The sequence below is a fragment of the Ananas comosus genome, linkage group 20 (assembly GCF_001540865.1).
Source record: "Ananas comosus cultivar F153 linkage group 20, ASM154086v1, whole genome shotgun sequence".
In the NCBI taxonomy this organism is placed as follows: Eukaryota; Viridiplantae; Streptophyta; class Magnoliopsida; order Poales; family Bromeliaceae; genus Ananas; species Ananas comosus.
This window is the reverse complement of record NC_033640.1, coordinates 1,419,677-1,481,385: the sequence shown is the minus strand read 5'-3', so window position 1 is coordinate 1,481,385 and position 61,709 is coordinate 1,419,677. Positions and strand designations below refer to the sequence as shown.

At 34.1% G+C, this 61,709-nt stretch overlaps 6 protein-coding genes and 1 pseudogene across 11 annotated transcripts in view; 5 read left to right on the top strand and 2 right to left on the bottom strand.

The window, feature by feature from the left end:
- Nucleotides 2,819-22,459, bottom strand: LOC109725677 (uncharacterized CRM domain-containing protein At3g25440, chloroplastic-like). Of its 3 annotated transcripts, none has more exons than XM_020254958.1 (6): nt 22,323-22,459; nt 11,083-11,259; nt 10,429-10,738; nt 9,532-9,933; nt 8,505-8,968; nt 2,819-3,505 (listed from the first exon to the last, which is right to left on the bottom strand). In XM_020254958.1, the coding sequence occupies exons 2-5, from the start codon at nt 11,190-11,192 to the stop codon at nt 8,567-8,569; spliced, it is 1,224 nt and encodes a 407-aa protein (XP_020110547.1). In that variant the 5' UTR covers nt 11,193-11,259; nt 22,323-22,459; the 3' UTR covers nt 2,819-3,505; nt 8,505-8,566. The 3 variants fall into 3 exon arrangements, with proteins under 3 accessions (XP_020110547.1, XP_020110545.1, XP_020110546.1); XM_020254956.1 differs by having other exon boundaries at nt 2,819-3,491; XM_020254957.1 differs by lacking the exon at nt 22,323-22,459 and adding an exon at nt 12,398-12,528 and having other exon boundaries at nt 2,835-3,491.
- Nucleotides 4,029-7,620, top strand: LOC109725680 (annotated as a pseudogene).
- LOC109725682 (molybdopterin synthase sulfur carrier subunit-like) lies at nt 12,636-24,511 on the top strand. 3 transcript variants are annotated; one of them, XR_002220314.1, is made up of 2 exons: nt 12,636-13,000; nt 14,318-14,895. XR_002220314.1 is itself a non-coding variant. In XM_020254964.1 (2 exons), exons 1-2 carry the CDS (start codon nt 12,979-12,981, stop codon nt 24,491-24,493), a joined length of 351 nt encoding a protein of 116 aa, XP_020110553.1. In that variant the 5' UTR covers nt 12,636-12,978; the 3' UTR covers nt 24,494-24,511. The 3 variants fall into 3 exon arrangements, 1 of the variants encoding a protein (XP_020110553.1); XR_002220315.1 differs by lacking the exon at nt 14,318-14,895 and adding an exon at nt 13,892-14,010; XM_020254964.1 differs by lacking the exon at nt 14,318-14,895 and adding an exon at nt 24,165-24,511.
- Nucleotides 17,673-22,449, bottom strand: LOC109725681 (molybdopterin synthase sulfur carrier subunit-like). Its single transcript, XM_020254963.1, has 2 exons — nt 22,323-22,449; nt 17,673-18,137 (listed from the first exon to the last, which is right to left on the bottom strand). Exons 1-2 carry the CDS (start codon nt 22,396-22,398, stop codon nt 17,809-17,811), a joined length of 405 nt encoding a protein of 134 aa, XP_020110552.1. The 5' UTR covers nt 22,399-22,449; the 3' UTR covers nt 17,673-17,808.
- LOC109725679 (protein phosphatase methylesterase 1) lies at nt 30,852-41,263 on the top strand. 2 transcript variants are annotated; one of them, XM_020254962.1, is made up of 13 exons: nt 30,852-31,108; nt 31,794-31,875; nt 32,228-32,298; nt 33,164-33,278; nt 34,899-34,978; nt 35,962-36,046; nt 36,187-36,267; nt 36,849-36,943; nt 37,039-37,089; nt 37,785-37,865; nt 39,042-39,114; nt 39,817-39,894; nt 40,189-41,263. In XM_020254962.1, the coding sequence occupies exons 1-13, from the start codon at nt 30,954-30,956 to the stop codon at nt 40,219-40,221; spliced, it is 1,080 nt and encodes a 359-aa protein (XP_020110551.1). In that variant the 5' UTR covers nt 30,852-30,953; the 3' UTR covers nt 40,222-41,263. The 2 variants fall into 2 exon arrangements, with proteins under 2 accessions (XP_020110551.1, XP_020110550.1); XM_020254961.1 differs by having other exon boundaries at nt 31,791-31,875.
- On the top strand, nt 42,812-45,437 carry LOC109725678 (GDSL esterase/lipase At1g33811-like). The gene is made up of 5 exons (XM_020254960.1): nt 42,812-43,159; nt 43,286-43,410; nt 43,880-44,128; nt 44,478-44,748; nt 44,831-45,437. The coding sequence occupies exons 1-5, from the start codon at nt 42,889-42,891 to the stop codon at nt 45,052-45,054; spliced, it is 1,140 nt and encodes a 379-aa protein (XP_020110549.1). The 5' UTR covers nt 42,812-42,888; the 3' UTR covers nt 45,055-45,437.
- Nucleotides 58,402-61,709, top strand: part of LOC109725377 (methionine S-methyltransferase) — a 13,080-nt gene continuing 9,772 nt past the window's right edge. The window contains exons 1-2 of the mRNA XM_020254536.1: nt 58,402-58,680; nt 61,374-61,567. Of these exons, the coding sequence (XP_020110125.1) occupies nt 58,440-58,680; nt 61,374-61,567 (435 nt within the window). The 5' untranslated portion in view covers nt 58,402-58,439. The remainder of the gene's footprint in view (nt 58,681-61,373; nt 61,568-61,709) is intronic.

The window sequence follows — 61,709 nt, the reverse complement described above, 5'->3', positions numbered from 1 at the left end:
CTCTCTCTCTCTCTCTCTCTCTATATATATATATATATATATATATATATATATATATATATATATATATATATATATATATATATATATATTCGAGCTGTATTGAGTCCAACACGAGCGAGCTAATACAAGCTTGCGTTCGGCTCTTATTAAGATTTTAAGCTAAAAAATTCAGCTCGGATTCAGCTCATTTATTAAACGAACAATCAATCTTGAGCTCATTTCGAACTGAACACGAACTGGATTACCAACACTACTTGTGTATATGAGTAAAGAGTCGGGCTAGAATGCTTTCAAATTAAAGCACTGGTAAATGTTTTTGAAACAACTAGTAGGTTTTGATACTAGACTGGCTTTAATCTATTAAAATACTCTATATATGGCTTTCAAAGTATTGCTAATGCAATACCTTTGTACAGCTGAAATGACCAAAATACCCTTTCTCTCTCTCCCCTGTTGTAACACCTCTTGCTAAGGTAGAAAAATTATTATAATTCAATCAATATCTTGTCACTAACAATGTACCTGGCGCTTCGCGGCAGATATAATTTTTAAGTTCATAATTATTATATTATACATTATGTAAAGTCACTTAATAGAGTCAAATATAAGTGTTAATTTTTATATATATCTCTTATTTGGAGAAAAAGAAGAGAACATTAAATAAAATTAAAATCAAAGAGAGAGCACTTTCAAAGTTTCAAATAGAGTGTATTTTACTCATAATTTAGAAAATTAAAAATTAAAATATTTTTAAAAATATATAATTACTAAATTTAAATTTAATTTGGTTAAAAAAGTCATTTATTTTGTTTGGAAAAGGAGAGAAAAGAGAGTATTAAATTAAAAATTAAACTAAGAGAGAGAGAGAGAGAGAGAGAGAGAGAGANGTTCTTGTTGCTGTAAATAGGAAAGAGAGGAGAGAAGAAGTGAAGAGTGGTCCAAGTAATGTTAGAGAGAGAGAGAGAGAGAGAGAGAGAGAGAGAGAGAAGAGGTATGCACATTTCTTGGTGAGAGAGTGAGAGGAGAGAGAAGGTATGAATATTAAATTAAATAAAAATTAAAGTAAAAGAGAGAGAGAGCACACGCTCCATGAGAGAGAGAAAAATATAAGAGGATATATATCGGATTGAGAGAATACCTCCACGGTAAACTCAATCGATATAAAATAGATTCATAGTCTACGCTGCACCAAGTGCACCAAATATTTCTATTGTCTAATTCATAGTGTATTTGGATGCGATTTACAACATTATACATGATACTCTTAAAAATTAATTATAAACAATTCAAAAATTAGGATTTAATTTATTGAGTATGTTTTATGACATTCGAAATGTTTATATATTAAAAATTATAAACTTTAAATATATCTACCGAAGTAAAATTATATATTTTTTACTTGATCCATAGTACACTAGGTGCACGAAATACGTAAAATGGACATGTGTCCACAAACAAAGAACCCTCCACGGATTTTAGTATATAGTAATAGATAATAGATACTACCTCCTATTTAAATAGTTGTTATTACCAAAATGCCTTCACCTATTTAAATAGTTGTTATTACCAAAATGCCTTCAATAAGTTTGAATTACCTATATCTTTACACTGTATCTTATATTTGTGAAATGAAATTAAAAAAATTGATCTCTGTAATTTTTAAGGGGGCTGTTTAGTTACATGTAATTGCATCTGTATTATAATTATAATTGCATGTAGATGCAAATTCCATGTTCATTTTGATGCATTTGGATTCAACAGCTCCAGTTGCAATTGCATGAGAAGACTCAAGTCACTCAGCTGCAGCAGTAGTTGAAACTATGTCTAAATTGACTGCAGTTCCAACTATAATACTCGGAGAGAGTAATTTCAAATAAAGATAAGCTTACCTTTCTTATATCCTTTTAAATAGATTTTTTTTACTTTCCAACACGAGTAATCTCACCACCTCATATGAAAAATAATAAAAATTCGTAAATATACTTTTCAACCGTATTTTACCAAATAAAATATTTATAACTACAGTACTTTCCACTACATCAAATCAAATAAAATGCATACTGTATTTACAATCACATCCAAACAGCTCCTAATAAAAGTACTTAGTTATACCCCCACCTGCTCAGGCAAAAAGATTGACCAAAAGGAACTCATATTTATCCTCCATTTCCTGCTCTCTGCCCTTCTCATGCCATAGCTCCCAATGCCACTGCCAGAGTGCCTACTTAGGCAAGTAAATTACCAAAATACTTGGCAGCATTAGAAGCATCTCACACTACCATCTCTGTATCAATACAACAATACCAAGATGCTCTCAGCAACTTCTAAATTGCCCATCTTCTTGTGCCACCTCTTGCTTGGACAAGGTAATTATCACAAATAACACTTTCTCTTCTCTCTCTCTCTCTCTCTCTAGAGAGAAAAGAGAGGTCATATATATAAACAACCACAAGGAACCCTAATTACTACAGCAGCTAGTTGACACCTAATGCTGAAATCCCTAAACTCGCATCTTAATTCGGAGTTGGAAAGGGAATTGCTTGTAAGCCTAATACTTAAAAAATGAAAAGAATGAAAAAAAAATGAAAAAAAAGGGGCATATACATCCATATTCACACAACCACACTTGAATTTGTTGTAGGTACATAAAAAACATTTATATTAAAGCTTACTCTTAACCACCCCTACAAAAGAAACACATGCATGAAAAATGCTGTTCTCAAAGCAAATTCATCATAATGTTACATGACTTTTTTTTTATATAGAGGAAAATATGAAATGATTTGTCATCAGCTTTCCTAACTACCTCCTGATAAGCAGCAAAGCAAATCTCTCTCCAACATATCACCTTTTTACCAACATAATAAAAGCACTTTTCTGATTTACAACCACTTTCCCATCATATCTGTTTATGGAGGCACCAGTTACAGATTGCAGAAAAGAGCAGATAAACTGGAGAAAAGCCAACAATCTGTTACTGAAACTGACAAAGTTTGTAAGGAAAAGCAGGAAGAAACTGAGCTAAAAAACAAGAGTTTCATGAGCTTGACCATTTTTTTGCATAAACAATCCACCCTTTATTGCATTTCACAAAGTTGGTCCCCTTTTTTTCCGATATTCGCACATTTGGACCAAAATATCCTTGCAGGAACCCTAGTGTACACATTTATCACATCCGAGTATATATACAGCCATCTCCACAGCTTCTAATTGCAATTTGCTTTCACTCCCATCAACTTTGTTTGAACAAAAATGAGAAAGTTCAGCTCAAAAACAGCTTCCGAAGGGCTCCTTGCTGGAGCGATTTTCGTGTCTTCTTGCTTCTGCTTCTTCTCAGCTGGGGTGCATGGGGCACCTCAGGTCCCAGCAATGTTCGTCTTCGGAGACTCGCTCGTCGATGATGGGAACAACAACTACCTCAGTTCACTTGCAAAGTCCAATTACTACCCTTATGGGATTGACTTCTCTCAGGGCCCCACTGGGAGGTTCTGCAATGGAAAAACTGTTATAGATGTATTATGTAAGTTTGAATTCTAAATTCTAACCTTACCACAACATATGCTTTAAAACTGATAAATGACTCTGTAAATTGGATTTTTAGTTTCACTGATAGACATTTTAAGTAATTGATAAAAGAATTAGTCTCACAACGTTTGTTTTATTTGTTTACAATGTGATTCTAAAGAAAAGAAGAGTAGATTGGCATTCACACAATTGTAGACAAATCTAAAGTATGCAACCACAAACTCGAACTTTAGAGGGCTAGATGAAGCGGAAATAAATGACTACTAGAGGCTANTTTCACTGATAGACATTTTAAGTAATTGATAAAAGAATTAGTCTCACAACGTTTGTTTTATTTGTTTACAATGTGATTCTAAAGAAAAGAAGAGTAGATTGGCATTCGCACAATTGTAGACAAATCTAAAGTATGCAACCACAAACTCGAACTTTAGAGGGCTAGATGAAGCGGAAATAAATGACTACTAGAGGCTACATCTAGTCAGAAATCCTAACTATCTTACCAACCACTTCATGGGATAGAAAGTAATTAAATTGGTTTTTCTCTTTTTCACTCTTTCAGGTGATTTACTGGGTCTTCCATATCTTCCACCGTATACAAGCCCTGGTCTTAATGGAACAAGATTGCTTGGTGGAGTGAATTATGCTTCAGCAGCAGGAGGCATCATGGATGAGACCGGCAGATATCTTGTATACATTATCCCTCTTCTTTCTTTCGCCCTTAAAAAGTTTTTCTAATACACACGAAAATATTATGAGCACGTGTGCATGCCTTCACATGCTCACGTGCTCGCATGTGTATATACAGAAACAAGGCACTAGATATTGGAGAAAAGTAGGTCATATGCCCACGGAGATGTCCTATTCAGCACAAATCTACTTGGATTATAGTAAGACTATCTATCTTAGATTTATAAATTCCAGCTGCAGATATTGTGATAACTATCTTTTGCCCTTTCTTCTTCTTTTTTTTTTCCTTTTCATTCCTCATTTTTCTAATTCTTGTCTCACCTGAGCTCTTTATGAGTTAACCTACTGTAAATAATTCAAGGGTTACGAGGAAAACTGTTTTTCCATGCAATCTCTGAAATTAAGTCCTCCATTAAATATTCTCATGATCATTGGGATTATCCTCGTAAGTACTACAAATATCACTTAAATAAAAGACTCATTACAAATTTAACTCTACTCTCTGCTTAGAACTTGACCCCAGACCAAATGCACCTTAGGGTTCCTTATAATGTCGAAATATGATACCAGGGAGACAGATTTGGCTTGAATCAGCAAGTGTTGAACTTCCAAAGCAACTTGAATGAAATCAGAGCCCTATTGGGTGGTGGTAACAGCTACAACCAATACCTTGCAAGGTCTATCGTGGTCATGGCCTTGGGTAGCAATGACTACATCAACAACTATCTATTGCCTTCTTTATACACTTCCAGTTACAACTACACTCCTGAGCAGTACGCAAACCTCCTCCTCAATCACTACACAAGGCAGATATTGGTAAGCGAAAATAATAATACAAATCTCGTGATTTTACTTTAAATCTTGTGATTTTACTTTTGCGATTATCTTTTCCTTTAAAATGACAAAAATATATTAAAAAATATTTTTTTATTTATAGAAAAAGTAATGACAATTTGGTTATTTTGGGTCTTTTTTATAAAATAACCCTCCAAAATTTTAAAATTGGAGAAATAATCCTTTCAAAATTTTATTTGAAAAAATAACCCTTCTTTCACCACGTAGGCGCCACGTTGGATTTTGCTATAAAGACAGTGAATCATTCGCCGTCTTTAGTGCAAAATATCCTAAATTTATCAAAATTTATCTAAGTCCTGAAGATAAACACAGATAAGACGGTGAATGAAACGGTGACTCATTCACCGTCTTTACATATATATTATAAAGGCGGTGAATCATTCACCGCCTTTACATATATATAATGAAGGCGGTGAATGATTCACCGCATTCATAGCAAAAATCTGACGTGACGCCTTCGTGACGAAAGGAGGGTTATTTTTCGAAATAAAATTTTAATAAAATTATGAGGGTCATTGTTTATGAAAAAGCCCTTATTTTGTCCGTCTCTCCATCTATTAATGCCGAATACCTTTTGAAAAATATTTTGAAATTAAGGCAGGTAAATGTAGATTTTTCAAAGTCAATGAAGAAAGAGTGAAAAAACGAAAAATTACATGAGGATTTTCTGTACGTTTTGGCCATTTCAAGAACAATTTGAATCATAACTACAATACAGAAAGCTCTATGTAAGCGAAAATAATTACTACAAAATCGTCGGATGTTACTTAAATCTTGTGATTTTACTTTTGCGATTTCTTTTCTTTGATTTCCACTTAAGATAGTGATGATAGTACGTATTATCTCCTTTTTCTCCGAAAAAAGGAAAAAAAAAGAAATGAATATTATGCAAATAGCCAGATGTTTTTTTTTTCTTTCTGTAAAAGGTACTAATCAGTTCATCGTGCAGAATTTTTTAATAATTTCTTTTACTTGCCAGTAGAGTAGGTAAGCTTCTTTATACATTCTAGAATGAATTCAAGACAATATGTGGTGCTTCAAGGCAAGTAATTGTTGTCAAACGTCAACCCTAGCAAATTATGATTAAATGCTTGATAGACGAGCGTTCATATAATCAATTATTTATACACAGAAATTTCTCATTGGGCTTACTTTTCTGCGGACATGTCTTTCAGTATCATCTCTTTATAGCTGTGCTTATGATCAGTTTAACTTCCTAGGATAAACTGTTTCGTATCAGTATCTGTTTTTCTATAACACTTTTATTGGCTCGTTCACTTCATGTGGTCTCCTTCATGCTCTCTTTGTAATCGAGACTTTTATGCTCCTCAATTTCTTCTTTTTTTTTTTCAATTTGAGATAAGCTTCCTTATATTTACTTATTTCATCAGGTCCGCTGCAGCTAAAATTTTTTTTTTTTTTCAATTGAGATAAGCTCTCATTGTTCATTCTCCACAGGGTTATACAGCATGGGCTGCAAAAATTCCTGCCGCAGAGGGGGGCCGCTAGGGTGCATCCCAAGCCAGAGGGCGTCGTATAGCCCCAGCGCGATCGGTGCGTCGATCAGGTGAATCAGATGGTCGTTTCTTCAATAGGGCTTGAGATCACTGGTCCAGCAGTTGAACACCAACCATCCAGGAGCAATCTTTGTTTAAGGCAACACATATGCGTGGGAGACATTCTCAACAATCCGCCAATTACGGTTTGCCCACACACCCAAAATTTAAGTTTAACAGCAGTACAAAGAGCAGCCAATTAATCGACTTTTACAATACTGCAATTTCTCACTTATTCTTAACATATTGATCTACGCATAAGTTTTTATTCTCATCAAAATTAACTTATTTTATTCATTCTTCTAACATATCGATCTAATTAGCATAACTTTTATTCTCATCAAATCAATCAATTAAATTCATAAAATTATAACATTGAATTCACTCCCATTTTTATTTAAAAATACCAAAAGGGAAGAAAAATAAAAGCAACCAGTACCATGTCACAACAGATGGGAAGTATATTATCCGAAAACCTATAAAAGAACTGCATTATTTCTCTAAAATAGTGGGATTTTTAGTTTCCAGATGCTTTAATCCATTTGATTCTGATTCGTTTCTTGATTATTCACTTCAGATAGGAAAACTATTAACCCTCCTTTTCTAAGAAAGTATTCAAATTCAATGATATTATATCAAGCTTTGTTTCATGTTTTCTTTTTTAATTTTGTTTTTTCTCTTTTTCTTTTTCTAGGTTTCACAGTTGTTGATCGCGGTTGTTGTGGACTAGGAAGGAACCAAGGACAGGTAACATGCCTTCCCTTTGCCGTGGCTTGTACTAATCGGAATCAGCATGTATTTTGGGACGCGTTCCACCCAACACAGGCCGTGAACCTGATCCTCGCACAAAGGGCATATACTGGGCCTCAAAATGATGTCTACCCCATCAATGTGCAGCAACTGGCTCAACTATAGATTACAAGCAACTTGTACAAGAGTACATCAATCCCACAAATATGATGATGGATCAATCAACATCTGCATGTTATCTCTTTCTCCCTTTTTTACCCTCTTTTTCAGGTAACAATATCTGAGTGTCCTCTACATATGTAAGTGCAGTAGACTTTGCAGAAGCATGGTTGGAACCTTATAGAAGTGCAACTTCTCTTGTTCAAAAAGATTATCCGAAACAAAATCTAGCATGCGTTTAATTCGTATGGGGTTGATCTCGGACAGAGCCAAAAAAAAACAAAAGATTATCGGTTTTGTGAGGTTCCAAAACCAGGGCACACCTAGCATGTTAAAAGAAGATAATATTTAAGATTTAAGCTTATAAACAGTAGTGGGCAGTTTGCCAGTAACAAAAGAGTTTACTAGCCTTTTTATGTTAGGTTACTTCAAGCAGCATGCTAGTGAAGAGGACCTCATAATAAAAACAAGGTCGTTCCCCAAAATATAGTAGAAGAGAATACCTAAGAATCAAGCCATACCCAGTAATGGATGTTTGCCAACAACAATGAGTTTCATCTAAGAACAAGTGTGCTTAGATGTTTGTTTATCGAAAACCAGAGTTCATTTATAGCCCCATGTTATATACAGCTAACCTATACTTATGAGGATTACCAAACAGGCAGCAACTGTATCAAACAGGGAATCAAAAGCAGATTTAAAAGGAATGATCTAGTACGTATTAACAACCTTTTTTTTCCCCTGATAACATCTACATATTAGTGAACTTGAACTTTGTAGCCTATATTGTTATGTTAGGCCCATCTACACAGAAAATAATTCTTTCTAACTTACACAGGAATAATTCTAAGTAAAACATTAGAAAAGAAACAAAATCATCGAAGGAACAATTAAACAATCAGTTTACAGGTATTCACATAAAGCAGAATTTTGCTATTGTATTACCAAATAAATCAAAACTAGGCGCACCTTTGCATGAAGAAAATATAGCTTGGAAGTCCACTCTTTTGACTTGATGAATCAGAATATCATCAAGCTGGATATTTTGGCACTTCAAATTCCTCTTCTCCATCCTCTAAATCCACCTGACAATTAGATTCTTCTTCCACATCAGAATCAGTTTCATCTTCAGTGAATTCCCCTTCGTTGGAATCAAATTCATAATCTGAGTCAACTTCCATGCCAGAAAAATCTTCTGATATATCACAATGATCAGAAGAACAAACTCTTTCTTCCTTGGAAAAATTCAATTCCTCTGTTCCCATGCTAAAAGGGGTTTTCTGATCATCACCATAAACTAAATCAGCATTCCTTGTCTGTGGGTCGCCGTAAAGTGCCACATGTCGGTAGTAAAGCTCGAGCTCCTTCTCAGATATCGCGATGAACCGCCTAACTGTCTCAAGCGACTGCTCATATTTTGATTTCTCAAGTGCCTAAGAACAAAATTGTTAAAATTTAGCTGCTTGAAAGATGTTTCAGTAGAGCTGCTTGGAGCCCTAGCAGCTTTCTTCTTAAGAACTTGTTCTGCTTATGCAGAAGTGCTGTGTAAGCAGACTTGTTTGGCTCCCAACAGCTCCAGTATGAAAATAGAAAAAGAGGCCCCAAACTAGAGCTTCCATTTTTGGTGCACAGAGCTCATTTTGCTTTTGTGCCAACTCACAAGCCTAAATATTTGTGTTTCTGAAACACTCGGCATATGCTTCTCGAGCAGATGAGGTGCTCAAGAAACCAAGCCAAACAAGCACTCCTAACAGCAGAATGCTGCAGCACAAGCTTCAAGTGGAGCTTTTCCTTTTGCATCCTAGAAGCTCATTTCAATATATAACTCAAGCCAAAATCTCTAAATTCCTTGTTTTTCAAATGCTTGGCTTCTGCTTCCCAAGTAGTTAAATTGTGTAGTTGAAAAGTTGTGCAATCAAAGAAGCAAATTATTAAAAAAAAAACTAAAAAACTAAAAGAAAAAAACTAAAAAAAAAAAAACTCAAATTGCAAGTACCTTTTTCTTCGATAGTGTATCAATCGGTGACATAACCTCAGGCTGAACATAGTTCTTTCCACGATAGAAAACAATCGTGTCATTCCCAATAACCTGAATAGCTACCCCACCACTAAGCCTTTCTAATTCTCTAGCATATTCATGAACTTGGCCTGGTTTACAAGGCTTGCAGATAACCTTAACAGTTTCATGCTTTTTCCAATGCAAGTGCATGTTGAGTATTACTCCTCCAAATATGCCTCGCCGTCCAATGGGAACATAGTTAGATTTTCTCTGAGCCATCTTCTTTACGTAAAATCGTTCCTCACCCGTCAGTTCTTCAGGTTTAACCATCGGGCCTTGAACTTCCGGGACTTCATATTTCTTTAGCTTTTCGACAAGCATAGCTTCCTTTAGTTTGGCCTGCATTGAAAATGATCGACTAAATTAAAATTCCTATCTATAATAAGTTACAGGACATGATGATACAAAATTTTCCTAGTATCTATAATAAGTTACAGGACATGATGACACAAAATTTCCCTAGTGTAAACTGAAAAAAAAAAAAAAAGGGGCTTGTCAATAGCTAAACATATATATTTATAACTAATATCATTCATATATCACAGTAAAATAGAAAGACTTCCTAACTATCTTACACCGCCTACAGTCCTACACTAACTGACTTTGTCTGAGATTAGACTGGATAAGCAAATGGAAAATCCATTCCTACTCTTTTTGAATGAACGATCACATAGGGTCTGCCAAACCAAGCATCCTACTGGGATGGTTTCTTCAAATAAATGGATGGTTATTTCAAATGAATGTATAAGTTAACACTTAACAACTTACAAAATAAATTAATAAATAAAATCTAAAACCAAAGAGAGTAGCAACACAAAAGGGTAAATTAGATACCTTCTCAATCTTATACTTGATCCGAGCCTCGGCAGTGGGAAATTTTTGCTTTTTCTTCAACCCTTTCGGCCGTATTCGTCGTGGATCCTTTTTGTTTGCGTCCTTCCTTTTACTCTTCTCCCGTTTCCTTTTGAGCTTAAGTCGCTTCTTCGTGAGCCATTTCCTCTTTTTCAAAGGCTCTATCTCATGGGTCTCGAATTTTGGCATCCCGTCATTAAGGACGAGATTCACTGATCCATAGCTAACATTCCTTATATTCCATAAATTTCCAAATGGGTGAAATGAGTGTGAACTTTTGTTAAGAGAATACCTGCTTTAAAACGCGACGAGAGATGATGAGGAACGAACTGAGGGTGAATTGCATTAGAGTTCCCCAAACTCTTTAGAAGGTTTCAGTTTGGTCCCCAACCTTTTCATTGTCACAAGAAAATGTCTAATGTTTACAATCATAACATTTCCATTAAATTTATGGGTTAAATAGGATCGAAGTATCCACACAAATCAAAAAGTTACATGGTAGGTATATGACGATTACATAGTTAGTTCTGTATAATTTGGTAAAGGAATCTAATCGAAACTAGGAGAAAAGATTGAGGACAACCTCCACCGAACAAATTAGGGAAGTTACGAGAATCAAAAAGAAAAAGTGATGACCATAACGATGGAGGGAGAGGGGCAGCAAATGCTCTAGAAAAAAGCAAATTATGAAGAGATAAAGAAGGCGGCCTTTGCAGCCTTCGAAGAAAGAGGAAACAGCGTGCCATTGCTTATTACTAAATGCATGAGGAGGTGGAGTCAATCAACATCTAGTTCAGTTGTTCACCATTTTTCCTGAAAAATCATTTGAATACAAATTAGTTTAACACACGTGTTACAAAAGATAGCGATGAAATCCAAGAAGAAGATTGATAAAAAAATGCATAGATTTTGAAAAGGAAAAGCAACAATAATCGAACTTGGGTACTAAGTGATTATTTGGTCCCGCTTCTACTTCTACTCTCAACAATAGTCACTTTTAATAGAGCATTTGGCAAACAGGAAAAATCTGGTGCTTATACTGCAGCGGGAATGATAAATGAGATTCTGAAGCCCAAAGCTAGAAGCTCGAATTTGGTGCTCCTACTTCTACTGCAGAGACAATCTATTGAAGGAATTTTTAGTACAATGCTTCTTCTAAAAGCACTATCCAAACAACACTTCATCGGACAGCAATACACCCTACAGTAGAGCCAAACAAGCCCTGGGTGCTTGTTTGTCCAAGCTTCGAGTATAGGAGAAGAATGGCTTTGCGAACCAAAAGCAAAAACATGCCTCTGGCTGCAATAAGAAGCTAAAATGAATTTTTGAACATCAAAAGCAGAAGCTTTAATTTAAACTTCTACTTCTAAATTCCGCAAGAGACTGTTGTCCCTTTTTTTTTTGCTTTTTTTCCCCTTATTATGATGAGAGGGACAGTTTATTAATCCAAAAGCCGCAAATGCATTTAGATGGTCCGATTTAATAGTGTAAAAGTTTTTCGTTGAGTTATTGTAAACGGAAAAATAAATCCTACTTTCCACAAGCTACACTAACAAAACGATTCAGATAGTCAAAATTTTAAACCCAAAAAAAAGAAGCACTTTTTTCTCTTCGGCATTTCAACAAACACCTTTCCTGCGCACTACCCTATATTACAGCAAACAACATCCATTTCACGTCACAAGTAAAACGCAATAATCCCTAACCCTAAGCTTCTTCCCGAACAGAATTTCGGTTTGCTAAACAGTTTCCTTCTGAAGCAAAAGCAGAAGCTTTTCACCAAAGCTGCTTCTTTTACGGCTCCGAAGCTAATTTCCGCTTCCTGATGCAGCAAAAATCAACAGCAAAAGCAGAACCCATTTCGAAAACCACCCAAATGAAGCACTTCCTTATACAACTAAATCGTGAAAAAATTCCCAAAAAAATTAAAATATAAGCGTTGAATCCGAACCCTAACCCAAAGGAGAGATCGTCGGAGATGAAGGGGGAAGGAATGGAGACATTAAAGTTACACTCGGGACGAGGGTTTGGGGAGAGCGGCGCCGAGAGGAACGAAGGGCTAAAATTTTCTCTTTTTTTTTTGTTTTCATAAGCGCATATACAAATTCTTATTTGATATTTATAGAATTTTAATTTGGAGAAAAATTGTATGGAAAGCCCCTCAACTATACGCATTGCATGAAATGACACTACTTTTTAAGTTGAGGAATCTTTTCAGAACGGAGCATTAATTAAGGGGGTTTATCCATAAATTTTACCTAAGAAGTTCGTGCCGAAATAAAAGAGGTAAGGATTCTTTTCCAAATGTCATATAATTTAGGGGTTATCCGTAAATTTACCACATAAATCTGGCATATTTGCAATTTTCTCCCTAACAAAGACAGATATTACATATCCCTATATAGCACTCTAAGTTGGAGTTGTGTGTATCGCCCTTTGTGTTGACCGTTGAATATTGTTTCTTCCTCCTTCTCATAACCTATTTTTAGGGCTTTTTGGGGCGTGTCGAGGGCCACGGCGAAGGTCGTGTCCATGGCGACGGAGCAACCCAAAGGTTCGATCATTCCCCCTCCCTAACCCCACCTACCCAAATCTAGGGTTTTCGCTCGATCCTCTTTCCTATGGCGTTTTTTTTTATTTCGGATCAAATTCCAACAATTAGGGTTTGTAACTAGCCTCCGCTTCAATTTCGTGTTGGAACTTTAGCGACTTGGTTTGGAATCGAAATTTAATTTGGATTTGCTTCGCAATTCGAATGAATTTGACTGAAAAATGTGTTAGTTGGAACTTGGAATGATGTGTGGTTGAATCAAATACGAATGGAATTCAAATTGGTTTTGAATTCAGAAGTATTCATTTTAATTTAATAATTAGTTATGGATTGTTGCGTTTGAACTAATTTGGAGTTGAATTGAATTCCATTGCGAAATCATTCCAATTTACCTACCTTTTGCTCTCAATTTCGCCCAAATTCCAACAATTAGGGTTCGTAAGTAGCCTCCGATTTGAATGTCGTGTTGGAACTTTAGTTACTTGGCTTAGAATCAAAATTTTAATTTGGATTTGATTCGCAATTTGAATGAATTTGAGTGAGTTCGATTTGGGGTTGAAATCGTTGGTCGGGAATTGGAATGATATGTGATTGAATCTAATATGAACATAATCCAACTGATTTTGAATTTTATTGGTATTCAATTTAATTAAATTAGATATGAATTTTTGCGTTTAAATTAATTTGGTGTTGCATGGAATGTGAGAAAACTAGTATGTTCATTTTAAGAAGTGTTTTTTTTAAAAAAAAAAAAAAGGCTATGCATATGTTGTAACTAACACCAAATTCGGCCTCAAACAAACCCACCAAATGCTTTTGAATCATTTGAAATAGTATTAACTAGAGCATGTAAAAACAACATGAATTGAAATCCTTTTCTTCCAAATTATGCAGCGATACATTGGGGCGGAATCGAGAGCAAAAAACTAACATCAAAAAAGGCGAGAGCTCCAACCCCATTCGGTATTTTTGTGCTGCTATTTTTTGCTCCCAATCCCAACCTGATCTGCATAATTTATGCTGTTTGGGAACCATATAAAAACATTGTAATGGAAAAAAAAAGAGGGTTTTTCAACACAATGAACAATTGTTTTTACAAAGAACTGTATGGATATCTAAAATAAAGCGTTGAGATACATTATGTTTTCTCTAAAACTTTCTATCTTTGGGTAAAATAAAAATTCACCTCTAAAGCACGGATACTTCAAATTTCATGCCGTTCCTATATTGGATACCGATACGCGCCCGATATGTATCCGATATGGGAATGAAGTACTCGGCATTTTTAAAAACTAAGAAAAAATATTGGATATGACTCAGATACGGGAGGGATACGGGAGGATATGGGGGATATGGTCGGATTCTTTTTTGGTCTAAAATGATCGGAACTCAAAACTTTTCAAATCGCCCACATCCTGAACCATTGCAAATAAAGAAAGAGTGAGAAAAATGTCATTCTCTCTTCAATTCGTCATTTCTTTGATCTCTTTGCTCGTGGATGGTTGAAGGTGCTCTCTCTCGCTCTATCTCCATGCATGATTAAGCTATGGTTAAATCCTTTATGACTTAGCTTTTACTTTCTCTTATCTAATTTATCAACCTAGCACTAATTAACAAAGGCCGTAGAGTGATTTTTTTCTTCTTCTATCAAAGTGTTAGCATTTTTTTTATTACTATTTTATATAATAAAATATAATAAAACAGATATATATGATGAATTCATCTAATTTTCTAGTCTGTGCCACTAAATATCTATTGTTATTATTTGATCAAGTTGGATGATAGTTGATTAATACTTTTTGAATTTATTATTTCATACGATTGATTATCTTTTTTGATGAACAAATCTAAAACAATTATGCAAGCAAATATATATCAGCATATAACAAATATCCTGATTATCCTTAATATATCATTACATACAATCAATATATATTAAAATATATTTAAACTAATATTTTATTCAACTATACCCCCTATATCATATCCAAGAGTTTTTAGAATTGTTGTATCATCTTATCCGTATCGTGTCGTAGGATCGTATCTGTATTGTGTTGTATGATCGTATTCATATCCCAGTATATGTATCTTTGCAACATAGAAATTCACTCTTAGCTATGTTGAGAAAAAAATGAGAAAAGAACAAAAAGTTGAGGGCTCTTGAAAGTTGAAACAACATAGAAATAAAGTACTTTTAAATAGGGTAATGTTGTATTGGGACACGCACATCAACTGTAGATTAAAAAGAAAAAAACCACTGTAATTATTTCAGGAGTTTCCAAACAGGCCTTTATAATTCTAGGATTTGAGGTAGCCAAAAAGGACACGAAGCTATCTTTTTTTCTACAGCACATGGCAATTAGAAAAAAAAAAAAAAAAGAGAAAATTTGACGTACAAGTATTTTCCTACATTTGTAAAACATAAATCATGGAGAATCATATCTCAAATTGTATGATTTGCTTACCCTTATCGAAATCCACCCAAGTCGAAGGAAATCATTGTAATTCATTTAGGGTACTTTCGTTTAACTAAAATTATAAAAAAAAATATTTCGTGAAAAATATTTTCGATCCAAAAAAAAATTTATAGCATTTGATTTGTAAAAACATAAATTTTCATCAACATTTATTTGATTAGAAGAAAAAAATTAATATTTGTTTAGTTCAATAAAAAAAATGAATAAGATAAGTTTTACACAACTTAAATTTTTATTTTTCTATAAAAAATAATAAATAAAAACCCAAAAAAATATTTTTATGAAAAAATATTTTTACATCAAATCAAAAAAAAAAAATTTCATATTGCGAATAATTTTCGGTTTGTTTTATGCCTAACCAAGCGCCCACTTAAGCAAACATGCATGTTGGCCCTTCTAAGCAAGGTCCCCCATCTTTTTTTTCTTTTTTTTTTCGAGACGTCTCAATTTTCAAAGGCCAATTTGCATAAAAAATTTATTAGTTTGCTTTTGCAAATATAGGCTGTCGTTTTAGATTTTACAGATTCGCACCAAATTTTTTAAAAATTGATCAAAATATATTGAAACAACTTAGTAGCACGGAGGCGTCCATACTACCGATAGTATAGCAGTCTAGCTCGCATGTTTTACACAAAATTTTGTTAAATTCAAATCTCAGGACAAAAAAAAAACCCTATTTTTGTGCTCTAATTATAATAATAATTATTAGGCATCAAAGTTGGAAAATGAGTGATCTAGCTTCAATATTTATTATTTTTTTATTTTTATGTGATAGAATGAAAAAGAAATTTTTTTTTTTTTTCTGATCAGCATGGCAGAATCATCATGAACCAAATTAACAAGAATACAACAAATAAGAACAGATAATTCATAAGCAATTTTAGCAAGCTAAATTATAAAAAACCCTCTTATAAATACCAGCTTTTTTACTTTCACTTTCTGACTTTTAAAATTCTATATTTTACCCCCTGAAAATTTCAAGTTTTTGCATTTAACTCCCCTCTGTCAGGGTTTCATCACTATTCCATCCATTTCTTATAATTTATACCAAAAATATCCTTTAAAATGACAAAAATATATTAAAAAATAATTTTTTATTTATAGAAAAAGTAATGACAATTTGGTTATTTTGGGGCTTTTTTATAAAATAACCCTCCAAAATTTTAAAATTGGAGAAATAATCCTTTCAAAATTTTATTTGGAAAAATAACCCTTCTTTCGCCACGTGGGCGCCACGTTGGATTTTGCTATAAAAACGGTGAATCATTCACCGCCTTTAGATATATATAATGAAGGCGGTGAATATATATAATGAAGGTGGTGAATTCACCGCCTTCATTATATATATCTAAAGGCGGTGAATGATTCACCGTCTTTAGTGCAAAATATCCTAAATTTATCAAAATTTATCTAAGTCATGAAGATAAACACAGATAAGACGGTGAATGAAACGGTGAATCATTCACCGTCTTTACATATATATTATAAAGGCGGTGAATCACCGCCTTTATTATATATATTTAAAGGCAGTGAATGATTCACCGCCTTTATAGTAAAAATCCTACGTGGCGAAAAGATGGTTAGTTTTTCAAATAAAATTTTGATAGGATTATTTTGCCAATTTAAAATTTTTAGAGGGTCATTTTATAAAAAAGGCCTTATTTTGTCCTCTCTATTAATGCCGAACCCTTTTGAAAATATTTTTGAAATTTTAAGGAGGTAAATGTAGATTTTTCAAAGTCAAGGAAGAAAAGTGAAAAAACGAAAAATTACATGAGGATTTTCTGTAGTTTCGCCATTTCAAGAACAATTTGTAATCAAACTACATACAGAAAGCCTATATGGATAGGCTCAAAACTTCTGCAGAAGTGCTTTCTGAGAACGAACTGTTCAAGATAAAACTAACATCTTTTTTTGCATCAAACTCACCGCAACAGCTGCTTGCAAAAGCTTCTCAAATTGAAGCGCCTACTTTTAAAGTCTAAAAGCTTGTTTTAGCTTTCAAACACAATAAAGTTCTAGAAAGATTTCTTGAATATTGCTTCTCAGGTCAGAGAAACTATTCTGAAGCTAAACCAAACAGGCACAAAGTTGAAAATAACTAACATTAAAAGTTGCAGTTTGTTGTTAGTTCAAGCTTTCAGGACAGATGAAATAAGATATCCAACAACATAAAAAGCAAAAACCTCTCTTACAAAGATGCAATGTATATTTTTCTCCTCATTTTTAAACAAAATGTTTTACAATCCATGAAACCTATTTTCGCCAAAGCCATTAACAAAAATCAATACAAAAACATAACAGAAGCGTTATTTTCTATACCTATTTTATTTATTATCCTCCACTGATTGGCGGAATAATTGCTAACTCATCCCTATTTTTCAGAACTGTTGATTCTGGGGCATACTCCTCATTTAGAGCCAAAACCATTGAATTTGAGATCTCTTCCAAGTTCGGAAATTTGGTTAAGAGCTTACTCATACAGTCGCCAGCAGTGCTCCCTTCGGGCAATTCAATAGAGGTTTCTGATAACCCGGTTAAGTCGCGAGCTCTCGCGAAGAAAAGGACTTTTATTTCGATCGACGAATTTATAGGAATCTTAGATTTGTCATTTTCCTTCAGGATTTCGATCAATTCGGTCATCCCATGCACAGACGAAGTATCTGAAAATCAGCAACGAAAGATAACAGGTAGTGTTGTCGGCTTTATCATATTTCCCTCGCTTATATATTACTAAATAATACATAAATCATTACATAGAAAACCTATTGCAACGATAAAATTAAGACAAGGTTATTCGACCTTTCAACCCTTTTGACGCGAATTTGATTTGGTCCTCAACCATAAATCTCCACGTAATTTTCATAGTTATCGCAGTTTTCTACTATTCCAATTCCAAAAAGCATATGAATCCAACTTTGAAGACTCGATAGATTAAGGACTAAGCTGAAAAAGTGGTAAAATGTTATTGAGCTGTTCTAAACTCCATCTATAAATAAGTTAGACACCATCAATCGGAATAAACATCATGAAACAACCCGAACAAATCTAACTGAAGAAGCAGGAAAATTGCCAGTTGAGAGATAAGATTTGCCAACAAAGGCTGAGATCAAGTTTATGAGAATTATGTTTGACAAATCCAAATATGCTGTTCAGCTATGGATGATCATTGAATTAGAGGGTCTTTAATTCACTTTTTCATAATCCCGTTGTTTCGAAGCTCATTGTCAATGAATTACAATGATTTCCCTCGACTTGGGTGGATTTTGATAAGGGTAAGCAAATCATACAATTTGAGATCTGATTCTCCATGATTTATGTTTTACAAATGTAGGAAAATACTTGTACGTCAAATTTTCTTCTTTTTTTTTTCTAATTGCCATGTGCTGTAGAAAAAAGATAGCTTCAAAAAGTATGTTGTGGATTGTTGCGTTTGAACTAATTTGGAGTTGAATTGAATTCCATTGCGAAATCATTCCAATTTACCTACCTTTTGCTCTCAATTTCTCCCAAATTCCAACAATTAGGGTTCGTAAGTAGCCTCCAATTTGAATGTCGTGTTGGAACTTTAGTTACTTGGCTTAGAATCAAAATTTTAATTTGGATTTGATTCGCAATTTGAATGAATTTGAGTGAGTTTGATTTGGGGTTGAAATCGTTGGTCAGGAATTGGAATGATATGTGATTGAATCTAATATGACCATAATCCAACTGATTTTGAATTTTATTGGTATTCAATTTAATTAAATTAGATATGAATTTTTGTGTTTAAACTAATTTGGAGTTGCATTGAATAGTGAGAAAACTAGTATGTTCATTTTAAGAAGGGTTTTTTTAAAAAAAAAAAAAAAAGAAAGACTATGCATATGTTGTAACTAACACCAAATTCGGCCTCAAACAAACCCACCAAATGCTTTTGAATCATTTGAAATAGTATTAACTAGAGCATGTAAAAATAACATGAATTGAAATCCTTTTCTTCCAAATTATGCAGCGATACATTGGGGCGGAATCGAGAGCAAAAAACTAACATCAAAAAAGGCGAGAGCTCCAACCCCATTCGGTATTTTTGTGCTGCTATTTTTTGCTCCCAATCCCAACCTGATCTGCATAATTTATGCTGTTTGGGAACCATATAAAAACATTGTAATGGAAAAAAAAAGAGGGTTTTTCAACACAATGAACAATTGTTTTTACAAAGAACTGTATGGATATCTAAAATAAAGCGTTGAGATACATTATGTTTTCTCTAAAACTTTCTATCTTTGGGTAAAATAAAAATTCACCTCTAAAGCACGGATACTTCAAATTTCATGCCGTTCCTATATTGGATACCGATACGCGCCCGATATGTATCCGATATGGGAATGAAGTACTCGGCATTTTTAAAAACTAAGAAAAAATATTGGATATGACTCAGATACGGGAGGGATACGGGAGGATATGGGGGATATGGTCGGATTCTTTTTTGGTCTAAAATGATCGGAACTCAAAACTTTTCAAATCGCCCACATCCTGAACCATTGCAAATAAAGAAAGAGTGAGAAAAATGTCATTCTCTCTTCAATTCGTCATTTCTTTGATCTCTTTGCTCGTGGATGGTTGAAGGTGCTCTCTCTCGCTCTATCTCCATGCATGATTAAGCTATGGTTAAATCCTTTATGACTTAGCTTTTACTTTCTCTTATCTAATTTATCAACCTAGCACTAATTAACAAAGGCCGTAGAGTGATTTTTTCCTTCTTCTATCAAAGTGTTAGCATTTTTTTTATTACTGTTTTATATAATAAAATATAATAAAACAGATATATATGATGAATTCATCTAATTTTCTAGTCTGTGCCACTAAATATCTATTGTTATTATTTGATCAAGTTGGATGATAGTTGATTAATACTGTTTGAATTTATTATTTCATACGATTGATTATCTTTTTTGATGAACAAATCTAAAACAATTATGCAAGCAAATATATATCAGCATATAACAAATATCCTGATTATCCTCAATATATCATTACATATAATCAATATATATTAAAATATATTTAAACTAATATTTTATTCAACTATACCCCCTATATCATATCCTAGAGTTTTTAGAATTGTTGTATCATCTTATCCGTATCGTGTCGTAGGATCGTATCTGCATTGTGTTGTATGATCGTAGTCATATCCCCATATATGTATCTTTGCAACATAGAAATTCACTCTTAGCTATGTCGAGAAAAAAAAGGGAAAAGAACAAAAAATTGAGGGCTCTTGAAAGCTGAAACAACATAGAAATGGAGTACTTTTAAATAGGGTAATGTTGTAATGGGACACGCACATCAATTGTAGATTAAAAAGAAAAAAACCACTGTAATTATTTCAAGAGTTTCCAAACAAGCCTTTATAATTCTAGGATTTGAGGTAGCCAAAAAGGACGCGAAGCTATCTTTTTCCTACAGCACATGGCAATTAGAAAAAAAAAAAAAGGAAGAAAATTTGACGTACAAGTATTTTCCTACATTTGTAAAACATAAATCATGGAGAATCAAATCTCAAATTGTATGATTTGCTTACCCTTATCAAAATCCACCCAAGTCGAGGGAAATCATTGTAATTCATTGACAATGAGCTTCGAAACAAAGGGATTATGAAAAAGTGAATTAAAAACCCTCTAATTCAATGATCATCCATAGCCAAACAACATATTTGGATTTGTCAAACATAATTCTCATAAACTTGATCTCGACCTTTGTTGGCAAATCTTATCTCTCAACTGGCAATTCATTGACAATGTACTTTCCATTACATCAAGAACTTTAAGATTAGTAGGTTCCCATCTTAACTACAATGCCATTAAAAGGCTCTACTCTAACTAATTAAAGAATACCTGCACGTGTTTTACCAATGGCAACAATTAGCTAATTCATACACACAAAACGTACCGTACCAGAACATCTATTAGTTTCCAACTAAAAAGCAAGTTGTAATGTCCACGAAGAATTCAACAAAAAAGACACCACTTTTTAGAGAAATTAGTTTTAAAGTAAGTTCAAAAATTTCTTATTATGAGCTCAAATTAGTTCGCGCTAGAATAAACACGACATGAGCTTGTCACATCAAGTGGATAAGCAAGAAGAACCTACGCAACAACTACAACCTGGATATGACCAGGAATTACTAGAGTGACACAAACACAAAGTATTCTTTCTATCGTACCGTAAACAAACACCACATGTTCAAGCCTTAAATCCGATCGCAAGCCACATTAATGTCACGAGTACTCGCAGAATTATCATGGCCACAGACACAACACTTCAGATTAATTTGACCCAAAAGATTTAATAAACAAATTTAAAAATCAAGTGAATATGTACATAAACCCTCTTCAGGCCTCAACCCTCAATTTTAATTTTTTTTTACTTTTTGTTTCCATTTGCATCCTCTCAACCTTCATTCGTTTTGATTTCAATTGACGAATTTGGTTAAATAAATAAATCAACGATTTCGCCACATTTCACGTTTCCAGCTACGTTTTTTTATCCGAAGTGCGCATTCCATTAATAACTAGTGATCAAAAACTAATGGAGCTATCAATTCTAATAAAATTTTTGATCCACAAAAAAGAGAAGTTCAGAGGCCTATTTCAAAATGGACTATAGTTGAGGGGGTCTCCATCCATGCACTTTTACCTAACAACTACCAATAAATAGAATAGATCATGGCTAATACAAGTAACAAAACATATCGCATCAAATCGAATCGCAAAAGAGGATCTCACGGATCTGGAAAAGGGGGAAATGATCTGGGAATGGAAAGGGAAAGGGAAAAGAGGAAGGGGGGAGAGGGATCGGGATCTGACCATCGCCGTCCTTGTCGAACAAGCTGGAGGCCTCCTTGAACTCGGAGATCTGGTCGTCGGTGAGCTGATCCGCCATGGATCCTCGGAGATCGAGCACACAAAGAGAGAGAGAGGGGGTAAAGAGAGAGAGAGAGAGAGAGAGAGAGAGGGGAAGGGGACGAAGAAGAGATCTGAGAGAGAGAGAGAGAGAGGGAGAGGCTCCGAGCGTTTTGCGGCTTCGGGTTCGGGAATTTTGGGGTTGGAATTATTTTTTTGGGAATTTTAGGCTGGGGGTTATAATTTTTATTTTTTTGTTTTTATTTTTTTTAAGATCAATTTGCATAAAAAATTCACTAATTTTATACTTTTGCAAAAATGGATCACCTTTTACAATTTTGAATATTTGAACCGAATTTTTAACAAAGACCAAAATCTTTTTTTTTTCTCTCGTTCTTTTTTTCTTTCTCTTCCCAAAGAGCGGCGGAGGCGGAGGCGGAGGCGGAGACGGTCAGCTTCGGTTTTGTCCGGTGCATTCTTACCCTCGTCCGCGTATGACTTCCTCGCCTCCGACCCCGCCGGCCATGCTGCGATTTTTTTTTCCCCTCTCCGACCCTCCTCCACTGCCTCCGACGGCGACGCCTCTCTGCCAACATCGGCCCCACAGAGATGCTGATTATCCTCAATATATCATTACATATAATCAATATATATTAAAATATATTTAAACTAATATTTTATTCAACTATAGCCCCTATATCATATCCTAGAGTTTTTGGAATTGTTGTATCATTATATCTGTATCATGTCATATGATCGTATCCGTATCGTGTTGTATGATCATATTCATATCCCTGTATCTGCATCTTTGCAACATAGAAATTCACTCTTTGCTATGTTGAGAAAAAAAAGGAAAAGAACATGAAGTTGAGGGCTCTTGAAAATTGAAACAACATAGAAATGGAGTACTTTTAAATAGGGTAATGTTGTATTGGGACACGCACATCAACTATAGATTAAAAAAAAAAAAACCATTATAATTATTTCAAGAGTTTCCAAACAGGCCTTTATAATTTTAGGATTTGACGTAGCCAAAAGGACGCGAAGCTATCTTTTTTCTACAATACATGGCAATTAGAAAAAAAAAAAAAAAAAAGAGAGAGAGAGAGAGAGAAAATTTGACGTACAAGTATTTTTCTACATTTGTTAAACATAAATCATGGAGAATCAGATCTCAAATTGTATGATTTGCTTACGCTTATCAAAATCCACCCAAGTCCAGGAAAATCATTGTAATTTATTGACAATGAGTTCGAAACAAAGGGATTATGAAAAAGTGAATTAAAGACCCTCTAATTCAACGATCATTCATAGCCAAACAGCATATTTGGATTTGTTGAACATAATACTCATAAACTTGATCTCAACCTTTGTTGGCAAATCTATCTGTCAACTGGCAATTTTCCTGCTTCTTTATCCAGATTTGTTCAGGATGTTTCATGATGTTTATTCTAATTGATGGTGTCTAACTTATTTATAGATGGAGTTTAGAAGAGCTCAGTAACATTTTACCACTCTTTCAGCTTAGTCCTTAATCTATCGAATCTTCAAAGTTGGATTCATATGCTTTTCGAAATTGGAATAGTAGAAAACTGTGATAACTATGAAAATTACGTGGAGATTTATGGTTGAGGACCAAATCAAAATCGCATCAAAAAGGTTGTAAGGTCGAATAATCTCGTCTTAATTTTATCCTTGCAATAGGTTTTCTATGTAATGATTTATGTATTATTTAGTAATATATAAGCGAGGGAAATATTATAAAGCTGACAACACTACCTCTTATCTTTCGTTGCTGATTTTCAGATACTTCGTCTGTGCATGGGACGAGCGAATTGATCGAAATCCTGAAAGAAAATGACAAATCTAAGGTTCATATAAATTCGTCGATCGAAATAAAAGCCCTCTTCTTCGCGAGAGCTCGCGACTTAACCGGGTTATCAAAAACCTCTATTGAAATGCCTGAAGGGAGCACTGCTGGGGACTGTATGAGTAAGCTCTTAACCAAATTTCCAAACTTAGAAGAGATCTCAAATTCAATGATTTTGGCGCTAAGCGAGAAGTATGCCCTAGAATCAACAGTTCTGAAAAATACGGATGAGTTAGCAATCATTCCCCCAATCAGTGGAGGATAATAAATAAAATAGGTATAGCTGTTATGTTTTTGTATTGATTTTTGTTAATGGCTTTGGCAAAAATAGTTTTCATGGATTGTAAAACATTTTGTTCAAAAATGAGGAGAAAAATATACATTGCATCTTTGTAGAAGAGGTTTTTGCTCTTTATGTTGTTGGATATTTTATTTCATCTGTCCTAAAAGCTTGAACTAACAATAACTGCAACTTTTACTGTCAGTTATTTTGAACTTTGTGCCTGTTTGGTTTGGCTTCAGAATAGTTTCTCTAACCTGAGAAGCAATATCCAAGAAATTTTTCTAAAGCTTTACTGTGTTTAAAAGCTAAAACAAGTTTCTAGGCTTTAAAAGTGGGCACTTCAATTTGAAGCTTTTGCAGGAAGCTGTTGCGGTGAGTTGATGCAAAAAAAGGATGTTAGTTTTATCTTGAACAGCTCTATCTTAGAAAGCACTTCTACAGAAGTTTTGAGCCTATCAATATAGGCCTTCTGTATGTAGTTTGATTATAAATTGTTCCTAAAATGGTGAAATTACAGAAAACCCTCCTGTAATTATCCTTCTTTTACTTTCCCTCCCTAACTTCTCAAAACTCACAAACATAACCTTAGAGAGAATTGGGCAAGATTAGTTGATTGTATGATCTTTCAATTTCACAATTTTACTCAAACAATCTCCCACTAGATTGTACGATCCATATACATGCTTGCAAGATATATCTTTTCAATTTACACCTTCAATTAGTGTGAGTATCTTCGAAATTGTATCTTCAACATTGTAGTGAAGGTGTTCGCAGATTCAATCAAAGCGCTTAATATTAGAATTGACAGCACCCTACCTATGATATTATCCAGATATCTAAAGAGGTTTATAACTGTTGAGCATTATTATGACCATGTGCTTATCTTGAGCTCATGAATATTTACCAGAGTAAACTCCAAACTCTTGTTAGAAACAGGACTATGAGTAACCAACTGAAATAACGGTAATGGCGCCAGGTGATGTTTCAGTACCACTAGTTGAACTCTCTAACCGAAATAATGGTAATGCTGCCTCGGTTTGTATCATGATCATGGTCATGAACATGATTGTCGTCGCCGTCCTGAGCTCCGATACTCTCGTCTTTATCCTCCAACTCCGCCGACTTCTCCAACTCTGCCAACTCCGCATCGAAGACTGCTGTGGATTGCTCGAGCTCGTCGGCCTTTTGCAAGCACTCTTTAGCAACCGCACACGGTTGATCCATTAGGTGCGAGAATTTAAGATCGCTCATCTCCGCTTTGATCGGTCGATTCGCCTCGTTGACGGCGTTGAGATAAATCTTGTTCAGACAATAAAGGACCTCCATCTCGAGAGGACTAAAGAACTTCGGAACATTACCATCATCCACCTTCTCTTCATCATCATCATCATCATCATCCTCCCCTTTATCATCGTCATCAATGCCCTATTCCTCATCATCTCCCTCCTCATTCCCCGCACCATCACCATCGTCCTCCCCCTCCTCATCTCCTTCATCATCGACCTCATCTCCCTCAATCCCATTCGCCGCCGCCGCACCATTGATCGGTGGGTAACGATCGGCGTTAGGAATGGGACTGGGGCTTGGAGGAGGGTTAAGGTTAGGGCTAGGGTTAGGGTTCGATGGGAATGGGGGAGAGGGACCTCGCTCTCCCTGGTCGCTCATCGTGGCGAGCGCAGGAGAGAGAGAGAGAGAGAGAGAGAGAGAGAGAGAGAGAGAGAAAGAGAGAGAGAGAGGAACAGAGAGAGTGAAGAGCGCGAACGCAGCTCCAACTTTCTTATTTATAGCCCTTTGAATTCATTATAGGCTAAATTACAGAAAACCCCCCTATAATAACCCACTTTTTCACTTTTCCCCCATGACATTTAAAAACCTATACTTTGCTCCCTTATAAAATGAAAAATATGCACTTCACCCCCTACCGTTAGGGTTCCATTATAAAATATTTTTTTATGCCGAAAATACCCCTCCGCCCGCTTCCTTGTTGCTTCACCTCCCTCCGGCTCGCCGCCTCGCCGCCTTGCCGTCCTCCACATCCCCTTCGCCCTCCTCCGTCGCCTCGCCCTCGCCTACATCCCTTTCGCCCTCCTCCGCCACCTCGCCTTCGCCCTCGTTGCCCTTGCCTACCTCTCCATCAACACCCACCTCGATTTCATCCCTATTATCGTCGAAATCGAGGGGCGGGGAGGGTGCAGGAGGAGAAGGGGAGCAGGTGGAGAAGGAAATGGAGAGAAATCGCGGCCGATTGAGGTTGGAATCGCGGCCGATCGAAGGGGCGGCTGAGGAAGATGAGGAAGAAGACGAAAATGGCGAGGGACAAAATGGTCATTTTACACACCGTAACCCCCCCTGTGGACATTTTTCATTTTACAAGGGGGTAAAGTGTAGGTTTTTAAATGTCAGGGAGGAAAGTGAAAAAGCAGGTAATTACAGGGAGTTTTCTGTAATTTAGCCTTCATTATAATAATAATTATAATAATAGGGTTAATTGCATACAAGTCCCTGTACATGTAGTGAATTCTAAATATATCCATATAAAATTCAACTTTCCTATGCTGTCTCCGTAAAAGACTTAATATTTTTAAATATATCCCTACTATTAGAATCTGTTAGAAAATTTTAATTAATCATATATTCGAAGCTCTTTCTCGGCCGTTCGATGGGAACAAAACAAACGGCTGATGATTGCGGCCCACAACAACCTTTATCGGAAAGCGTTCCCTACTACAGCTTCCGTTATTCCGTACGAACACGAGCTAGCTCACGAACAACAAGCTGGATAACCACCCGTAGTCTACGATACTTTGACTTCGAAATTTAAACGAAACGTCTATCTTTATAAATTTACGTAGTATATTTGATATAATTTGATAGCTCTAAATTTACTACTTAAAGGAAGCAGTTACTTTTAAGTCATAATTTTGTTGACTGATTTAAATTAAATAAATTAAAATATTGGTTACCAAAAAATTTTGAAAAAGTTAAATAGCCACATTAAAATGGTCCATATTGTAGTTTAAGCAAGTTCTAAAAGTTTTTACCTATTTTATTTTATTTTATTTCCCCTTGATCTATTACTATTGCAAGTGCATTTGATCAGCAGAAGTGTTTGCTATTGCCAAATGCAGGATGATTGCATTTTATGGATGCAACATTGTTGTTTGTTCTGACTAGGAATGCAAACAGATCCAAGTTGGTGGAGCTCCCTCTCCGATCCGCCCCCAATGGGTCATTAAATGGAATAAATAAATGAATTTGGGGCATAAAACGGTAATTTTTATGATTCGAGACCGTGGACCCCGTCCTCCTCGCCTCCAATCCTGCCGAGGTCATGCCGCGACCCTCTTTTTTTTTCTTTTTTTTTTTGTTTTTCTCTTCGACCTTTGTCCACTGCCGGAAAGGGAAAAAAGAAAAGGTCGGAGAGAGCTGGGCGGAGGATCTACCGACGGAGGTGGAGGGTGCAGAAGAGAAGGGCGCAGAAGAAATTTATGAAAACAAAGATGAAGGAAAAGAAATAGGAGAAAGGGAAGAAACCGTGTATTTTTTGTTCAAAAAGTACAACTTTCATTCAAATAGTGTAGCTTCGTTCAAAAAAAGAGGTCGGAGAGAGCTGGGCGGAGGATCTACCGACAGAGATGGAGGGTGCAGAAGAGATGGGCGCAGAAGAAATACATGAAAACAAAGAGGAATGAGAAGAAATAGGAAGAGGGGGAGAAACCGTGTAATTTTTGTCCAAAAAGTACAACTTTCGTTTAAATAGTGTAGCTTTCGTTCAACCAACTTTCATACAAAAAAATATAATTTTTATCTCAAAGACTATTAAGTTTTCATGTATACAGTGCAATATTTTTTTTGAAATAGTGCAACATTTTTTTGAAACAGAAGAAATACATGAAAACAAAGAGGAATGAGAAGAAATAGGAAGAGGGGGAGAAACCGTGTAATTTTTGTCCAAAAAGTACAACTTTCGTTTAAATAGTGTAGCTTTCGTTCAACCAACTTTCATACAAAAAAATATAATTTTTATCTCAAAGACTATTAAGTTTTCTCTAAAACAGTGCAATATTTTTTTTGAAATAGTGCAACATTTTTTTGAAACAGTACAACTTCATCATATTTTTCTTTTCTCTCTGGTTCTTCAATTTTCTTATAGAAAAAAATATTTTTTTTATATTTATTTATTTATTTATTTATTTTCTATATTTTTTTTCTCGGCCCCCCTCCCACCTGCACTTGCTTCAAGTCTTTCTTTTCCGGTGCCGGCGTCGATGCCTACACTAGCGAAGGCGGAGGAATAGAATGCGACGTTGTCCTCGTTACCGTCACAGAGGGTCGTAAAAGCGGTGAAGGGGCGTCGAAGAGATAAAAAATAAAGAACGAGAAAATAAAAGGAGAGGAAGAGAACGTGACGCTACGCTCTTTACTGTTGTAAAGAGTTTGGAAGTGATTGAGGAGCGTCGTAGGCACGGTCTCAACGGGATCAGAGGCGAGGAAGGCAGAGGAAGGGTGGGCAGGTGAGAGAGAGGGCAAAGGGGCGTGGAAAAGTGAGGCAAGCTGCCTTCGCCTCCGCCGACCTTTTTCGAGAGAAAGAAAAAAAGAACGAGAGAGAAAAAAGGTGAGGGAAAAGAGAATAAAGATATTTTGGTTAATTTTTTAAAATTTAGATCGAATCTGCAAAATCTAAAAAGACAGTTTACTTTTGCAAAAGCTCAAAACTAATAAATTTTTTATGCAAATTGGCATTTGAAAATTAAGACGTCTCGATAAAAAAAAAAAATAAAAAATAAAATAAAAGATGGGGGGACCTCGCTTAGAAAGGGCCGATAGTTGAGAGCGCCACTATGCATGTTTGCTTGAGTGGGCGCTTCGTTTGGCATAAAACAAATCAAAAATTATTTTCAGTATGATTTTTTTTTGATTTGACGTAAAAATAATTTATGAAAAAATATTTTTCTGGATTTGAAAAAAATAAATTTTTTATTTTTTATTATTTTTCGTCAAAAAATAATAATTCAAGTTGTGTAAAACTTATCTTATTCATTTTTTTCGATCGAACTAAATAAATATCAATTTTTTTCATCCAAACAAACAAATATTGATGAGAATTTATTTTTTTTACAAATCAAATATTATAATTTTTTTTGATTGAAAATACTTTTCACGAAAAATTATTTTTTATAATTTTACGTTGAATGAAAGAACCCTAAGTGGGACAAAAATTTTATAAGTATCATCCCCAAACTAATTAGTTACGACGTGAATGGGCGACGATATGCATTTGACTTATGAAAAGAAAAAAGTGCCCGGTGTTTTTAGAGAGAGAAAGAGAGAGCAACAGAGAGGACGTCGCCCATTAGATCGACCATGTGCATCCATCAACATCGTCTCCAAACTAATTCATAAAATTTTAGATTAATTATATATAGGTCATTGCAAATATAGTAAATTATAAATATATTTCTATAAAGTTTAAATTTTATATGTTGTCCCTATAAAAATTCTAATATATTTAAATATATCTCTATCGTTAGAATATGTTAGAAAATTTTAATTAACTATAGATTAAATATTTAACCTTGATTAGTTTATGAGATAACTTAATATTTTTACACATCTTATATTATACTATTGTGACTTCTCGAGGGTCATTTTGTGATGGCAAAATTAACATTTCACTTATTGCTGTTAAAATATAAACTGTTCTCTAATCATAACAAATCAGAAAGTCATATTTGAAAATATTAGAACTTTTGAAAGAACAATGTATGAAAAGTTGAATTTTATAATGATTAATTTATAATTTACTATATTTGTAGAAACTTGTATGCATTTAATCCTAAATTTTGGAAAAACTTGAAATACCCCCTGGTGGTTTCACTTTTTCTCACTTTAGTACCCTGTGATTTAAAGTATATCAAGTTAGTACCCGTGGTTTTGCACTTTTTCACTTTAGTACCCTATGTTTTAAGTTGTATCAAGTTAGTACCCTGTGGTTTCGCACTTTCTCACGTCAATGCCCTGTGGATTAAAAACCACATAAAACCACATAGTACTAACTTGATACAAAAATAAAATCACAGAGCACTAACTTCATACACTTTAAACCACAGAGTACTAAAGTGAGAAAGTGAGAAACACAGGTACCAACTTGATACACTTTAAATCACTGGGTACTAAAATGAAAACGTATGAAACCACAAGGGATATTTTGAAGTTTTCCCTAAAATGTTTGTCCCCCCGAGTGGGCCCTCTCATGACGCGTGCGCTTTCGTACGGAAGGGCGAGCTACCGCACGTGCCACACGACACCTCCTTCGATCGCCCTTCTTCTTCTTCTCTCTCGCCCCCGATCGTCTTCTCCATTCGCTCCACATCAATTTGCCCTAGGAGAGAGAGAGAGAGAGAGAGAGAGAGAGAGAGAGAGAGAGAGAGAGAGCTCGCCCATGGAGTCCTCGAACCTCTCCACCCTCCGAGAAGAAGCCGCCGCCGCCGAAGACGAAGAGCTCTCCCCTCTTCCTCCTCCCCCTCCTCCCCCTTCCGACTCCGCCTCCGCCTCCGCATTCTCACCCGATTCGATCCCTCCGCGCCCTGCGTCTCGGTAAGATCTCATCAAAACGCCGCTAAGAATGGAAAAACAACGAAAAATATGCCGTAAAATGGTGGATGCAGGAATCGAACTTAGAATCTCTCGCAATGGAGGTTGTTGAGGACATGGTTCTGCTGCCATGTTACCCCAAAAGATTGATCGGAGAGAAAACACCCACCCTCGTATAGTCTCAGCATGCTCAAGTTTGAGACTAGTTTTGTGGGGTTCTTGCTATGATCTCTGTTTTAGTAAGATTGCGTATTCGGGAAGGGTTTTGATCTACATTTTTAAATGTATTTAAGGATATTTGGATGACATTGCCTTATGCTGCGCCACTGATGGACATTTTAATGGGACGATATGTTTAGAACCTTGATTGGCAATGTTTAGAGTGATTCCGATCTATTGTGCCTACTAATATTAGAAACTCGTTGTTGAAATCATGATGTTTGAAATATCTAAGTCGGGATGGAGGTTTATAGCCCACCGTATATTGAAATTACACATGTTTCTAGGAGTGGAAAGGTTGGTATGCCCTAGTCGGCAAATCTCGAGTTCATAGAAGCTAAAAAGTGTAATGACTAATGAAATGATGCTAATTGGTTGTGACCTTATGGTTTAGAGTATTTATTTGAATTATACTGCAGCTATTTTGTTGTGTAATAGTTACCTGTTTTGCTAACCATTCTCACAGCAGTTTGCTCCAAAAGTATGCACCACTAGACTGGTCAAGGTTTTTCGACAAGGAAGAAGATATTACAATTCCAGGTTCAAATGATGTAAGCATTATCAGCACGGTGTTGATGTTCTTTAACATTAGCTTCTATTTTTTCTACTATAAATGAATGAAGGTTTGTCTAGAGCTTCTGTGAAAGTGCTGTTTCGTGAGAGTTTTTATTTTGCATTTAAATCCTTGTATCTGCTTCATTTTGAAGCCAGAAATAGAAGCTTTGAATCGCAGCTTATGACAGTCAGGAAGCCTATTTTGGCTTATGGTTCTAACCAACTGCTCTACCCTTTTCAATTGTTAAACGCTCGTCTTCTGCTTCTGGAGTAGAGAAGTTTGTTCCAGACCTGCACCAAAGAGGGATTGAACATAGTATCTTACTTCATTTCATTTTTATTGTCTAGGTATTTCATGTTTATATGGCTGGATCAGATGGACCAGTTGTTTTTTGCCTCCATGGAGGTGGCTATTCTGGGTATGCACGAACCTATAACACTAGATTATGCCATTACTGGTGCAACTACGGCTGATTAACGAAAGTAACTGTATTATTGCCATACACAAGATTATTTCATTTATCAAATTGATGTTGCTGTTTCCTCTGACTGTGAATATCGTTGAAGGATGATAATTCAAACCTGAGATCTAGCAATTGAGTTGTTCTACTTTACTTAGAAATGTGATTGTTATTTAGCTTCCACTTATCCATGGAAATGTTACCATTATTATGTTTTGTGTCTATCAGGTGCATTTTTACTGTCTTATGTCCAGTAAGTTATCTGGCAGTGTGTGTCTACTGTATATAGATTAAAAAAGGATTAATGCCTTACTACCCATTACGCCAATCTGCTGAAATTATCTTATTGTTGATAAGCATGAAATGTCTGTTCATGTTCACTTCCTTTGTCAGAAAAACTCTCGATTGTTGTTTAATGAGAGCTGGAATTTGAGAAAGCTGATTTCTAGCTAATATTATTTTTGTAAGGGTTAACTTGATTGAGATGTTACTGGAATGATTAATGAACTACACTTTCAGCATATCATCTAATTGGTACACATACTTAAAGGCAGTTATGTAGAAATTTTTCGTCTTTTCGTGGATACTCCGAATATCTTCCTGGAAGTGAAATATCATCCAGGATACTTAGGATCAAGCACTCTTATTATCATCTTCTTTGCAGCTGACAAAACTTTGTTGGTTCAAATTTATTCCGAACTTCCGAAGGAATATAAGTTTGCTGCTGTGCTTTACATTTCCCACGAGGGCTATTTAGAATAATCCTACCAAGTTTTATAAATTCTATTTCCAACATGGTGTATTTGCATTCATCTTGTACCAGCCTTTCTTTTGCATTATCAGCAAGTAAAATCAAGGAAAAGGCTCGTGTGGTAGCAATGGACTTGAGGGGGCATGGAAAATCCTCCACCGAGAATGACTCTGATTTATCCATTGAAGTATGTTCCTTATAACTTTGATAATGTTTTCAAAGAAAATGCATATATCTAATTGCATTTTTGGATAAGATTTTTCTTATGTTGTTGTTCTGAAGACTTAGGTTCTCTGGCATTTTGAAAGTTCTTTTATATTAGAGATATTTACATATATACCCTGCAAAATTATCTGTTGCATATATAATATCTGAATATTTCATGTATGCCCTTCAAAAATTTGATTTCTTGTTTATGTACCCTTGTACTTAAGCCTCTTTTCAAAACTATTTTCTAGTATAAGTCAATTTTCTGGCTATGACTCATAATTCCTTAAGATGAGGGCGTTTTTACAAGAAATTGCACTTTCCAATGGCATATATGAAAATTCATATGTAACCTGGTACATGTGTAAAATAGATGATTTGCGTGTGTGTGTGTGTGTGTGTATGACATATATAGTAGAGCTACTATACTGTCCAAAAGTATAAGGAAGTTGGTGCTTCCAACTTTTTGGCCCTTAGATCAAACCCTTTGATCATTTCTGACCTTTGGATTGTTATTATCCTAGGGGACCACTTAACCCCAGGGGAACCACTCAGCCCTAAGGGGGACCACTATCATCCCGACCCTACATTCCTTGATCCAAGGGTCAAAAAGTCGGAAGCACCAACTCCTTTATGTTTCCAAAAGCATAGTAGGTCTACACTGCATATATATATATAAAGAGCTAGGCTGGTATACTATCGGTAGCACAGAGGGCTCCGTGATACCAAGTTGTTTTCAATGATGCGGTTTCCAAATCGACGATCGGCTCCATTAGACTTGATCTACACTATTAAAAGTATTTGGAAACTAAATTTTATAATTTTTTGACATCATTTGGCTAGTGATCAAAAGGTTTCAAAATTGACAATTTTAATGGTAGATGTGATGTGTTTGTAAATTTAACGGTGTAAAACAATCCAAATATGATGAAATTTTTATAGAAAATTATTTTCACTATTTAGAGTAAGATCAGTACCTCTGATCTTAAATTTAAGTCTTTTATCATCATTTTTTATGAGATTTTTATTTTCAGCCGTTAATTTTTAGACTACTCGTTTGATAGGTAAATGATACCGAAAAATTATAAAATTTAGTTTGCAAATACTTTCAATAGTGTAGATCAAGTCTAGCGGAGCCGATCGTCGATTTGGAAGCCACATCATTGAAAATAACTTGGTAGCACGGAGACCTCCGTGCTACCGATAGTATATCAGCCTAGCTCTATAGATATATATAGAGAGAGTAGGGCTACTATGCTATTAGAAGCATAATAGCCCTTGTGCTTCTAAGTTTCTAACCATCCATCAATTTTGATGGGTGGTTAGGGTGAGAGAGAGAAGAGAAATTGGGGAGATATTCAAAGAGAAGAGAAATTGAGAAACCTAATTTCTCTCCAATTTCTCTTCTTTCTCTCACCCTAACCATCCATCAAAATTGATGGATGATTAGAAACTTAGAAGCACAAGGGCTGCTGTGCTCTTAATAGCACAGTAGCCCTACTATATATATATATATATATACACACACACATATATATACATATATATAATAACCATCGACTTTCTAAACTTTGTTAATTAATTGACTTTTTAATAACAGACCTTATGCAATGATGTATTGGCTGTTTTGAAGACAATGTATGGAGATTCCCCACCAGCTATTATACTTGTCGGCCACAGGTTCTCTTCTTTGCATGTTAGTAGTTTTGATATATTGAACTTCATTTCACTAAGCTGTACTTGGATTCTCCACGACTTTCTATTAATTAAATTTATCAATTTCTTGTATAGTAGAATCTGTAAATTTTTCTGTAGGCTGAACTTAATGGAGACAATGATGTTAAGTCGCATAGTGAGTCTCCAAAGTTAAAGAAGAAAATGAATAAAACAGGAAAAAAGGCCCAATAAAACATTCTTATCCTATAACCCATGTGTAATAATTTCATATTCTTGCACTCTCCCAAACTAATTCTCCCATCTGGTTCGTTCAGAACCAGTGGCCTTCATTTTTTTTTTTTCTTAATTTTGTCATTTGCACATTAATCTTTGTTGAGAACTAAAACCAAGTTCAACTAGATTTTATTCTAATTATTTTATTGGAGATAGAACTTTCCATTTTAGTTTAATCAGTTTTCTCAGTTGCTCAGCACCCATATTTTTCCAACATATTGGAAAATTTATTTTTGCATTTCCATGTGAGCACGGCATATTATGTTCATTTACTTCCTTTATCCAACTAGTTGATAGATTCGCAGCATGACTAACAACCGACATAACTAGCTGTTACTTTAGATTATGCAGCAATTATCTGAGCCTCTCTCTTTTTTTTTCATGATGAAAATTTCTACTTTAGGCTTTGTTTGAACTTGATGAGATTTATTAACTTATAGCTGCATTTCTTTTGCAAAAAGACAATGATACTTTCTTTACTTGTTTGAGCATTTCCTACTTAACAAAATATATTTTTTTAAAAGAATAGAACAGAATGTTTCCTTTTTCTTCTCTTCCTTCCCTTTTGATAGTTCATTATTTATCTTACTGGTAGTAGCATATCTTGTAAATTTTGCCTAGGTATTCATTTTTGTGTTTAATAATCTGTAATTATGTTTAAAGATGTTATCTTCATTGGATGAACTTTATTCCTACTTCCCGCCATTTTGCAGCATGGGAGGTTCTGTGGCTGTGCATGTGGCTGCAAGAAAAGTGATGCCTAATATAACAGGCCTTGTTGTTGTCGATGTAGTTGAGGTTTGTTTCACGTTAGTCATTTGGAATACTAAATTTACTATCCCAATGTTGTGACTTGGATCAAAAACTTTTCACTTAGACAACTTGTTGTATATATTGCAATTCCATCCCTGACTATTATTCATCTACTTCCAAAATAGGGGACGGCCATGGCGTCATTGATTCATATGCAAAAAATTCTATCAAGTCGAATGCAACATTTCCCCTCCATCGAGAAGGCAGTACGTATACTATCTAATCTGCTCTATCAAATTCAATTGTGTAATGTACCTTCTTTTTTTTGGGGAATAATTATAGAGATAAAAATAATACAAAATTGTGCTTAGTGATTTTTTAGTTTACTTTTTTTCGAAAGGAGTAATATCTGAGTAAAATTCCACTTTTCTTTGGAGGAATTATTGTTGAAGGATTTGGTAGCACTTCAATATTATTGACCAAGTACTTGATATTATCAACAGAGACTTCTTTTGACTATCATATATTCATATTCTGAAGTGTTCATTTTGAATTTATATCACCAAGGGAAATATTATCATTATATAATCAGAAGGAACTTAGGTGAAAAAAAAAAAAATCAAGAATAGATAATTATATGAAGAGGTTATTAATCTATAGAAGTTAGAAATGATGATTTCAGTGGACCTCGGAATTTTTATGTTGAGAGGTACTAAAGAGACTTCTGTATAGTATTAGTTATTACACGATAATACTACTTTTCCTTGAAATGGAAATAACAGTCTGTTGACTTAAGTTGTATTGATTAACCACTTTCTAGCCATTTTTTGTGTTCAAATCTTTGTAGGTTGAGTGGAGTGTCAAAGGCGGCCCATTAAGAAATGTTGAATCTGCTCGTCTATCTGTTCCATCAACACTTAAGTATGATGAATCGAAGAAATGGTAAGCAATGCTTTAGAAACACTGCTTTAGGGAATCCTTTGCTATTCATGCAATCTGCTTTTGGCATATAAAATGACTTTCTTTTATTTGTGCAGCTATACATACCGTACTCCTCTTGAAGAATCAGAGCGATACTGGAAAGGCTGGTCAGTCATATTTTTTTTTACTTCCAGGAAAAATTGATAATTTCTGGATAGGCAAAAAGTGTGGACAAACTAACCCCTATTATAGGTCTTTCGAAACAGTTCTCTGAATTTCAGCCTTTTGGATTTGAACTCCCCTTAATGTGTTTTGATTTCAGAAAAAACCGGCAGACGTTAACAGTGTAAGTTTTTAATGGAACACTATATAGTTTGCACTGTGTTTTGTTAACAGAATGTTTTGCAATATTCTGTATCTATTTTGACAGAAACCATTAATGTCTGATATATCCTGAAAGAAATCAAATAGTACATTAGTTTTGGGTTCAAATAAGAGACTATAAAATCGAAGTTCAGCGACTTGTTTCAATCTGACCTATCGTTGGGGGTTTTCGTAAATTTTTGCCCATTATAAAACCTCCCATGGTGCTTTCCTGGTGGATTGGAGTTGCAACTGTAAAGCTTAACCATGTGCACTGCAAATCGCATCTAAAGTTTTACATGAGTTTTGGCGATAGAGAAAAGAAAATAATGTTGACAACTTGATTTATTACCAGTAACAGTAATGTAGTTAAACCAAACCGCACAGGGAAAGATTACTTATCTTGCTGGTCTTGGTCGATGTTTCAGTTACTATTAGCAGTATTAGAGAAGTTGTATCTTAATGATTACTTTGAATTTTATATTTATGTGCTTTCCAGGTACGAAGGCCTCTCAGATAAGTTCTTGTCATGCCCAGTGCCAAAGCTTTTGTTGTTAGCTGGGACAGATAGATTAGACAGGTTTGTTTTAAATACAATAGAAAAAAGAAAACCAAGAAATTATTCCTTCTATGTTCTGTGAATTTGACTGCTATCATATAAGTTCTCTTTCCTTGTATCCTTTTCGCTTATCAATATTGCCATCATTTCTATCATATTATTCTTTTAGTATATATTATTTTTAACTAATAAATGGACTGGTAGGTTCTTCAAGAAACTTGACATATCAAGGGTATAATATCTGAACGGCAAGCATGCATTTGTTTCACTGCATTATTATTTCCTAGAAATAGTGAGAAAAAGGTTTTCCAATCATCTAAAGATGAGATTTGTAGTTTTTGATTAATAAAAATTGTTTACTAAGAACTTAATAGGAATGGAGAGGTTTCCTATACTGATCCCACTTGGGAGCTTGACACAATCTAAGACAAATGTTAGGAGCAGGAAATCTTAAAGTTATACATCTTCAAACTCTTATTCCCCGGGTCTTCTCATTTTATAGTGAGGTTCATATATAGTAACATATAAATGTAAGATGATTTCTCTTTTTTTAGATATGTTTTACAGATTCTTTTTCTGTAATCATAATATCAACAATGTTTGTATATTCTTATTGAAGAATGAAAACTCAAATCTGTATCTCCATATTGCTATTTCTCCAAAATCATTGGAAATTCACAGTATTGCCAGTTAACACCCATGTTTTTTAGCCTTTGTTAAGTTTGCGAGACCTCCCTTGGTTTTTAATCAATGCATATGCTTGTGACTTTCAAACCTTCTCACAACCTGCTGGGCATATTAACCTTTTGAGGTCTTAAAACCTTATTTACTGATTATTCTTTTTTAAGAATATCTATGGTATCTTAGAATACTTATATATGCTGTAGAGCTTAAAGATGAAAAGAAGTAATGAATCTGAATAAATGCGTGTTCGCAATGATGCTACATTTTGTAGTCAATTGTCTCACTACTCAAAACCATACAGTCAGTAAATAAGTTGTTGAAGCTTTTACATATTATGAGACTTACCAGCACCGGCTGATGAAAATTGAGATATCAGAGTGGCTTCAGGTGAAAGCACTTTTAACTTTTTGAGTCAAGTAACTAATCATATTGAACTGGAGGTTGTTTCTCACATGGTTGCTTTGAGAAAGCTCTGCAGTCATTTGATATAAGTTGTTTTTTGTGCTGCAACAGAGCTCTAACAATTGGACAAATGCAAGGCAAATTTCAAATGGTGGTTGTTCGCCATACTGGACATGCTATTCAGGTTGTTACTTTTTCTACTCTTCGTCTTTTAGGAAGAGGTGACTGCAATTTTAGTTGGATTGCTGCAGTCTGTGAGAAAAACTAATTTATTTCTGATGGATTATGATTATTAATAATGGGCAAGCCTTATTTGACAACTAAGGTTTTAAGTGGTATTTACTTATCCCTTTCATTTCATTGTTCAGTTGCTATTGTGTCACTATTATTTAGTACTTTTTGCTGGTAGCAAACATTGTTGGGTGAGGAAGATCTTAATAGCATAACAGGGTCAGCAACCATTTAGGATGAATTAATATTTCCATTAATACTGTTTATAAATAATGAATTTTGCTATATATATGAAGGCGATTATCATGCATAGAAATAATAAACTAAGTGTGGCCCACATATATTAACTATTGTAGGGGGGACCGAATGCTTATCAGACTTATATTTTATTTTTTAAAACTAGGCTGGATGTTCAAGTGGGGATAGTGATGAGCATCATTCTAAGAATACGCTTACATGGACCTTGTCTGTTATATTGAATCCATTTATATTTGTGAAATAACGTGTTAATACATCAAAGTACTGGAGACTGTTAATACATCAAAGTACTGGAGACTGTTAATACATCAAAGTACTGGAGACTGTTAATACATCAAAGTACTGGAGACTGTTAAAGTTTATTGTACTTCACAAAATTTCTTAATATCTATTTCAGGAAGATGCGCCTGAGGAATTCGCATCATATATACTGAATTTTATAGGTCGCAACAGGATAGGCCCTCATGGTGTTGAGGTACGTAGTTTACCTTTTCTGAAGATTTTAATCTTTATGCATGGCTTTGCTTCATGATTAATTTCTAGTCTATGTGGAAAATAGATTATCATTTTATTCAAATCCTTTACTTTTTAATGCTTGCACTAGCTGGGTGGTTTTATTCTTTTGGTTTATTTACTACATTATTTTTTACTGCATCAGTCTGCTCCAAGCATGACCTCCACCTTAGTTTAGAAAACACAGAAGAATACTACTTTCTGATTGCCTTTTCTGTGATTAAAATGAAAAAGCTTTTTTATGCTTTTCCAACAGATACCGGGTCTCCTTCGACGGTCGCAGCAATAGAACGATACTTCACTGTCTCAAACTAGTAGAGCTCCTCCCATCGACTACTTCTCCTACATGCTTCTTGACCGTGTCGTCCTTAGCAAATAATCTGCTCCATCCTGATAAGCAACTGACATAGAAAGGAGTGCAGCGGTGCTCTACCTTTCTGGGCTGCACTCCTTTCTGCCACCCCCTACTACTGCCTTCTTCACTTCCAGCAGGCCCACCAGTTTCTCAAGTCCCCCCATAAGTTCCGTTGCAGTACTTCATCATGTGTTTCATATTGCAGACCCGACCTCTAAAGTTGGGAAGTCCTTCAGTAACTCGGTAACTTTCATCCAACGAGATATTTGATTAGGTAGCGGTTGTCGCGGTAGACTGATATAAAAGATGACTCATCTCACGGCGGAGTAGCGGAGAAGGCCCGATGGCACAAAAACCATGCACAAGCGGGGCGAGTTATAGTTAAAATAAAGTTCAAACCCCTTTCACGGCATGGAACTCCCGAAATGGATTTTTCATAGAGCTGCTCATGGTGTTGAATGGCTTTGAGCTCATCTGATTTATTCGCTCCAATTGGTACACATCATGGTTTCCTCTGTTAGTTAGGTGATCTTTCGTAGCGCGTATCACTTTAGCTGATCAAATAGTTGATCAGTTGTGAGAGAAATTCTACTCTAGAGGTTGTGTCTATGATATGAAGCATACAGTGAAATACTGCAATGGGATCTATACAAGATTTGAGAAGCTAACGCACCCTGCTGGAGGCGAAGTAGGTGGCGAGGAGAGCAGCAACAGCTGGCGGGGATCCGACGCAATCCTCATTCATGAGCATGTTGTCGTCTAGAAGCACGAAAGTGTAGAGGTCTACTAGTTTGATGCAAACCAACTCTTGCAAAGCTTGTGCATGAGGTGGAAAAAAGCCCTGTATTGAGAGATTTGAGTGTTGATTTGTTTCAACACATGTATCTACAGTGTCTTTTGAAGAGGATGTTTAATGTCTTTTAGACTGTTCTGTGAGCATATCAAATGAAATGGTCTCTTGCACCCTTTTTTTTTTCTGACCAAAAAGGAAAGAGGCCTGCTAAAATTCAGCAACATTAACAAAGCTCATAGTGTGGTGGAATAATCAGAGAAATGTGAAAAAAGAAAAAAAAAATGGCAGTGGTTAGGTTAAAAAAAATAGCACTAAAAATTTGGTGACTACAAAAGTTTTAAGTACGATTTCGAATGGCGGGGAGAATGCGTTTCGTCCGGTGAGAAAATTTTATAGAAAAATACTCAAATTTGTTCTGCAAGTGACAGTTCATTGTGCAGATTGTATAGATTCAGTTAGAATATCAAATATGTGATCCTATCAGAAATTAGAGAAATATATTTTTATATGTTTTTATTTTAATTTTGTTTTTGTCTAGCAACGTCTTCTTAAGTAGAGAAGTTGTTTCAAAAGCCAGTCGAGTATGGTGCTGATTCCGAGGTGATACCATGTGCATGTAGTTAAGATCAAACCTTTGTTTTTGGTGAGAAAACTTAGTAGAGATTAATTCATAAATCATTGAGCTGGTGCAGTTGTGCATTAACTTGGATAATCTTAATTAGAGGGAAACAAGTGGAACCCCTTCCACCATTGTTAGTGAGCTACTTTTTTTAGTGCATTCAAAGTCTAGGAAGAGGTTGGGAATTTATGTCATAACACCAGAGGGCAAAAACAGAAGCCCAATAAATTTGACAGCTTAATTAATCCAGCATCAAAAGTAGTTTAAGTTTTGTGATTCTGCAAAGCACTCTGATCAGATTCTCTAGCTTCTTCAGAGAAACATAAATCATGCGTTCACCAACCAAAAACATTGGGATCTTCTTTTTTGAAAGGAGGAACTAAAATTTGATACTTTTATCAATCTTCTTGCTGCTATGGAAGCTGATGTGAGATTTTATGTAGTGAAACAAAAGGCAAAGCCGCAAAGGCTTCTCAGATAGTGTTTCTTCAGTAGCTAGATCTTCTGTAGAAGCTCCAACCAAGTTAAATGGTTTTGTATTACAATATAAAATATGAACCAACTCAATTTTTCATATTAGTTATTTGGGTATCAAAAAGTTTGTGACTCCTTTAAAGGGCAGAGAGTCAAAATCAGCAATGTAGATCTGAAAACTTAAATTCTAATGTACAAAACTTTTATTTTTTTATCTTTATATTGAAAACTGTAGGATGAGTATAATAAACAAGCTATTACATTTTACACAATAGCTTTACTTAAACGACACTTCTGTAGAAGCTTCAGAGTCAGCTCTAGTAAATCTCTTGTTGAAATGTTATACTAAAACAGTATTGATACTGGACAGTAGCCCGAGAGTATGAGGTTCTTAGCATTTTTTTTTTAATCCCTATTTCTACATATAAGATGCAAAATCTCTTTTTTCCTCAAATTCACTCAAAAACACAAACAAAAAGGCCTTTGAGAGTTGAGACTACCCCACCATCATCCACCTTTTTCATCTTCACCACCACCATTAATTGCAATCTTATTGAGCTGCATGAGCCACCTCTCTCACTTGAAACACCCCCCCTCCCACCTTTTTGTTTTCCTTTTTGGCATTTATATACTCTTCACTTATTTCTCTTTCATGCCCACAAACTCTTTACTATCACAACAAGCTCTCATTTTTTGAAGAAGCACTTTTGGTGAGATGGAGGGAACTTCTCTCTCTAACACTAGGGTGCTGCTTCTTGTCCTAGCCATGCTAACCATGTTAAGTACTGTGGCAATGGCTAGGTCCAAAAAAACACACACCCAACAAGTCCCTTGCTTCTTCATTTTTGGTGATTCTTTGGTGGATAATGGGAACAACAATCACATCCTAACCCTTGCTAGGGCCAATTACTTGCCCTATGGGATTGATTTCCCTCTGGGTGTGTCAGGAAGGTTCACCAATGGCCGGACGGTCGTCGATATCATAGGTTTTGAGCGCATTTTTCTATACTTTTAACTTTTTCTCTGAGCTTCTGTTTCCGCGCGAAAATAATGTAGTGGTAATAAGTTGTAACTTAGGTTGCTTTGCGCGTGTTTGTGTTGGTGATACATAGCACAACTACTAGGGTTTCGAGAGTTCATTCCGCCATACGCGATGGCGCGAAGAAAACAAGTAGTTCGAGGCTTGAATTTCGCGTCGGGGGCGTCGGGAATCAGAGGAGAAACTGGGTCCAACTTGGTATATAATCAACTTGAGATGAATCACTTTTTTGTTTTCTTTTTTTTATCAATTACATACAACTTGATTGATTTTCTCCATGCCATATATAGTTTATTGATTGACTAAGAAATTTAGATCACATTTACATAATGTTTATTGTTAACATTCAAACTTTATTTCACAAGAAATTCTCAATCATATTGTTCGAATCCTATCATTCGGGTTTATAGTAGCAAACTTCAATTCACCTCCATGTTATTTACCTCATTTTCACTTTGTCACCATACAGTTCAAAAAGTTGCACTAAACTATCTTATGTTTTTATCGAAAGAATCTATTCTCAGCCACAAGGTGACAAAGTGAAAAATATGCTCTAAACCGAATGGTAGTTAAGTGCAATTTTTTGAGCCACAGTACAACGAAGTAAAAAATGAGAAGTTCACCGTAAAGTTATTAATTTCCATGGTTTTTTTTTTTTCGTTGATAGGGACTACACTACCCTCTGTATAAACAAGTAGAACATTTTCGCGGCGCGGTGGAGATAATGAAGAGCATATTCAAGGGGAACACTACTAAGCTTGCCACTCATCTAAGCAAATGCATCTACTATTCAGGGATGGGGAGTAATGACTACTTGAACAACTATTTCATGCCATTCTTTTACCCAACCAGCTATTTTTACAACCCTGAAGTTTTCGCGGAGCTTCTCCTTCAAGACTACTCGCAACAACTTAGAGTAAGCATCGGATATATATCCTCGAAAAGTCGAAAGTCGGGGACCGTTAGACCTTTGACGTTCTCGTTAGGTCCAAACCCGATCACATACATATAAATCAGAACTATTAGACTTGCAATGTGAGATAACCTGATCACAGACAAATAGAACATAGTATATGATGTAGCATTTTGCCCTATATAGCACTTAGCTGTCACACTTTCAGTTCATATTTAGCTCTGTTACCAACTGCAACAGTTGTTATTATTATTAGGAGCCATGACCTCTTATATTCTCAATTGGAACTTCATTTCCATACGATGTGGGACTATTGAAGCATTATAACTTATAAAAAAGGTTCTTACTTCAGGAGTTGTACGATTTGGGTGCTCGTAAAGTGGCGGTCTTCAGCGTCGGACGAATCGGCTGCATACCTTACGAGCTAGCTCGATACAACAACCGAAACTACGACGGCAACGGAGATCGTTGCAACGAGGAGATCAACGAGGCCATCAGCATTTTCAACGCGGGCCTCGTTCGTATGGTTACTGAATTCAACGCCGCACTCCACGGCGCTAAGTTCGTCTATGTCAATACCTACGATAGTTTGAAGGATCTTACGACGAACGCAGTCTCTTACGGTAACTTCTTACCTCATACTCTTTTTCTTTCTTTCTTTCTCGTTTCGAAGAATCCTTTCGAACTTAGATATGAATCGAACAGGGTTCAGCGTGATCAACCGAGGGTGTTGCGGCGTTGGGCGGAACAACGGGCAAATAACGTGCCTGCCGCTTCAAAATCCGTGCGGCGATCGATCGAAGTACTTGTTTTGGGATGCATTCCACCCCACAGAAGCTGGAAATCTTATCTATGCCATGAAAGCATACAATTCGACTTCGACCGCCGACGTGTATCCGATGAACCTACGACAACTCGCAGCAGCGTGAGGAATCGACGTCAAAACTACACTCGAGTTTCACGAGCTCGATTTTAAATTTGTCCGCCAAATTTTGATTCATACTCAATAGTTATCATCATAAGTTTACATGAAGCTTTTAGTTGTGCTTTATAGTTCAAAAGTACTTGTAGAGTCCGAAAACGAAATACTTGTTTCGAGTGTTTGGTAATTTTTACAGAATAGATTTTGGCTTAGTTTGGTTAACGCTATTAGATATAATAGAGTTGGGGTAAAAGTATGTAGGGAAACGCTTCTGCATTTTTCTTTGACACCAGTTTTTAATCCAGCACTCGCTTTAGTCTCTGTTGTGGTAACGAAAGTGATTTTCGGAGAGTCAGACTAGTGGTGGAACTGCAGAAAATATATTGTAAATCGACTCATCGCGATATGCAGAACGTAATATTATGTACGAAAACAAACAGAGTATTTTCTTCATCGTACTTTTGCACTGCACGTAACGTAATCTCTTTGCAATCCCAAACGAAGCGTTTGTAGTGTGTTTACAGTGGACATAAAACGGAGTTCCCTAAAAGCTACCCCTACTATATGTTACTGTGTTTGTGGAAATCATATAAAATTTTTGTTTTGTAGCAATACTAATTAAAATTTTTCCTTATAAAAGTTACAACCCTATTAATGATAAAAATGTTTAAAGATCCCTTCAACTATAGATCTTTCCGAAATAGCCCCCCAACATTATATGTTTTTATTAAAATCTTTTCAACTTTTAATTAATTAAAATTTCTCAAGTTTTGTCAATAAAAATTTAAATTTTTTTATCAAATTTATGATTCTGTTAAATTTGAATGTTTTAATCACCTTTTAAAAGATAAAATCCAAGCAATTAAAGGTCAATGGTTAACAGAATTATTAAAATCAGTCGAAACTCACAACAATACATTACATTGTAAAATAGAGCAATTAAGTTGTTTTCTTCGTACATCTAATGATATAAAAAGAAGGGTTAATTTCATATAGGTCCCTACAAACATAGTGAATTATAAATATATCCCTATAAAATTCAACTTTCATATATTATCTGTACAAAAATCTTAATGTTTTCAAATATATTCTTGCCGTTAGGATCCGTTAGAAAAAATTAGATAATCATAGAAAAATACTTAACCCTAGTTAGTTAATGAGGTGAATTGATCTTTTTACCCCTTTTTAATTAATAGTTGGGACTTTTAGAAGGACATATTTGTAATGGCAAAAAAATTATTTTATTTATAAGATAAAGTATTTTAATAACAACAAACTAAGGGATATACTCGCAATTCACTATATTTGTCAGGAACTGTATGAAATTAACCCATACTTCAATCATCGTGCCTAATCAATAAGAATGCATGAATTGCAAATCTTAAATAAGTTCTCTCCACATTTTTCTTAGCCGTGGGACCTGCGCAGTACACGTTCTCATTAATGCTCACTAGTGAAGGACCCGCGCGTTGCGGCGGGACGACTTCATAAAAATAAATAAATAAATTAATTAATTAAAAAATAACAAAATAAAAAGTCAAAGAATTATATAAAATAAACAACTGAAAAATAAGTAACTAATTAAAGGTTGAGGATAAAAATATCACATACCTCATTGTTTAAATCATAATACATTAAAAATTTGAGGATTAAATTGTTATTTGTCTTATAGTTTTAAGGATGAAAGTGTAAATCCAATCTTTCAAAAACTTTTTTTATCCAATTTTTTTATATATTTTAAATATTTATAGTACAAAATAAAAAATTAGATTAGACTTAAAAAAATTATAAATTTTCTTCGATGTACATGAACAAAGAAAAAAAAATTGAAGTTAGAGGAAAAAAAAAACCTCGGGAAAAAAAAAAACTCCGGTATTAGATAAAATAGAGTTGAGGAAAAAGTATATAGGAATATGCTTCTGTGTTCTCCGATGGGACCGCAGAAAATATATCGTAACCGACTAATTGCGATATGCGGAACGTAATATTACGTACGGAAACAAACAGGGTATTTTTCCAATATACTTTCCCACCGCACGTAACGCAATCTTTCCGCAATCCCAAACGAAGCCTAAGGAGAGTGTTTATTTTCTTATTTGACAAGTTTAAAAGGTCTAATGGATCTTTTTGCAAAAGGGCTAAAGTACAAGGGATCTTTTGCACATTTTTCCCTTAAATAAGAAACAAAATATAAGCCCATGTGAGTATCAAGCCCACTTTAGCCCAATTAAAACACACACAAAGTTTAATTATCAAATATAGATTAGGCAAAAATTATACTACTTAATGAAATTCTCATAATTTGTTTTTTTTTTAAAATTTAATACATAAATTGTCAATTCTCTTCCAGTTAAGAAAAATTAATAATATTTATGCGAGGAGGTTAAAAGGAGTATTTCAATATTCCCTAAAGGTTAAAAAAATAATAAACATAATTAAAAATAATCCAATTTGAATGGCCCAAAAATTAGAAAGATTTAATGTAAGTTTGAAAAAATATTTAGCTAAACTGTTATTATCTTATATCAGTTACACTGTTGAATTATGTATTTGAGAAATTATAAAATTGCTTTGTATTTCAACGCCGTGCACATTCAGAAAAAATTCTGTCTATGTGGCGGATCTGTGAGCAGGAGGTTTTTTTTAAAAAAAAAATTTGCGGTGTTTTCAATAAAAAGGGACTCGAGGCGTGACACAGACCCTCTCATCTATAGATCATTTTGAAACTTGATCCCTCAACTTTAACTTTTTTATGTACAGCTCCTGAGTTTTTAATTTTTCAATTAGATTATTTTAGTTACTTGCAAATTTTAATAAGTTTAATAGTTTTATTAGTTCCAAGGGCTTATTTGGCTTATTTATTTTAGACTACGGAATGGAAATAGAATTTATTGATTTCAATAGTTTTTTTTTTTTTTTTTCAGGAATCGGATTCCGGATAACCGAATCTATTTATGGCCCACTCTGGCTTTAAATTCCGGATTGGTCCATTCCAATCAGATTTTTCCATTCCAATAATAAAATAAGTATTTTTAGATAATTCATCATTTCGTTTATCATTTTAGTGCGACACAATTTCATTTTCTATTCCTATTCAAATCATCAACCAAACATGCCCTTAGTTGTTTTTTCTTTTCTTTTTTTTTTTAATTTACATATAGCATTTGCTTATTTTTTAGTCGTCACCTTTTAATAGGTTTATTATTTATTGTGCTATATATATTCAGTGCTGTAGAGAATTTTGATCGGCATCCTCAGAGAGGGTGATAGTGGCTCTGTTGATAGATTCACATGGATGGATTCACTGTTACTTAGGAATGTAAAACGTGCCGGGCGGTCGATGCACGACTACAGGCCGGGCTTAAGCGCGACATGGATATTACAGCCGGCCTCGCCCGGCCCGGCCCAAAGTGATGGGATGTGTTGGGCCGAGTTCTTTCGACCCGCTAACTAGGCCTAGGACCCAAGGCCCGATATTCCGCCAATTTTTTTTTTTTTTTTCAGAAACTTGAAAAAGTCGATGCCGAAATTGATCAGAAACTACCGAATTATGACTAGGGATGTCGATGGTTATGAATATCCGAAATTTTATCAGAATTCGAACCCGAATGAAACGGATTTGCCTTATGCTAAATGGATGTAGTTTCGGATATGGATATAGAAACCGAAAATCCGACGGATTTGGATTCGGGTATGTATTTTGTTTGTACCTGACCCAAACCTGAACCCAATCCAAATCCGTATTGATTTTGCATAAAAATTTGATGTTATATTTGAATTTTGCATTTTGAGAATTTAGATTCAATGTAATATGTTTTGAAATATGATAAAGAGTTTGGGTTTGGATTTTCGGGTTTGTGTTCAGATTTCAATTTCGGTCGGGTTTTGGTTTGGATATGGATTTTTAAAATCCTTCGGATTCGGATTTGAGTTTCCAGTCGGGCAATCGGGTTCAGGTTTGGATTTTTGAAAATCCGCCCCGAATCCGACCCATTGATATTCCCAGTTGCGCATTCCTCCAGGTTCTTTCTAAAAACTTAAAAAAGTCGGTGCCAAAATTGATCGAAATTGCCAAATTATGACCATAGTCTAGATAAGTTAGTTAGGCTTCATTGGAGTTAATGTAACCTATTTTATGAAATTAATGAAAATTTTGGGTCCTAACTAAAATAAAAATATAAAAATTAGATACTAAGAGCAAAGAAATAAGTTAAAGGATTCAAGAAAAATAAAACAAAAGAAGAATTTTTTTAAAAAAATTAATTCTTAAAATTTTTATAGTTTGCTAAATAATTTTGTTAAAAAATTGTTTTGTCAAATAATAATTAAAATACGGTGAATCATTTATCGTCTTTTTCTTTATAAAAAAATACAGAATGATTTACTATTTCTTTCTATTTTTAATAAACTAGTTATAGTGCACGTGCGATGCACGTTACATTTAATTAAATTAAATTTATATTTATATTTTAAATTTAAATAATTATTGGCCGTATAAATTTATTTATTAATTAATTTTTTTCTAACTTTAATATGTTTAATGTGTATCCAAATTTTAAAAATTTGAAGTAATTCAAAATTTTAAATTAATAAATTCAGATTTAAATTTATGAAAAAAACTCAAAATTTTAAATTAATTTTGAATCCATAATTTGAATATAAATAGTTATTAGAAGCATTGATTTATTTATCATCCCATCTATTTTCAAATTTGACATATTTTCAACTTAATTAATTATTTTCGATTTGAAATACTATTTATACACTCAAATATTAAATTTTAATTAATTTCAAATTTTTAATTAAAATATTAATTCATATTTAAAATTATGAACCAAATTTAAAATTTAAAATTGATTTGATATGCTTATTTAAATCATTCTATTTTTCAAAACTAATTTTGTAACTACCCAGCCCACTAGCAACAATAACTCGTTGGGCCCAAACCATCAGCCCAAAATGCTTAAGCCCAGTTATTATGATTAGTGTCTAAGTCTCTTATAAACCCAATGACAACCCCATTCCCATCCGATGTGGGATTATTGGGGTGTCACAGACTCCCCACGTTAAGGACGTCACCAGGCGATGTGAGACTCGTCTCGCTAGCCCGTCATCCAGACCCTGGCTCAGCCGAGACTCGCCACACATGTCCAGCTGGTGAACCGGCTCTGATACCAAATGTAACGACCCAGCCCACTAGCAACAATAACTCGTTGGGCCCAAACCACCAGCCCAAAATGCTTAAGATCAGTTATTATTATTAGTGTCTAAGTCTCTTATAAACCCAATGACAACCCCATTTCCATCCGATGTGGGATTATTTGGGTGTCACAAATTTCTTTTTAGTTAGTTAATTAAGAGATAGTGAATACTAAATATTTTTAGTGTGTGTTGTGTAGAGATTTTCGTTTTTTGATGAGTATAGAAATTCTTTTATGGGGCGTTTGTGAAAAATATTTTACAGCAGATATCCTTCGGTTTACAGAAATTTGGATAATTTTTGCTGTTCTCGTAAATGGAATGCAATATTTTTTTCTACTAAAAAAAAGTCTGTCAACAACAATTTTAATAATTATCTCAAACCAATATAAATTTGTGAATCACATTTATTTACAAATTTAAATTTTTTAAATTGTAAATTCATATGTTATATTTTATTGAAAAATATCTCACATTTTAAATATTAGTAGATAAAACTGTGATAATTTTTATATATTCACCTTTAAAAAAATATGACTAAATATTATATATACGGAAGATATTCCGTGATTGGATATTATGTAGATGGGTATTACGTGTGAAAAAAAATATTTAAGAAATATGTAAATTGCGAATATTATTTGTGATAAAATATGATATTATGTGGGCGGCAGTTATTAGGAGATAGAGTGCGCATATAAAAAGTGAAATTTGATGTGCACTATTGAGGACAATTTAGGTAGAAAAAGTGACATATAATTAATTCGTCAGTTAATGGATTAGATCCAATGACCAAGAATTAATATATTTTATAATAATTCAAAAATAAAATAAAAATTGTATGACTTTGATTTATTCCATTAAAGTTGAATGAATGCTGTTGCTAGTATATGATTGTAAATATATTAATAGGGACCGGCATTTTGGGAAAGAAAAAAAATTTAAAACTCGTTCTTTTATAAATAGTATAGATAATCATAACAGCCACAAAAATATTCCAACAAACCAAATAAATAAACAGCCTACATATACAACCTTAAAGGTCAAACAAAAATAAATAAATAAATAATCCACACGCAATCCTACCAATCTCATAAAAATCCTCATAATTCGTACAAAAATCCCATAAACATTGATAACAACCTAAAAACGGTAAATAATTCGTCGTCTTTCACTTCTCTTCTCATACGTCACTAAGTTGGATAAGATGTAAAGTTAATTTGCTAATCAAAATTTGGATAGAATTATTTAACAAATTATTAATTTTTTTAATGTTAAATAATACGAAACAACTGTTATTTGTAAAAAAAGCTCAAGCTGGCAAAGAACAGTGTTTAAATATTTTTATATTTAACACTTCTTTTTACGACTGGGCTTGAGATATTTTATCAGCTCAATAACATGGGCTCGAATTATATGAGAAAAAATTAATAATATATTAGAAGTCTATCTTAATTTGAATTTAGAATCTTCTATTCTGATACGATGTTAAATAATACGAAACAACATCAAATTTAAATTGATAGAGAACTAGCTTACTCAAAAATGTTTGCTTGGGCGAAAAAAAAAAAGAGTTCAAACCACAAGAATCACCATATGGTGACCATATCCACACAAAAAAAAAAAGTTATATAAATTTGAAAAGCACATATTACTAGTGATGATTATAACATGTGGATAAACACTGTTAACATGGGCCCAAAAGATCTCTCAACTGGCATGTAAAGTACACTTGCTTGTCCCAATTTTGAGCATAAATTATTACCTGCACTTAGTGCATTGTAGGGGTGTAAACGAGCCGAGCACGAGCGAGCTAGGGCGGGCTCGGCTCGTTTAATAAACGAGCTGAATACGAGCTGACTCGTTAAAATATCGAGCCGAAAAATTTAGCTCGTATTCGGCTCGTTTATTAACGAGCCAAACACGAGCTGGCTCACGAGCTGGCCAACGAACAATAAATTAAAAATNCTCCACACCTGCAGCTCTGGTCCTAAATTTGAGAAGTTGAAACCCTGTTCTCTAACCGAGAGAAGCGAAAAGGGTGAAAAAGTTCTATAATACATCCGTTATATTCGCGACGTGGCATTTTCAATAAGGGTGTCAACGAGTCGAATATGAGCAAGCTGAGACTGGCTCGTGTTCGACTCATTTGATATGACTCGTTGAAGTATCGAGTCGAAAAAATTCAGCTCGTTAATAATCGAGCCGTACACAAGTTGGCCAATGAATAATAAGTTAAATAGATTAGATTGAATATGCATAAAAAATAAATTTATACAATTTTATCCATTAGAATTTGATCTAATAGTTGAAACTTTACATATAAATGAGTCTTTTTATAATTGAACTCGGTTTTTTTTTTACTAAAAATCAAATAATAAAAATATATATATTATATAATTATATATATATATAATTAAATAAATTATATAAATATAAAAAATATATTTCTGAGCTGTTATCGGACCGAATACGAGCGAGTTGCACCTAACTTGTGTTCGGTTCGTTTACTAAACCAGGGATTCGATCTCGAACTCATTTCGAGCCAAACACGAGCTGACTCACGAACAGTGAGTTTGATTGCCACCCCTAGTGCATTGACAAAAAGTTAAGTGCTTATCGATACGAGTCATATCTATTGTACTGTATCGTGCACAAAAATTTAAGTATCTATTAACACGAGTTGTATCTATTAATGCCGTATCATGTCAATAAAATATCGACACGATACAGTTTTCATACTGATAACACAGTTTAAACTTTTTTATTCTTTAAATTAGTAAATAATTTTTTTGATAAAATTCAAAGATACATAATAAATAGTTAGAATATTTTATTACAAAAAAATAAATATTTTATATTATTATATATCATTATAGGGAAAACTTCAAAAACCCCCCTGTGGTTTCGTAGTTTCTCACTTTAGCCCCCTGTGGTTTAAAATGTATCAAATTGCCCCCCTGTGGTTTCGTTTTTATCTTTTCGGTAGCTTTTTCGTTAATATTTCATTAAATTATATACAAAAAACTTAGATGCTCCATTTAAGATTTATCAAATATTCACTTTAGTACCCTTTAATTTTAACTTTATCACTGATTTTAAGAAAAAAAATAATGAATTGATTAGAAAAAGAAAAAAAAAAAAATCATTAGGCGGACAAATGATACATTTTAAACGGCAGGGAGGTAAAGTGAAAACTACGGAACGGAGAGTTCCATCATTATATATGTATTTTTTTATGCACCATATTGTACATATCAATAAATTTCGACACGATTCTGTGCTCTTTAAATTCTTTATATTTAAGTATAATTTTAGAATGATACTAAAAATAATTTAATTTCGATCTAAAAGAGATGCCTAAAATATATATATATATATTATTATATATATTATATATATATATATATATTATATTATATATATAATTATATATATATATATATATGAAGGAACGCACGCTCTCTGCGTGCACATAATTAAGGGGAAAACTTCAAAAACTCCCTTGTGATTTCGTTGTTTGTCACTTTGCTCCCCTATAGTTTAATGTATCAAATTGCCTCCTGTTGGTTTCGTTTTTTATCTTTCGATTAGCTTTTTTCGTTAATATTTTATTAAATTATATACAAAAATTCAGATATCCATCTAGATTTATCAAATATTTACTTTAGTACCCTTTAATTTTAATCACTGATTAAGAAAAAAACATAATGAAATGATAAGAAAAAAGAAAAAAAAAATACAGCGGGGCAAATTGATATATTTAAATCATAGAAGGGGTAAAGTGAGAAATACGAAACTACAGGAATTTTTGAAGTTTTTCCAAAATTATATATGAGGCAACGCACGATTCTCGGCGTGCACATAATTAAGGCCTGAGTGGGTAACTTCTCGAGGCGATGACGTGGAGACAAGTGGGGACACAGTTAACTAGCCGAGCTCTGATTGGTCCCGCGTGGGTAGGGGTGGCAATTCAGCTTGCTGTTCGCGAGCCAGCTCGTGTTCGGCTCGAAATAAGCTCGAGATTCGCTCGCTCGTTTAGTAAACGAGCCGAACACGAGCTGGGGTCAGCTCGCTTGGTGTTCGGCTCAACTCGAATACATATATTTATATTATATAATTTATTTAATTTATATTTTTATATATAAATAAATAATTTACATATAATATATTTTTATTATTTAATTTTTAGCAAAATAAAAAAATATAAATGCGAGCTTAATTATAAAAAACTCATTTATATGTAAAGTTTCAACTATTAGATCAAAGTCTAATGAATAAAATTTATAAATTTATATTTTTATATATATTTAATCTAATTCTTTAATTTATTATTCGTTGGCCAGCTCGTGAGCCAGCTCGTGTTCGGCCGTTAATAACGAGCCGAACACTGAGCTGAAATTTTTTTCGCTCGATACTATTAATGAGCCACTCGATTATTTCTGCTCGTTTAATAAACGAGCCGAACACGAGCCGACCCCAGCTCGCTCGTGTTCGGCTCATTTACACCCTACCTGTGGGGACCACAGTTAACCGACCGAGCTCTGATTGGTCCGCACTAAGAAAGGTTTAATATAGGAAAAACTTCAAAAAGACCCATGTGGTTTCGGACTTTTCATTTTAGTACCCAGTAGTTTAAACTATATCAAGTTAGTACTCTGTGGTTTCGCACTTTCTCACTTTAGTATCTTGTAGTTTAAAGTGTATCAAGTTAGTACTTTGTGGTTTTATTTTTGTATCGAGTTAGTATCCTGTAATTTTATTTTTGTATTAAGTTAGTATTCTGTGGTTTTATTTTTCTCTTAATAAAATATTAAACCACAGGGTATTAAAGTGAGAAAGTGCGAAACCACAGGGTACTAACTTGATACACTTTAAATCACAGGGTACTAAAGTGAAAAAGTGCGAAACCATATGGTACTAACTTAATACACTTTAAACCACAAGATACTAAAGTGAGAAAAAGTGAAACCACAATGAGGATATTTGAAGTTTTTCCTTTAATATATTAGATGATCGAATTTTGGACAAAATTATATTTATTTATATTTTTTTGGATGTGAACTTAAATTTGAAAATTTACATTCAAAAATAAATATGGAATTTGTATTTAGTATTGACTAAAATTTAATATTTTTTATGTTCATTCGTATATTTTATATTTTATTTAACAAAAATTTAAAATTTAATAAAAATAAATATAATTTAATATGATACTCAACATAAAGTAAAGGGAAAACTTCAAAAAACCCCCCGTGGTTTCGTAGTTTCTCACTTTGCCCCCCTGTGGTTTCGTTTTTATTTTTTCGGTAGCTTTTTCGTAAATATTTCATTAAATTATGTACAAAAAACTTCAGATACCTATCTAGATTTATTAAATATTCACTTTAATACCCTTTAATTTTAACTTTATCACTGATTTAAGAAAAAATAATAATAAAATTAATAAGAAAAAGAAAAAAAAGAAACCGCTGGAGAGCAAATTGATACATTTTAAATCACAGGACGGCAAAGTGAGAATTTACGAAACTACGGGGGTTTTTGAAGTTTTTTCTAAAGTAAACTAAGAATAGGACAAAAAAAACTACTTTGTCCCCTCAATATTCTTTTTTTATGTTTTATGAATGAAAATGGTCTAATATAGAGTTGAATATTTTATGGAAATGTGTCTGTTTCGATCGTAAATTTTTTTTAAAAATTTTTGAAAATAAAAAGTTTGAATTTATAATTCTATTCAGCACTAGAGTTTCAAAATTAGGGACACGTTCAAATCTAGATGCTCATGCCATTAAACAACAAATAATTTAACGATTCCGCATAAATTATACTTTAACCAAACTAAGTGTAACATGTGCAATGCATTTCATTTTATTCCTCACAAAAGTAAACGTCCTTGTTATTAAACAATAAATAATTTAAAGAACGCACGCGTATATTATATTTGTATCAAAATTAGTGTATATAGCGAGCTGCGCGTTACGGTAGATAGGTACCGTTAAAATAAAAATTCGTAAAAAATAAAATATTAATTTAGTATAAAAAATAGTAACTATAGTTTATATTAGAAAAAACTTCAAAAACCCCCTGTAGTTTTGTAGTTTCTCACTTTGTTCCCTTGTGGTTTAAAATGTATCAATTTGCCCCATGTGGTTTCTTTTTTCTCTCTTTTTTATCAATTTTATTATTTTTTTTTCTTTAAATCAGTGATAAAGTTAAAATTAAAAGGTACTGAAGTAAATATTTGATAAATCTAGATGGGTATCTGAAGTTTTTTGTATGTAATTTAATGAAATATTAACAAAAAAGTTATCGAAAAGATAAAAACGAAACCACAGGAGGACAATTTGATACATTTTAAACCACATGTGGGCAACGTAAAAAACTATGAAACCACAGGGGGGTTTTTGAAAATTTTCATTTATATTATAGATAAAATATAAAAAAAACTTAAATTTCGTAGGAATATATCTGTTATTCAAAGCTGTATGAAATTATCCCTTAATAAAATATTACCCGTTGGCTGGTAATCTTACCGCGAGTGCTCCGATCCAACAAACACTCTTAACTCCACCATTAAAACCATTTTTTAAATATATTTATATATATATAGAATAAACTTTCTCACTTAGTACCATGCGTTTTAAAATGTATCGAGTTAATATCCTGTGGTTTTATTTTTATTTTTTCGTCTGTTTCTCCGTTAATATTTCGTTAAATTATATAGAAAAAACTTCAGATACCTCATCTAGGTTTATTGAATCTTTATATTAGTATCCTCTAGTTTTAACTTTGTTACTGATTTAACAAAAAAAATTAGTAAAATCGATAATGAAAAAATAAAAATAAACCACATGGCACTAAATTGATATACCTTAAACCGAAGGATATTAAAGTGAGAAAGCGTGAAACCCTAGGGGTGGTATTTGAAGTTTTTCCGTATAGTAATTTAAGGGCGTGTTTGATTCACTTCTTTTTCACCATGGAATCGGAATCGGAATGGTTGAATCCGTTTGTGGGTGTTTGGTACGCAAGAGTCTCATTCCGATTCCGATTCCCGAGTGGAATGGGAATCCCTCAATCACCTCTTTTTTCAATCCGGCCTAGGAGGCCGGATTGAAAGTTGAATCCGGATGGAATTGATATTTATTCAGATTAAATTTATTTTTTCAACTTTTTTAATTAAAATATGAGTTAAAATTTAAAAATTAAATATATAATTTTAAATTTTAATTTGAACTTAAATTAAAAATTAAAATTTAATCAAGTATTTCGAATCTAACTTATGAATTTGAATTTAAATTAAATTTTAATTTATATAAAGTTTTATTCAAATTTTATTTCAAACTTAAATTAAATTTATGGATTCAAATTAAAATTTAAATTGTAATTTTAAGTTTGAATTTGAATAAATCAAAATTTAGTTTCATATTTTGAATTATCCACTCAACTTCAAAGTTTAATTTTTTTAAAAAAAATAGATTTAAAATTTGGACATTATTTCAATTTTGATGTAAATTTTTAATATTAAATTTTTAATTTGAATTTAAATTAATATATTATAAAGATAATGTTAGCATATTAATTTGATTACGTTTTTTATATCTATCTGAACCAAACACCGACAATGGGAATGATTTATTCCGATTCCGATTCAGGTGATGAACCAAATAGAATTAAGTAATGAGTCATTCTGATTCCGATTTCAGCTTATCTTAATTCCGATTCCGATTCCGACTCCGACTTCAAAGCAAACACGTCCTAACAATAATAAATCAGAAGAATAAATATGAACATTATTAAATTTTTTAAAAAATAAAAATTGAAAATTTAAATTTTGTAGCAATATATTTATTATTCAATACGCTTACAGAGATATTTATATGAAATTATCTCTTAATAAAATGTCAACTGTTCTTAATAAAAAGTCAACCGGGTGGCGGTAACGTTAATGCGAGTGCTCCGATCCAACAAACACCGCTTTCACTACCCCACCTTTCTCTCTCTCTCTATCCTCAGTTAAAGTTTAAAAAGCAGGGTTTTTTTTGCATTTGGCCCCCTAACATTTTTTTTTTCACAAACAGCCCCATCAAATATGTATATGTATATATATATATATATATCTCCTCCTCTCTTTTCTCTTCACTCCTCTCTCTCTCTATATATCTCTCTCTCGAGAGCTTCGATACCTCGTCAATGGCGGAGGTGGAGGAGACGAAGATGGAGGAGTTCCTGAAGGAGTGTGAGGCCTCGGGCGACGCGGCGTACGCCGCCATGAGGGCGCTCCTCGAGAGGCTCGAGGACGCCGCCACCAGGTCGGCGGCGCGCGCCTTCCTCGCCGCGATCCAGCGCCGCTTCGCCGACAAGGACGCCGCGGATCGCTGCTTCCGCAGCTACCATTTCCGGATCCACGACATCCTCCTCGGCGATTCCCAAGGTCGATTACGGCTCTCATTCTCACCCCCCACCCCGAACCCTCTTCCTCTCGTGGTTTGAGTCGCCGATCGATTCATTTGATCGATCGGTTGATCGAATTTGCGGCAATTCGAATGCTTTTATACGATCAAATGTGGAATCGGTGGTTTTATGTGTGAAAAAGATGATATCTTATGGTCATTTGACCGTTTCTTCGTTTATTTTCCACTTATTATGCTGATTTGGATCATCGATCAATATGTTTGATCGATCAGCGGATCGAATTTTCGTAATTCGAATGCCCTTATAAAATCAAATGTGGAATCGGTGGTTTGATATACCAAAAAAATGATGATATCGTATTGTAATTTCCGTGTCTTCATTTATTTTCCACTTATTATCGCAATTTTAATCTTTAATGTCACTATCTCTTTAGGATAACTGTCGAATCAGTGATTTAATAGTGATTCTGGAACATATTCGTTTTAGTGTACATGGAAAAGATGATACTGTGTTGTAATTTGGTAGTTTCTCAGTTTAGTTTTCAATTATTTATCCTGATTTGAATTGCTGATTGATTTGTTGGATGGATCGGTCGCTTATCTTTTGGAGACTTGGACGTCCTTGTTAGTTTGATGGTTTGAGTCATTATTTTGGTAGTTGATTAATCAGTTTCCTCTGAATTTATGTGCAGAAGTTGATGTGATCTTGTTTGGTTGTCTTTTCCTTTTGATTTTGTCTGTTTTCTAGTTTTAGTTGACAAACGTTACTGTTTTGGGATACCTTCCAATGTGTTGGTATATTTTCTCATGGTCATTATGAGGCACATTGGTTGGGTTTATCAGAATAGTAGATGGGTAGAAGGTGTCATTTTCTTCAACTTTTGAATTCATCAGATGTGGCAGATCCCTGCTTATGTTGATTGTCTTTATGAGGAACTTGTTGGATTTGACACGAAGTGCTTCCTTTTTAAGCTGCCTAAGTACTTCTGGGAACTGAGTGGTAAGCTTTGAAAGAGACAGGCTTGATTCTTGCCACTAGTAAGACAACCTTATTGGTCGATAGCAACAGCCATTTATAATTGGAATTATCTCAAAACGTGTTGTCATGTATTATGCTCTTTTAGGAAAAATAGTTGGCTAGAAATTCAGGGTCTCCTTTTTCTTGTGTCGTCTTGCATCAACATAATAATTTTTTTTTTCCTGTTCATCAAAGATTACTATTCCTTTCCTTCTTTTCCGGGTCTATCAGAACTCCTTTGTTTTAGATTTATAAGGAGTAGTAGACAAACAAAGGGAAAAAAGGATTATGAGTGAATAAGTTATTGAGCAAATAGAATTTATTCACTTATTCAATATTCTTCATTTATTCAATAAAAGTTAAACTTATAACTTAGAGAAATTATTCTAACAACAAAGACTGTTCCGGTTGAAAGGTTGATTTTTACGAATATCCAAATCTTTATTTATTATAAGATCAGATAATATGATCTGAGATTTTATTTTATTTCTAGAGTAGTTTTGATTAAGGTTCTATTAGTTTAGTCTAGAAATGATTTGCAGGATGTCTCATCCCTAGAAATCAATTGGCAGAATGAAAAAAGCCAGTATATCTCGGCGCATTTTTACCATTTTTTGAAGTATGTGTATGGTATTACTACCGAAGAACTTGGACTTCTCAGTGGGATGAAGATGTTCTCTGCACTGTTGTTGTTGACCAGTTGTTTATTGCTGGTGCCACTCAAGAGAGAGGAGAGGTTATAAAGAAACAGAGAAACCAGAGCGAAAAAAGAGAAGAAACGGAACAGAGAAAAGGAAGAAAAGTGGGAACAAGTAGCTTGTGAAGTCATCATTCCTACTTTTATGCAAATATAATTATAAGGAATAAGGAATAAGGAATAAGGAACAGAAAGAAATATTGAGTTAAATTGGTAGTTTGGTTTTCCTTTTTCTTTATTTTACTTTTGGTGAATGTGCTATCATACAATTAGGAATTAAGAACTTGCAAAGACTAAGTAATGCAATAGCTCAAGGTAAGAATAAGGAGAATAATCTTAAGTGAAATGATGACACTGCTAAACTTATATTGTTATTTTAGTATTTCTGCATTGTTGGTACTGCCTGTTAATACAAGTTCTGGATTCTATCTACCTATGAGGCTGCAAAGATCTAACGTCAATTATTGCAAATTTCCATTTAAGGTACGTAAAGGGGAATATATATATATATATATATATATNTATATATATATGTATGTATGTATGTATATATATATATATTTATGTATATATATATATATATATATATATATATATATATATATATATATATATATATATATATATATATATGTATATATGAAAGCATGGGGGGGGGTTAATTTGCCCACTTCTAGTCAAGATTTGTAAAGTAAAATTTTCTTTTTTTTATTTTGGGACACTGGAGAGTTGGTAAATCATTAAATCTGCAAATCATATTAATAGTTTATGTAGACGAGCAAACAATGCAAACATGCTTTTTGACTTGAAAAGATTACTACTACAAGCGGCAAGAGGTTGTGAATTTGCTATCTCAAACTTTACATGACATAAATTTAAATTCTTTCCTGGCAAAACATTGTATTCCCTGCACTTTACTTATTCACACCATATTCTTTAGTCTGAAGAGCTGTGTTTATCTCTATTTGTTCATTTTTGCATTTATTGGTTATTCATAGGGAAGCAGAAAAGAAAGAAACTGACAATGATGGAGATCCCTAGTATTTTTATTCCAGAAGATTGGTCTTTCACCTTTTATGAAGGCATAAATCGGCATCCGGATTCCATTTTCAAGGACAAGACGGTTGCTGAGCTGGGTTGTGGAAATGGATGGATCTCTATTGCACTTGCCGAGAAGTGGTCCCCTCTGAAGGTTTGTATCTGATAACCAGGATATTATCCTGCGGTAACGTCTATAGCATCAGTAATTGATAATTTTAGTATTGCTCCTTTATGACCTGATGAATAGATTCTTGCAGTAAGTATTATATTTCTTTTCTTTTTTCCTTTTTTTT

What these genes read in the sequence shown, in the direction of transcription:
- LOC109725677 (XM_020254958.1), bottom strand. Translation starts at nt 11,192, where the DNA reads ATGGCACGCTGTTTCCTCTTTCTTCGAAGGCTGCAAAGGCCGCCTTCT. An exon ending in TCAAGTATAAGATTGAGAAG is followed by an intron (nt 9,934 to 10,428) that starts GTATCTAATTTA and finishes TTTTCAATGCAG; the next exon opens with GCCAAACTAAAGGAAGCTAT. An exon ending in ATACACTATCGAAGAAAAAG is followed by an intron (nt 8,969 to 9,531) that starts GTACTTGCAATT and finishes TTTTGTTCTTAG; the next exon opens with GCACTTGAGAAATCAAAATA.
- LOC109725682 (XM_020254964.1), top strand. Translation starts at nt 12,979, where the DNA reads ATGGCGACGGAGCAACCCAAAG. An exon ending in GGCGACGGAGCAACCCAAAG is followed by an intron (nt 13,001 to 24,164) that starts GTTCGATCATTC and finishes GCTGATTTTCAG; the next exon opens with ATACTTCGTCTGTGCATGGG.
- LOC109725681 (XM_020254963.1), bottom strand. Translation starts at nt 22,398, where the DNA reads ATGGCGGATCAGCTCACCGACGACCAGATCTCCGAGTTCAAGGAGGCC. An exon ending in GTTCGACAAGGACGGCGATG is followed by an intron (nt 18,138 to 22,322) that starts GTCAGATCCCGA and finishes GCTGATTTTCAG; the next exon opens with ATACTTCGTCTGTGCATGGG.
- LOC109725679 (XM_020254961.1), top strand. Translation starts at nt 30,954, where the DNA reads ATGGAGTCCTCGAACCTCTCCACCCTCCGAGAAGAAGCCGCCGCCGCC. An exon ending in CCTCCGCGCCCTGCGTCTCG is followed by an intron (nt 31,109 to 31,790) that starts GTAAGATCTCAT and finishes CCATTCTCACAG; the next exon opens with CAGTTTGCTCCAAAAGTATG. An exon ending in ATTATACTTGTCGGCCACAG is followed by an intron (nt 34,979 to 35,961) that starts GTTCTCTTCTTT and finishes GCCATTTTGCAG; the next exon opens with CATGGGAGGTTCTGTGGCTG.
- LOC109725678 (XM_020254960.1), top strand. Translation starts at nt 42,889, where the DNA reads ATGGAGGGAACTTCTCTCTCTAACACTAGGGTGCTGCTTCTTGTCCTA. An exon ending in GACGGTCGTCGATATCATAG is followed by an intron (nt 43,160 to 43,285) that starts GTTTTGAGCGCA and finishes GGTGATACATAG; the next exon opens with CACAACTACTAGGGTTTCGA. An exon ending in ACTACTCGCAACAACTTAGA is followed by an intron (nt 44,129 to 44,477) that starts GTAAGCATCGGA and finishes TTCTTACTTCAG; the next exon opens with GAGTTGTACGATTTGGGTGC.